Genomic DNA, 70689 nt, shown 5'->3' with positions numbered 1-70689 from the left:
CATAAGGACGTGGGTCTCCCATTTGCTCACTCAGAGCAAGCAGACACTGGCAGATGACCGGGACCACCTCTGTCTCTTTAACTGTCACCAGGTTTTTATGTGCGAGCAACTGACTCCCACCCTCCATTTCCATTGATTATAACCCGAGCTTAGACAAGGAACTTGCATGCAGACCTCTATGTTGTTCACATTTCAGTTTTGACAAGGGGAATCCCACCTCCTCTGTGTTTGTGGAGTTCATGGGAATTAGCTGAATCCCACTGCATCCCAGGGGCTTCTAAACGGGCATGAGATGCCCAGACTGACTCATCTGAATGAAAACCTGAACCATGGGAAAATGAGCTCCCTTCTTGTCCCCTTCTAGGGGTCCTGTCTAGTTAAGACCTGGCAATGTGGATTCCAGACTGGGACATTTCCACCTCTTGCAAATAACCATCCTCTGATGAAACAAGTGACAATGCTGTAGCTGGTCTCACTGCATTGTTTAGAGAGGGACTAAAGCTGATTATTTTGCTTTACAGCAGTGAACATTTCCCAGGAGGAGGGAGCACAAGGGACAGAGAAATTCAGGCCTTCAGCTGGGCCTCTGCTCCTGAGTGGGGCCAGGCTCCTGGGATGGAGGGAGCTCATGGCAACCTGGCAGCACTGCCCAGACACAGCTGTGTGCAGGAGCAGCTCCTCTGCCAAGAGCAGCAGGGCTGTGGGCACTGCCTGCTGCTGCTGACATGAGCTGAGAGAAGGCAGAGAGAAGTGCAAGGCAGTGTGGAGTGGGAGGACAGAGGAGAGCTTGTTGTGGGAGGAATCTTCACAGCCCTTTGCACGGTAAGTCTCTGTCTGCAGGGCAATGCTACTGAGGTTCCTGGCAAGGTCTTGAAACCTGTCCAGTCACACAACTGCATTTTTAAGGATCACTCTCCCAGTTTCTCCATTGCAGGGGAGGGGGACATCCTTTAGAGCAGAGATTCCCTGCCACACCGTCACAGGGGCAGGGCATCCTGTTATCTTCTCACAGGGATGCTGCAGGGGTGTGAAGCTGGGGTGTGCACACAGGTCTGCATGGGCTGTAATTCACAGCAGTGTCCCTGCACCCCAGGGTGCTGTGTGCCTGCAGCAGTGACTCTGCCACCTGCGAGGGTCAGCCCTCAGCCTGCCCAGGGAGCTCCCCACAGCACTGGGGGAGGAGCTGTGGGTGGGAGGAGAGACCCCCAGCAGGGCAGGTCCTGTCAAGAGGGAGCTGCGTGGGTCAGGACTGCTCTCAGCTCCAGCTAACTCCCAGGACATTTCTGGAGGGGCCTTTTCAAAAGGAAGGTCAAGGCAGGGGAAACATGAAAGGGAAGGAGCTGTCATGAGTCTGTGCTTTCAGTTTTATTCTCTTTGAGTGGGGTGAAATGGGACTCAGTCTGCCAGGTTTAGACAGGGGATGGAGGCTCCAAAACAGTGACACAGCGAAAAGCAGCTCTGGGAGGTACTCAGCAAATGCCTTCATCCACCCTGAAACCTACAGACAGAGCCAGCAGCACCTTTCCAGCCTCAGCAAGGCTTGTCTCCCCTGCTCCGGAGCACCTGCAACCACGGAGGTGCCCTGGGCAGTGTCCTGCCCCCGGGAGGTTTCTGCAGGGCAGAGCTGAGCACCCAGCGGGTGGGATGGGGTCTGTGAGCACTGACAAGGGAGAGACGTGGGGACAGAGAAACAGCTGCCCGCAGGGACGGCTCCAGGCAGCAGAGTCATGGTCAGAGTGTGAGAGGAAACCCTCAGCTCCAGCACCTCCTCTCCTCTGCCAGCCAGCACAGCCCTCTGCTCTCAAGGCCGTGGGGTCCAGGGCAGGAGTCGTTTCCTCGGCAGCTGGACATGCAGGAGAGGAGACACTGCTGAGTGCCCCTCTGTGCCTGCCTGTCCCTGCCTCCCTGGGCACAAATGTCATGGTATTGCTCCATGTTTCCCACCTGCACACACTGCCCTTGTCCTTCCCCTTGGACTTTCTGGGCAGGGGGGTTTCTGATGCAGTTCAGACAACACTGACCCTGCAGGTCCTGCCATGCAGATGTGTCCTTGACAGTGAGGTGCCCAAGTGCCCCTCTAGCCTGTGGGGCTCTGGGCAATGCAGTGTGGGGAGCTGGGAATGTGCCAACTCTCTTGTCAGGACACCCCATCCTTAGGACATTGTGCCATTTCCCTGGGGTGTCTGGCTGGGCTGCAGCTGCCCTCCAGAAGGGCCCAGCTCTCCCACTGCAGCTGGGTGTTATCTAAGTGCCCCAGGGAGAAGCCACCTAGATACTGAGGCCATGGACATGCTGCTGGGAGGCTGGATGTGGGCAGCTGGAAGGAGCCCAAGGTGTTGCTGGCTAGAAGGGGAGGGCTGAAACCTGCCTCACACACGCTCAGAAAGAGTGCTGATGATTCCTCTGCTCTCCGCAGTGTCGTTTCTTTTTCAGGTAACACGAGTGCAACTGTCCTGCACCTTCGGGGTGGGAGCACAGGGCAGCTGGGAACAAGGCAGATGGACAGGCCAGCTCTCCTGCCTCTGCACTAAAGCCAGAGGGAATCCTTTTGCCTCTCCAAAATCACAGCTAGTCCCTCTGAGTGCAGCAGCAATGCTGAGGATTTCCACCTCCAGGAATCCTCCTCAGGTGTGACAGGGTCAGCTAAAGAAGACACAATAAGCCTTAAAACTATTCATGCACCCACATTATTTAGAAGCGAGAGTGGAGAAGCTGAAAATCCCTTCAACATTATGAGTGGATTAAAGCTGACTGGAATTGGGAATATAAATTTTAGTCACCCCTGTTCCCATGTATGCAGTGCTGTAGGTCAGGACTGACTTCTCTGGAGCCCATGGGCAGAGGCTCCTGCTCCTCACGGCAAACTCTGCCAGCACAAACCAGAGCTCAAGCCATGTAGCTCAGTGACAGTGCTACTAAGATGGGGAGAGGTAATGAGTGTGTGTTTGTGAGAGGTTATGAGAAAGTTTTGCTCAGAGAAGTCTGTCCTAACTTGTCAATGTCTCTTCTTCCTTAGAAAATCCCCCTGTGCCTAGAGGAAGCAAATGTCCAACAGCAGCTCCCTCAACGAGTTCCTCCTCCTGGTGTTTGCGGAAAAGCGGGAGCTGCAGCTCTTGCACTTCTCGCTCTTCCTGGGCATCTACCTGGCTGCCCTCCTGGGCAACAGCCTCATCATCACAGCCATAGCCTGTGACCACCGCCTCCACACCCCCATGTACTTCTTCCTCCTCAACCTCTCCATCCTTGATGTCGGCTCCATCTCCACCACTGTCCCCAAATCCATGGCCAATTCCCTGTGGGACACCAGCACTTTTTTCTACTCGGGATGTGCTGCCCAGGTCTTCCTGTTTTTCTTTTCGGTAGGAGCTGAGTATTCTCTCCTCACAGTCATGGCCTATGACCGCTATGTTGCCATCTGCAGACCTCTGCACTACGGGACCCTCATGGGCAGCAGAGCCTGTGTCAAAATGGCAACAGCTGCCTGGGCCAGTGGCTTTCTCAATGCTCTCCTGCACACTGCGAACACATTTTCAATACCACTCTGCCAAGGCAACACAGTGGACCAGTTCTTCTGTGAGATTCCCCAGATCCTCAAGCTCTCCTGCTCAGACTCCTACCTCAGGGAAATTGGGCTTCTTGTGATTAGTGGCTGTTTAGGCTTTGGATGTTTTGTTTTCATTGTGCTGTCCTACGTGCAGATCTTCACTGCTGTGCTGAGGATCCCCTCTGAGCAGGGCCGGCACAAAGCCTTTTCCATGTGCCTCTCGCACCTGGCCGTGGTCTCCCTGCTTATCAGCACTGCAATGTTTGCCTACCTGAAGCCCCCCTCCATCTCCTCTCCAGCTCTGGATCTGGTGGTGGCTGTTCTGTACTCGGTGGTGCCTCCAGCAGTGAACCCCCTCATCTACAGCATGAGGAACAAGGAGCTCAAGGAGGCACTGAAGAAATTGATCCAGTCGGTTCAAGGTCAGCAGCAATAACTGCCCTATGTGCATCCACTCCTCAGTCCCAGGGGATCTGGAATCAGGACTCTGTGTTGCTCATTTCTCTTTTTTCTTACTTTTCTCTGATACGTTCTTCTAAAAAGAAAAGAAAAAAGTCAGTTTTGTGTGACTTGTTCTCAAGAATATCTCCTTTGAATCTGACCCAGAGACAGTGTTGAAGCAGGAAGCCAGGCTTCCCCCTTCATCAGCAGACGTGGGGTGAACCTCAGAGCCCCCTAGTCTGAGCCGCTCGGATGCCCTCAGGGCAATGAGGAGAGTTTCCCTTTGCAGGGTCTCTTCAAGGGAGCTCAAGGGCGCAGTCAGGCTCAGACGAGTGCAGGCAGGGTGAGACTATGGGTCCCATGCCCATTAGGAGACTCAGCTCCCCTGGCCACAGTCTGGGTGTGATCTCACACCCTTCTCCTGTGAGGGTGGCAGCCAAGTGTCACCGTGGGCTGGTCCCTTCCCTCTACAGCGCCCCAACACTACAAGTGGAGGGGGAGGGGAGGGGAGGGGAGTCAGGCAGCAGCTTGTGGGGACAGACCCCGTGCTTGACAGTATCATCCCCTCACTGCCACAGCAGGCATTTCCTCACTGCAGCCTTCGTGGGGGGACTGCAGCTTTCCTGGAGACATCTCCTCGCACAGCAGCAGGACTTTCTCTTTTTAGAGTTGTTCTCTTCATTTCCATGCTGGCCTTCTGTGCTCTGTGCTGTGGATATGGTGGATATGGCCCAGGAGTTCTCATGACCTGGTGGTGGTAGGGTTGTGTTTCCATGTGCATGTGTCCTGGAAGTACAGGCAGCACCAGACACTGGGCATCACTATGTCAGACCTGGCCTCCAGAACAACATTTCCATAATAAAAGGGGATCTCCCCTGTGATGTGCCTGAAGTCTGTTCTTTCTTCAGAAGATGGAGTCAAAAATATGCCCCAGGGATTGCACCACTAAGGGGCTGGTGTTCTGCTTGTGAACTCCATGGGTTCTAGGGGACGAGCTCAGAGTCCCTGGGTGATCTGTTAGGGACCGACAGCTGCACTCAGAGCTCATTTCTCAGTGACCAGTGCCAGTGGGGAGGGGGAATGGTCTCTGAAATGTCTGCCTGGGGCTGTCCCATGGGTGACAGTGCTGATGAGAGAGGCCCATCCTTCTGGAGGGGAATCTGAACCCCACGAGAGCCCAGGGGATCTCCAGGGACAGCGTGTGCCTGGGGTGGGCAGTGAGTGGAGCCTCACAAAATGAGGGATGGTCCATGGTGGAGTAAGCAGAAGGTAAAGCACTAAATCCAGGTATACATGGAGAAACGAGGGCTCTGCAATCCCTGCAGAGGCAGTGGGGACCCAGGAGGCCCAGGGAAGGGGCCCTGTAGAGTGATTCCTGCACCCTCAGTGAAACACCACAGGCTGGAGCTGGTGCCCACCCAAACACATCTCCTGCCATTGCAAAGGTCCTGGGTCCCTCTGAGCACCATCCATGAGCACAGAGAGGTGCCAGCAGTATCAGTGGTGGTGATCCCTGTCCAGCTGGGTCTGCTTCCTGCCCCAACCAGCATGGCCTGTGGCCCCACAGCAGGGCTGCTCTGTATGGGAAGCGGAGCCAGGAGCCAAGGGTGCTGGTAAGGCAGACGGCAGGGACCCACTGATGAGAGGTGTCATCTTGCAGAGCCTGGACGAGGAGCAGAGCAGGACTGGGGAGGGTACCCGAGGTCAGGCACAGTCCAGTGATGGCCAGATGGGACTGCAGGGCTCCAACCAGCCCTGCTTTGCGTGGGAGGTTGGACTGGAGACCTCCGGAGGTCCCTTCCCACCAAAACTCCTCTGTGATTCCGTGAATTCTCAGCCTCCGCTCCGGCATGGTGGCATGGTGGACAAGAGCACCTGGGGCAGAGCAGAATGAGCCTGGCTGGAAGAGCCTCAGGGGGAAGATGCAAAGGTCCCTGGCTCAGCCCTGGGCTTTGGAAAACTCCCTCACGCACCCCGAGAGGCTCCATCTGCCTCTTCCACCCTCCCTGTGCTCCCCTTCAGTCAGCCAAAGTGGAGTCCAGCATTGCCTTGGGACGCTTCCACAAGGAGGAGAGGGAGGGCCTTCACCAGCCCCAACCTTTGCTATTGTTTGTGCCTAGGTTTGCCCACTTACCCTCACCATGGTCATGGCTGCACTGAAGCCCATGAGTATCCCAATGCTCCTAACCTCGAGCAGGCATCCACCCCGAAAATGGAGCCTGGCCGGCCACAAAGGCACCACCCATCCGTGCAGCTGAGGGCAGGGGTCTTCGCCCCAATCTCCCTGCTCCTCCCCTGCTCCCAGCACCACTGCTGCTGTGCCCATGTCAAACCCTCCTGCTGCCAGACTGCTGCAGGCCCAAGGCAGCTCCAGCTCCCTCCAGGGCTGCGCTGGAGCCTTTGAGGAGCAGGCTGAGGTGGGGCTGGCACTGCCAGGGTGGGTCAGGAGAGGGCAGCTCCCCTCTGCCACGGTGGGGCTGCGGCTGAGGCTGGGGTTGGGCATATGAGGAGCCGCTCCGGGGGATCCTCCACCTCTGCCCTGGCAGCAGCACCAGTGCTCAGGGTGCCAGGGTGGAAGTGCACAGAGGCTGGAAGGGTGAAGGGCTGCCCAGGGGGAGCATCAAGACCTTGTCTGTGCAGGGATGGAGTGAGGAAAGCCAGAGCTCAGCTGGAGCTGGCATCACAGACCTCAGACATGGAAAGGACTGGGGTATTATTAAATGACTTAAATGATCCTCCAGAGTGTGGGAGGTCTGAGCGCCCAGCCCCTGCCCAGTCCCGGCTGAGCCCCTCATGGGGGTCCGCAGACAGCCATGCTCCAGGATCTGCCGGGCTCTGGTGCAGAAGAGAGGCCATGCAGGGCTGGCCTCTTCCCCTCCATCGGGGGACATCTCCATGTAACAGGTTCAATCTCAGGTCAGGTGGGGTTTCCCCCAAATACACCTTGCAGGCGGGGAAGCCCCAAAGGGCAAGCCTGACTCAAAAGGTGGGGGATGGCAGACAGCTGAGACTGTTGGAGCCTGACCATCTCCTCCATGGTCACCAGTAACTGTGACGTCAGAGACTGTGACATCACAACTGGGCAACCAGGTGAGCACATGAGGCAGGGCAGCACAGGCACACCTGCCTTGGAGGCCAATGGGCATCAACGTGCTTCTCTTTGCTCTAGCAGGGGTGATGACCTGAGGGACTGCTTCAAAGCAGTTTCCTAATAGAACAAGGAAACCTGCTTTTCTGTCTCACCCAAGGCTGGAGCTGGTCATTTCTGCTGAATTTCATGACCTCTGGCCACCTGCAGTCCTGCTCTCAGATCATCTGGGGCTGGAGAGGGCTCCTCTGGCTTCTCTCTCAAGGAGAAGGATGGACTGCATTTTGTGTCTTTTCTGCTGGTGGAGGCAGTGGGTTCCTAGGATGTGTCCTGGCTCCCAGAGCTCTCCCCTGGACACACTGGCCAGCGTGCTCATTGCTGTGGCTTTACTGACTGTTGGTCATCCTCTCCCTCTGGTCGTTCCCAGTGGAACCATCTCCTTACCAAGTTTGCCAGGCTGTCAGCAAAGATGCTTCTGCCCTGCTTGTTCAGGCTGACCCTATCTCTTCTGAGCAAAGAGGGCCCCATGGTCATAAAAACCAAAGTCCTGTTGCTGACACCAGCTGTGCAACAGTTGTTGGCCCACAGGATCTGTCCCCACCTCCTCAAGTCCTTTGCCATCACCAGCACCCAATATTGAATTGCCACAAGACATGCAGACACCCATGCAACTCGTAATTCCAGAGATGCCAAGGTAGATGCTTCGGCGGCTGTTAGTGTGATTATTGCTGCAGGGTTAGCAGATTGGATTCACTAAAAAAGCGGCCATCTGGGTGGAGATAGGACCACCCAATGGACTAGCGTTCGAGGTCTTCACACCACCATCGTGGCATAAAAAGGGACAAGACAGCATTGCCCCTGTTGTACCCACTTAGCACCATGGTGGCTGCAGACTGAAAAGCTGTATATTTGCAGAGGACAAAAGCCTGGGGAGGTGTGGAAAATTGGTGTCCCCTACTGGAGAGCCAGTGGCACAAATATGTCCTGATCACTATAGATTCCTGCTCTGGTTTATTGTACACCCACTCTTCTGCCACAGCTACCCAGGCTCACATCATTAAGGCATTAGAAGACTTGACTGAGTTTTATAGTTCCTTGGTGGAAATCCAAAGTGATCAGGACACTCATTTTACAGGGAGTGACATTTGAAATTGGGCTGGAGAGAGAAGAATAACCTGAATTTATCACAGCTTACCATCCGCAAGGGGTGGGATTGACAGAACACATGAATGGGCTGCTCAAAGAGCAGCTGTGTGATTTATCTCCTACTGGTACCCTCACAGCTTGGAGTAAAGACATTAGTCAAGCAATGCCTGCCTCAGTGACTGCCCTCTGCATGGCTCTACCCCATATGCTCGTTTCAAAGGGGACGCCATCGAGCGGTCGTGTGTGCTTAGAGTGCAATGACTGCACTGCCAAGCCTGCTTCCGCATGTGAACCAGGCCCAAGACTACAGGGTTGGATCTGTGATGGCCACACAAAGAAACAACCCTAGAACCAGATAGCCATCATCTTGTGAGTATGGGGCTGGTCATCACCATACCTCAAGGGTATTATGGTTGCATGGTGTCCTGTACTGGTTTAGCTCTCTGGGGAGTAGACATCATTGCGGGAGTCATTGACTCAAACTATCTTGAGGAGGTGAAAGTTGTGATCCATTACACCAGATCCCAACCCCTGTGATGCACATAGAGACCAAATAGCCCAGCTGATATGTGACCGGATAGGTGTCCCCTCTATCCAGGAAGTAGATTCCCTGAGGCCCACCCAGCAACTGGGCGGTTTTGAGTCTACAGGGAGTGCTGTGTGAATGATGTGACTAAACCCAAACACTTGGAAGGGGAAATTATTGCTGAAGGGGAAATTATTGCTGAAGAGCAGGAGATACCCACCTGGTACTAATCAAAGGAGAGAGTGTCCTAGTCTATAGTCTGTCTAGGAGGCTCTCACCTGGAGAACCGTGACCTGATGAATATGCTGAGCAGAGGCACAATGTTGCTGCTCTCCATCCCAGCCCTGTACACTGACAGTAGTTGTGGCACTGAAGAAACTGCAGTAAGTGGATCAAACCTGACGTCCACAAGATAATGAGCCTACTTCAAGTACAACATGGTGTAAAATCCAAAGAATCAGCGTGGGACAACCCCTGGCAGTGACTGTCATCATGGCTGTTGAATTTAGGACTATGGGCAAAACACAATATACTCCTGGTCTTCTGGGTGGATTGGTTTTGCATGCATGTATGTTATAATTTACTATGTATTTACAATCATTTAGTTGCTTGTATACCTTAACAGTTAGTTAAGCCAATGCATGTCCGAACTGTGTCTGCCCACTGGTGGCACCAATACTACGTCTCTGTCATGGGGTGGAATGTAGCAAGAACACCTGTAGAAGACCTGGTGAGGAGTCAGGGGACTGGCAGAGCACATGATTGCAGCCCCAGAGCGTGCTCTCTTCACACCGACCGAAACCCATCAAGGCTGGACATGCACATTCTGTTTTATCAACAACGTCTTGCTGCTTCGCAGTCAGTAGCCACTCAAGCCTAGCACAGTCAATATAAGGAAATAGTTCTAGTAGCTAAAAGGGGCCCTTAGGATACACAAAGTGAGTCCCGCCTAGGTGTCCGACCTGGCATCCAGCAGCCTCCAATCAATGATCCCTCCGTGTGGTTCTTGGGTCTCCCTGCACAGTTTGGAGTGTAAATCCTTCATTAAAGCTCCTCTGTTTAACCCCTCATGAACCTTGAGTGTCTCTCTGCACCGGTATCCAACCCTCCCTTTCCTGTCTTGTGGTCACATATAGTCAGTTGATCTACTCAACTGATATAGACATTTATCTAAAACCAGGACCACCCTCCAGTCCCCATTGTGTTGAGATAAATTCAGCTTTTTTTGCAGTGCTGTGGTCAGTCATGGTGATGCTAGGGGCCTGCTGTTCGTAACTCTGCACCCTTTCACTGAAGCCACTGAGACAGGGTTTTCCAGAGACTCCATGGCAGCATTTTTTTCTTCTCATGTTTTTTTCTGTTGTTCTCATGGCCTTGCACCTGCAAACATTAACATACAAGGAACATGACAAGCCTTGGCCAACCTGCAAAACAGTGCTGAGGCTTTCACAGCCCCCGAGCATTGTTTTTCCTAATGCAATTTTAAAAGAAGGCGGCAACGGAATAATAAGCATGCTGTTCCCAGCATCCCAAGATTTCTGTGGCTGGGTCACTGAAGCAAGGAATTCTGAAATGACTGCACGTTGAGCTGTTTCGATGTGAAGTGAGTTCTCAGCAGCCCAAAATCAAGACCTACAGCCTCTAACAGAACAGGTTAATCCCTCCTGAGACGACTGTGCTGGCCACCAGAATTATTCACTCCAGCTTATCTGGCATCCTGCAAGAGTACAGCTTTAAAACCTTGGCATATACAGATGCCAAAAGGGCAATCATCAGCAGAGAGTTTGAGTGCCATGGTCAGGAGAGAATATATCTATCACCAGGATGAAGGGTCACTGGGAGAAACATTATCTTCAGTCACATATATCCCCCTGCAGATGGAGACAACTGCCAAAGACTTCTACAGGAGACCAAAGTAACTAGCACTGCAGTGAGCTACAAATCCCCCATGGCTTCGCAGAAGATGTAAGTCCTGGACTTCTATCTCCATTTCCCCACACACACCCTCCAATACATCTTTCTCTGCAGAATTCATCTGCATGAAGGCTGTGAGCGCTGTGCTGAGAGAGCTCCCTCGAGCATGTGCACCAGCTCCCCATGACAAGGAGTGGCTGAGTGCAGACAGCGATGCTGTTACTCAAAATGCTGTGTACTTGGGCTGGGGCAAAGCTTTTGGCACAGTTTCCATCACAGCCATCAGTGCAGCAATGTATAAAAAGTAGGTGTGTGGCTCTCTCTAAGGCCATAAGCAGAGTCATGTTTTGAAGGAGCTTGCTGGAGACTGGCTACAGACCTGTGTATGTGGAGAATCATTGCCTCAGAACTGGACAACATGGCAGAGGAAGTGCTCCGAGACCTTGCTAAGCCCTCCAGACTCCAAGCCTTCACAACCAGATAGCAGTGACCTCTCTTTCTTCCTCACTGAAACACATGCAGCCAAACTCGAAGCTACATTTTTGTCCCTATTTGCCCACCAGCAAGCTTCCCTCCAGATTTGCACATCTTGTTGGCGATAGTAGCGCAGTCTTTTCACACGTCAGAGATCTTCCCCTCATTCACTTGCTGTCATGCCAGCAATTGCTCTTTTCCCCTTGGGCAACCTGCTGTCTACTCCATGATACACAGCTTATGGAGGAGGGCCTACATCACTTGGATTTTCAGCAGTGTTTAACAAAATGGAGAAAGTAGCCTTTGCAACTCTCAAATCCCAATGCTTAGAGAAGGCTTCTTGGTTTCATGGGTGAATAGTTCAAGAAGTCTATGAAGCGTACTCAGGCTGGGGATTTCTATGCATATGACACCCTGGGTGATTAGTGTTAGGTCCTTATTTATTCATTTAGTTATTTATTCAGAAGCAGACTAACAACAAAGGGGCCAGCACAGCCTTTGGCATTATCTGCTAGGGAGGTTTAACCTTGAAACTTTGTGTTCATAAACAGCCACAGAAAGTCCATGAGACTCATAACCCTTTTTAATTGCCATTCTCACTGAGGTTTCCTTTCTACTCCTTCTTCATCCCACGCTACTTCCAGTGCTAACTCCAGGAAAGAAATATGATTTTGGACATTTGTTCCAGTTTCCTGTATTTGTTACATATCATCGAAAATGCAGCCCTTCCCTGTTTCTGGGAGTTTGACCACAGGCATGAAATGCTGATGATGGCCGACATTCAAGATCTTTTCATGACACAAACTGCATTCCCAGCTTTTACATTTGAGATGCTTTTCCATGTAGACTGTGCAGCTCTCTCACAAAATCATAGACAAACCATTTAAAGTCTAATAGCCACGGCCTTGTGCTGGCCCAGACCTACATATAAGCTTGCAGTTAGGACACCTTATTCTTGTGCCTATGCTATCTGCACAGTTTTGCAGCAGGCGGAAATGGCAATAATGTAGCTATGGAGATGTTTGTGCAATGTCTGACAGAGCTCAAAAGAATTTCTCGACCCAAATACCTTCCTGTCATTCCTAATACGAGAGTAATAGCCATTGTGTAAAAGGAGAAAACAGGTCTTGAGATATTTGCAATAGGTATTTAGCTGAAAAATCCCCCAGTTTTATTTTTTTACCCGTGGATATGATGAAGATGGGTATAGTAATGTGCAGCAGATCCTGAGACAATGAAGTTTTGCTCACCACGACTGTCCTGCTCATGGACTGGCAGCAAAACAGTGAGCATTGACCCTGCTATTTAGATTAACGAAGTAGTGCTACTTTCCTTAGATAGTTTCAAATGGAGGGTAGTTCATATGGCACTACCTGTCCAAACCCAGCCACTTTTACAATAAAGGTTGGCAGATGATAAGTCTGACCAAAAAAAAAAAAAGGAAAAATCTCCCTTTGACTCTAGGGGATCACTGACCCAAACACTTGTAAAATCTTTGTGTTCGTATTGCTTAGATTAACAGTGAGGAAATAGAAAGATGTGTGCCAAAGCTGGTCCTTCATGCTGCAACCCCAAAGCCTAAGCCTATAGTCATCTCTGTCCCCTTTGGCGATCACAAAGTAATGGAGAAGAGGGACCATGACATCAAGGTCAAGTAGCTGCAGCACCTCCAAGGCCTGCACTGTTAAAGGATGCTGAACCTGGTGGACTTTTGGATCCAGGGGATTCCTCTTCCCTGGTCCACTGGATGGGAGACTGCTGCGGTTCTCTGCTCCTTGGTCCTGCAGCAGTGAGGCTGCACATGTGCTTCCAACAGGCACACACACACTCTGTACAGGCATGGTGGGCCACCAAAAAGTCAGTTCAGCCAGGGGCACAGTACCTTTACAGGCACCACAGAGACACGAGCAGCACTCATAAACATGAACCATGCAAATGGCCTGGTCCTGTTTTTGCTCACCAGCTAATGAGACTCAAAGCTTGCAGGAGACCTCACACGCACCCTTGCATGGGTGTCCCTGGCAGCTGGCTGCCTTGAGGGCTGCAAGCCTTCCACACATGTACTCACACAGAACAGAGAACGCTCACCCAGAAAGTAGCTAGGAATAGGATTTAATACGACGCTAAGGCAGACCGCAGTGACCAGGCACACAGCTTGGCCAGGCAAGTGTACTTGCCAGCAGCTTGCTTACACAAAACTGGCCCCTTTTATTCCCTCTCCCTCCATTTTCCCATGCTTTTTCTTCCATAATCCAGCTGATCCCTCCCTTTCGCCAGCTTTATCCCCTTTGCAATAAACAATCCGTCACTAAGTAGTTTTTTCCTCATTGGTCCCAGTTTTACTATGTATGTACTCAAGCACATATGTAGTAGACAATTTAGTCAGTTATCTCAGCCTCAAGCCACAGCCTAGTTGTCTGCCTGCATACCCTAACCTACCCACGTTGCTGGTGGAGCTGTAGGCCCAGATGGGAAGACCAGGGCCACCACATCCTCCACTGCAGTGCAGAAGGACCCAGGCTGGAGCTGAATTTTTGTGCTTAGCATCTTCTGTTATTCAGGGAGAGAAGATGTTCTGAGCTTTTCTCAACAGTCCGGGGACATTGTCCCCAGAGTTTTCAGCTAAATTTCCTGAGATGACTTATGAAAGCCTCCTTGTGTCAGCACCCACTGGCAGTCTATGCCCCAGTCCTAAGAAGTACATTTCCAGCATTTTATTAATTTTTTTCAGATTTTGTTTATAATAACCCCCTGTGACCAAGACACACAATTCACACTTCTTCCTTTCACTACTACAATCCAATGCAAAAATAAATCTCCTGAGGCACCTGTATTTAGTAGCTACATATCTGTGTGTGTGTGATATTTTATACGATACATAATTAAAATTGTTATCTCGAGAAACATCATGACTGGGGGAAAAGTTGAACCTTTGCACGGCCAATGGCTTCCTTCAAGGCCAGTTTCACAGTCTTGTTTCTGAAACTGTAGATGAAGGGATTTAAGAATGGGTACAGGACAGTGTTCAGCAAAGCTACAGTTCTGTTGGTCTCCAAGGAAACATCTTCTGAGGGCTGTGTGTAGAGAACAATGCAGCTTCCATACGCGATGGCTAAGGTGATGAGATGGGAAGAACACGTAGCAAAAGCTTTCTTCCTCCCAGATGCTGATGGCATGTGCAGAATACAATGGAAGATGCACATGTAGGACACCAGGATTAAACATAAGGAACCCAGCACTACAAATGATATGAAAAGAGAGTCTACTTTCCAAAGCAGGCTGGTGTCAGAGCAGGACAGTTTGAACAAGGGAGAGTTGTCACAGAAAAAATGGTGGATCTTGTTTGGGCCACAGAACATCAGCTTTGAGAGCAGGACCAGGCGGGAACTCGAGAGTGTGAAGCCTATGACCCAAGCAGCAACAAGGAGCTGGGTGCAGAGCTGCCACTTCACGACAGCAGCATAATGCAAAGGTTGGCAGATGGCAACGTAGCGGTCAAAGGACATGACAACAAGGAGACCCATCTCTGTACCACCCAGGGCAAAATAGAAATAGGACTGGGCAAAGCAGCTGCTTAATGAGATTGTTCTTCTACCAGAGCTCAGAATCACCAACAATTTGATAGTTGTGGAGGATGTAAACCAGATTTCCAGGAATGCCAGATTGCTGATGAAAAAGTACATGGGGGTTTGCAGGCGGTGATCCACACACACGAGGAAAATGATCGCTGTGTTCCCTATCACAGTTGTCAGGTATATGAGCAGAAGGAGCAGGGAGAGAAACAGCTGTAGTCTTCGATGAAGCCCTGAGAAACCCTCTAGGATGAACTCAGCAACTACAGTTCCATTTCCTGGTCCCATGCCCAATTTCAGTACATCCTGCTGAGAGAGGAGCAGGAAGAAACAAGTGTGAGAATTCCACAGCCTGCACAGGAGGCTGTATCCTTCCTTCTTTGCTCCCTTGCTTGCTTCCTATGTAACACAGACAGAATATTCCTCTCAACCATTCATCGCACCCTGATTTCTCCATTTCACATTTACAGTCCTCAGAGATTTTACTGTCTTCTTTCTACCTTTTCCAAACTCTCACAAAGGATTCTTTCCCAAGAGCACAATATTTTAAAGAGATTGTGAACTATTTCATGCCATGCCTTGGAAATTCCCAGTTCACTTTGACTTACTGCAAACATCCATCACATCTGTGTTTCAAAAGCCAAACTAGTGTCCCAGCAAAAATGCTTACTGTTATCTGCAGATGCCAGACCATCCCTTTATATATGCATTTTGAAAGGTATTCCTTCTACTTTTCAGTACTTGCCTTTTTTGATTCAGAACATCTGGGCGGCTGTTGATTTCGAAACAAGTCAATATCGAGTATCTCTTTTGTAATTCCCTGCTTCCTTCCACATCTTCTTTGTCCGGAAAAGGGGAGGAAATAGGGAACAAGTATAGCTTGCCTTTTTTAATACTCTAAATAGTGAACTTCATGACGGTTCCCTTCAGTCACTGGAAGTGGCTTTCCCTTTAGGGGAGGGGGGAATCATCTCATGCGAAAAACCTAAAGGCTGTCCTTCAGGTTATTTGAAACAGGAAGGATCTGGAACAAAGAAAGCATGAAGCAGGGTTATATTTTAGGTGTCTAAAAGTTGGGCGCTTCAGTTTGAGCATGTTAGCATACTCCCATATTGCCAGGGCAGAGAGAGAAGAGTGTCTGGAAGAGACTGGTAACACTTCTTTCACGTGTTGGTTATAGTCTGGGAGGACCCAGCCTCTAGAGCTCTCTGTTCATCTCCATTGACTATGTAGGGAGCCAAGGGAAAATGAGTATGGGCTCCAGCTGCTCACACACACCTCCAGTGAAGTAGGTGAAACTCCCTATTTCTATCTCAAATCTCCTAATTTATTTAGTAGCTAATTTCTTTTTCAAACCAAAGAACACGTCTAACATAAGAAAGCCCAGGGAAAATACAGGCAATAAATGCTGATGTTTTGCCCTCCACCTTTGCATTTGGTTTTAGACATATAAAGGAAAAGAGCAGATGACTCCACAAATAGGATGCCTCAAAAATGCAAGGGTGGGAGGATGAGATGATGGGTTTTAAGTGGTGAAACAGAGGTTCTCCACAAACTGTGTTGTCCCCCCAGACCTCGTCTCAGAGCATAGCACGTGGTTTTTACACAGGGAGTAAAATGGGAAGCCCAGTAGTGGGCAATACCCCATGTTTTCACTGGCATTTTAACTTGGGGCTCAGGTTAGTCCTAGATCCCAAACACCCTGTCTTGCCCTCTGCCTCTAGTCTGGCATTGGGGATTATCTGTACTGGGTTCATCTGGAAGATTTGCTGAAATTAAACTGCTGACTATAATTGAGCAAAAGCTCAAGCCCGGTCACCGACAGCAACATCACTGTAGCCTCAGTGAATCAGAGGTGACAGTCCCAGCTTCCCATTTTCTGGATAAGTTCCAACATTCAAAGGGTTGTGTCTTCTTAGTCTGCTGGATGTCACCTAAAATTATTCTTCTGCTGAATGTACTCTCTTAGAGGAACCTGCAAAGTTGCTGAGAGGTTACAGCAAAGCAGCTTGTCTGCTCACCATGGGGGTAACCCTCTGCTGAACCCTTTTTTCAGGCTTTGATTGGTGCAAAGGATTTGCTGTGTTCAGGTCCCACATAGCCAAAAATGGAGCTAGCATACGCGATATTGACTATGGCAGTGTGAGACATGCAGGTGAAGAAGGCTTCTTATGGCTTCCAGCAGAGGGTATTCACAGTGGAGGAGGGAACAGAGCTCTCGTTTGAAGGTAGCTGGTGGCCATGGAGGCTGCTCTCATCAAAGAGATGAGGCCACAGAAGAAACAGTCTCCTTACTGGGGACAGGGTGTACCTTGGTACATAGGGCACAGGATTCCCATAGCTTCTGTGTCATTTCTCACAGCCTTTAGGGATGTCTCCAATGCCTCGAGGTGTCTAGAACAGAATCAGATGTCTATGCCTGGGCACCTGGCTCCCACCCAGAGCTTCCCTCTGTAATTAATAGACACAGGCCCCTTCCAAAGGAAAAGTATTCCATCCTCAGGTCGATGTCCAGAACTGATGGGTGGGTCACTTTTGAAATATGACAGTTTCTTCTGGTACCACGAGGGAGATACCAAAAGACTTGCTTAGGTGATGTCACATCTGCTTTCTCAAAACGTTTAGCCCCTTGGCTTCTCCCTGAATCTGGTCCCCACTAAATGCATAATGGTTCAGTCCCAGGTTTTCTTTTAGAGTGAACCAGTTTGTTCCATCAAAGAAAAAAAAAAAAACTTTGGGACAGTTGTGGGGAAAGTGTATTCCATTTATGAAGTGGGTACCTTCACACTACTAAAACCAACACTGCTGCACACTGCAGAGAGCAGCCTTTATCCTCTAAGTCAAGTGGTGCAGACCAACAGGGTCTGAGGCTAAGGCCAGTCCCCCTACAGAGCAGAGTGGCTGGGCCCACACTACAGGGACATGGCCTAGCCCTCCCTGGGACCCCTGAAGTGACCATCTGGCCCTAAGATAGAGTCATGCATGTGTGTGTGTGTGTCTGTGTCCGTGTGTGTTTCACGTGTGTGTTTTGCCACTTAGAATGTCTTAGCAGTCTAATCCAAGAATCATTACCAGCCAGATCTAACTATTCTAGAAAGAGAAATATAATAATTACAATAATAACAGTTTAAACTGTTATACACATACTTTTCAGTTTCCACCCCTTTCCAGGTGTTACGCTCACTCTTCCCCTGCTACCCTGGGTCCTAAAGTTGCTAGTTTCACTCTGGTGGTGTTGGTGGGTTGTTACGACGAGTAGTCATCATCTGGAGTCCTTCAAGAGGTTGAATATGATTTTGTCAGTTATCACCTTGAGTTATTTTTGGAGAAGATTTCACCTTATGACTAGATTCTCCTTTTGGGGCTTGATTCATTTGACCACATAGAGAGGCTGCTGCTGCCTGAGAAACCCTGGGATAGCTGTGTTCCCACGTGGTGCTGGAGACTTTGGAGGCAGCTGCTACGGGACCTTAGCTTGTCGTTAGGAAAAGTATCTCAAAACAACTCAGTTGAGACAACTTATTTCCCTCCATTGACTAGAAACAGAAGTGCAGACAACTGGGTCAGACAGAGACATCTGCACTGACAGGGTCTGGCAGGGGGTGAGATCAGCCTCCTCCCTGTTGTCCCCTAAAATGAAGTTACACTTCATTGACCATGCAGGGAATGTCAAGGGAGTGTGGCTAGATGTTTTAGGGACTCCTTTAAAAGGTCACAGTAACACAGGTATGTTGAGATTTGTGCAAAGTTAGCCATCCAAAAATAGACGAAGCTGGTCACCCTGCTTTCCTCATCAGTCAAGAGAGCCCGACACCTCAGAGTGCAACATGCTCTGTGCAAAGGGTGAGGAGTGGCACGGGCAGCCGTGGGCAGGGGGTGGTTTTCTGAGTACTGGTCTCTGTGTGAGACACAAAAATATCTTTTTTAACAGTGCAGGCCTGATTATAGCAGAACCGTTTAGAAAATGACATTAAAAATGAAAGAAGCAAGGAATTAAGAAAAATGATTTAAAGCAAATAGATGTTTTCTTATACTCTCCAGCTTTTCATTTTTCTGTGTTCTTATTGTCTTTCTTGATCTGTTCTGTTTCGGTATACTAGTCTTCTGGGGAGATTATGCATTATCTTTTTGTCAGAAATTGAAAGTGATATTCAGAGCTGGGCTGGGATGCAGTCACAGGGTCATGGACAGCTGGTGCCATTGCAGGTGCCCTGGTCCCCTCTGCCCAGCCTCCCTATGCAGCTCCAAGGGGCTCTGGTCTCCCACAGGTCCCCTGTGAGAGCTGCCAGGCCCAGGCAGGTGCCTCAGAGACACCGGGGCCTCTCCAAGTGCCACTGGGTGCTTGTGGTTGGACACCTGAGCTCTGCCTGGAAAGGGGAAGAACTGTTTCCAACATTAAAAAAGTATATATATATGAGAACACTCCAACAACTCCTTCACTGTGTGTCTAAGCAGCCTTTGTTATCTCTTTATGAATCACCCCGGGATCTCCCGACCTCTCCTGATATCTTCCTGTCCTCACTTGCTTTTCCTTGAAACACAAAGCCAAGGGCTGATCACAGACTCCCTCTAGGTGACCTGTAGCACCACAGCACTACCCTAGGAGTGAGATTCTCTTTACCTGAAGTCCAGTCTGAATCTCTCAAGCTGCTGTTTGTGGCTCTTTCCCCTTCTCAGGCTGTTTCCCACTACCGAGAAAAGCTCCAGCATCTCTGAAACCACCCTTCAAGCAGTCACAGCCTCCTACTCTACTGCCCTTTGCCTCCACTTCAGTGGGCTAAAGAAGCCCAGGTCCCTCAGCCTCTCCTCATGGACAGGTTTATTCCTGCCTATGCGCAGGACTTGACACTTCTCTTGTAAATCTTCATGAGGTACCTGTTGTCCAAATCACCCGAGTTCCTCAAGATCCTTCTGAACATTAGCTCCTCCTGTGTCAAAAGAAAAATAAAAGACAAAGAAACAAAGAAAAAAGAAACCAATACAGCACCAATGAGTTAAGAGTAAGCAGGAGTGGGCTGATTGTAGGGGAAGGGATCAGGATGGTAAAGGAGACAAACTGAGAAGGGGGGGAAGAAAACAACTCTAGGAAACTCAAAGTGAGGTAAAGGATTGATCAGGGCTGTCTTGGGGATTGAGGTGGAGAGGACCTCAGGAGGTCTCTAGCCCAGTCTCCCTGTTCACAGCAGGGTCAGCTCTGGGGTCAGACCAGGTGGCTCTGGCCTTCATCCAGTCTGGTCTTGGAAACCTCCAAGGCAGGAGGCTGCACAGCCTCTCTGGGCAACCACTTCCAAAGCTTGACCATCCTCATAGTGGAAAAGCTTTTCCTTATGTCCTGCATGAACGTCTCTTCTTTCAACTTATGCCCATTGTCTCTTGTCCTTCCACCATGCACTCTGGTGGAGAGCCGGGTTCCACCTTGTTGATGACCTCCTCGTAGCCATTGGAAAGCTACTATGAGATCCCTGCAAAGCCATCTCTTCTGCAAGTTGAAGAAGCCCCATTTCCTCACAGAGCAAGTGCTCCAGCTCCCTGACTACTGTGACAGCCCTTGGCCAAACTGGCTCTCAGTTATCAGCCTCTTTCTTTTTGTGGGAACCCAACACTGGATGCAGTATTCTCTACATGGTCTAATGAATACTGGCTAGAAAGCGGTCATCATTTCCCTCAACCTCCTAGCTGTGCTCCTGCTCAGACAGCCCACGATGCTTCTGGCCTTCTTTGCTGCCAGGGAATGCTGCTGGCTCATGTTTTGCCTCTGTCCCCCAGGACCCTCAGGTCCTTTTCCACAGAACCGCTTTCCAGGCACTCAGGCTCCAGCCTGTAACACTGTGGGGTGCTGATTTCTCCCAGGTGCAAGACCTGGCATTTGTCCTTGTTGAATTTCCTGAGGTTCCTGACAGCCCATTCCTCCTGCCTATCTGAGTATGTCCTGGGTATTGCCTCTTCCATGTCACTAATAAAGCTGTTGCACCGGACAAGTTCCTGGAGACCCTGTGGTGCTCCACTTCTCCATGGCCTCCAAGAAGAGTACTGTGCACTCACCACTACCTGCGGAGCCTGACCACCCAACAAGTTCTTTTGCCATCTGGTTGTCCACCCATCTAGACGGTAAAGTTCTAAGTTGTATCCCACAAGAATATTGTGGGAGACTGTCAAACAGTTTGCTAAAATTAAGTTGAAAGACACTTTCTGCTCTCCAACCACCAAAAGAGCTATTTAATCGTAGAAGGCACTCAGGCTCTGGGGAGGCCTTGTCAGGTGCTAATCCACATATGGAAAAGGAATTCCTGCCTGCAAGAATTGCAGTAGCTATTGCCAGAGATGACAGGATCAAGGACCATTCAGGTCAGAAGGGACCTTGGGAGGACTCTGGTCCAACCTCCTGCTCACATGGGGATCAACACTGAATTCGCACCAAGTTCCTCACCACTTTGTCCAGCTGTGTCCTGAAAGCTCCAAAAACAGAGTCCATAGCCTCTCTGGAACCCATTTCAAATGCTTCAGGATCCTCATTGCTTTTTCTCCCTTACATACAATTTTAACTGCACTTGTGTCAGCTTTTAACTGCTTCCTCTCATTCTCCTGCCGTGAATTCCTGTAAAAAACCTTGTTCTTTATTGGTGGCAACTTTGAGTTGAGAAGCTGCTATGAGTCCTCCCCAAAACCTTCCCTTTTCTGCACTGAACAAACCCATTTCCTCAGCCTCTCCTCACAGGGCAAGTGCCCCAGGCCCCAACCACCTTGGGGGCCTGCCACTGGACTCACTCCATGTGATCAACAGCGTTCTTCTACAGGGAGCCCCAGCTGGATGCAGTATCTAGATATGCTCTGACGAGTGTTGAGTAGAGGAGGATAATCACTTCCCTTGATCTCCTGGCTGTGCTCCTGTTCATGCAGCCCAGGACACTGCGACCTCCTTTGCTGCCAGGGCAGGCTGCTGGCTGATGTTCAGCTCTCTGCCCCCAAGACTCCCTAGCTTGTGTCACTGCAGGGAACACCCTGCAGTGTGACCTGCATTTGTCCTTGCCGAATGTCACAAAGTTCCTGACGGCCCGTTCCTCCTTTCTGCCTCCTGAGGTCCCTCTGAATGGCAGCCCTCAAACATACAATTCTTCCTCCTGATTAGGTGTCATCTACACTCGTGATGAGAGTTGCATGTTCCAGGTCACTGATGAACCTGTTAGACAGCACAGGTCATAGTATGGAACCCTGCATACTCCACCTTTACCTGACTTCCTGGTCAAGCATGAACCATTGAAAATACCCTGGTTGCTCGATCATCCAGCTAGCTTTTTACTCATCCGGTTGTCTACCCATCTTATCGTAATGTCTTATTGTATTCAAGAATATTTGTGGAGACAGTGTCCAACATCTTGCTAAAATCATGGTAAATGACATCCAGTACTTTCTGCTCCTCCACAATCACAGGTCTTTGGTCACAGAAGGCAATCAGGTTGCACAGGAATGATTTGTCTTCAGTTAATCCATGTTGACTCTTCCCAGGCACATTCTTCATGTGCCCAGAAATGTGATCTGAGAGGACTGGCTGCATGACACAGTCCCCACCAAAGTGAGGCTGAAGGGCCTGCAGCTCCCTGGGTGGTCCTTGTGGCCATTTTTGAAGATGGGTACAACATATTCCTTTTCCTGGTCATTGGGACCTCCCCTGATCTCCACAGCCTTTCAAAGTGATAGGCAGTGGCCTTGTGAAGACAGCAGACAGCTCTCTCCATGTCCTTAGATGCAAGGCGTCTAAACCCAAAGGCTTGTATTGATTTAGCTCTTGCAAGCAATCCCTCACTCAATGCTCATCCACTGCTGGCTGTTTTTCTTCTCTGGAGCCCTGACTTGAGGCACAGCAGCCCAGGAGACCTTGTGGGTGCAGACTGAAGCCAAGAAGGCACTGAGCTCCTCAGACCTATCTGAATCTGCTATTATTAGAGCCCCTGCACCATTCAGCAGTGAGCCCAGGTGTTCCTTGCCTATTCTTTCTCCATTACTGGAGTAGTAGCAGCTCTTCTTCATGCCCTTGACATTCCCTGCAAGTGTCTATCCTCTGGGAGCTCTGATTTCCCTAACATCATCCCTACTTTGGTGGACAATAGTATCCTGTTTAGCCAAGCTGGTCTCCCAAGACATCTACTAGTTTTACTGAGTATCGGTAGGGACCATCGTTGTGCTTGGTGGCTGCTGCCCTAAAGGACCTGCTGGCTTTCCTGAGTTCCATTGCCCTTCATGGCTGCCTCCAATGGGATTCCCTGGAGAGACCGAAAACTGCTCCTCTGAAGGCCAGAGCCTGTACACTGCTCTTGTCCTTCCTCGCTGCCCTCATGATCTGGGACTCCACTATTCCACAGTCACTGCAGCCGAGGATTCCACAGATTATCACAGGCCTGATCAGTGCTTCCCTGTGTGTGTGAACCAGGTCCAGGTGAGCATCACCCTTCTCGGCCCATCAGGGAGCTGTGCTTAGAAGATGTCCCTGACACCCTCCAGAAATCTCCTGGACTGCTTGCACCCTGCTGTTTGCCCTTCCAATGAATGTCAGGGAGATTAAAGTCCCCCCTGTAAGAACCAGGCCTTGTGACCTCCTGACTTCCTCAGGTTGCTTAAGGGAGACTGTATCCAACTCCTCCACCTCCTCACCCTCGTTGGGTGGTCTGTAACTCTCATCACAACGTCACCTCTACTCTGATGCTCATGCACAAGCTCTCACCCAAACCCTTGTCCATCCCATGCAAGAGGTCCATACATCTGAGCTGTCCCTTCACACCAAGGGCATCCCCCCTGCTCATCTTCCCTAACCGTCTTGCCTGCAGAGCTTGTACCCTGCCATCACAGCCCTCCAGTCATGCCAGCTGTCCCACTGCATCTCAGTTATTCCAACCTTGTTTCAGTCCTGTGACAGCTTGTGCATCTCCATCTGCTCCACTCTGTGCCCCAGCCTGCATGCACTTGTGTATATTTGGGTTGCAGAGCCTCAGCTGTGGCACAGGGAACAGATTTGTACTAGTGAAACCTGTTACCAAGAGCCAAGGACACCGTGTGTGCAATGGCCCCACTTCAGAGCACAGACATGCTGGCATAGATAGCAGGTGGCAATGTAATGGTGAAAGGAGGTTCCCACTAAGAGGGCAAACCCTGCAGTGCCCAAGGCCAGGGAGAAACAGAGCTGGGCTGTGCAGGAATGGCAGGAGAGGGGTTTGCTGCCTGAGCTGATTTGTAGCACCCTGGGTCCTGTGGCAGAGGTGAACTGATCTGCAGGAAGGAAAAGGAGCCACTGAAGAAGTCTCTGGCCCTGGGCAGCCTGTGATTTGGCCACTCTGAGGTCATCATTAGCCCAGTTCCTGTTCATATCATCTGGGGGTGAGAAGGGGTTCAGGAGGAGGAAAGCTAGAAGGTTTTAGGGGTTCAGAGACTAGAGCTCCCATGCTGTATCTGCTAGAGACATGTGGTTGTGCTGGACACCCCAGGCACCCGACATGGCCCTGCAGGCCTATTTCTCTGTCACTGAAACAAGTGCCTGCACTGGATGGCATCAACTGTTTGCAATGTTGGGATCTGCATGTGTCTCAGCTTCTTAGTGAGTGGAGCTCTGGTAGCAGTGGACATCTATTACCATTTCAGTGGCCAAGGCAATTCCCTGCTTAGCCCCCAACTCATGCTCTAGCAGGATGTAGGTCTCACAGTTGCTCCATCAGAGCAAGCAGACACTGGCACATGCCTTGGACCACCTCTGTCTCTTCCAATGTCACCAGGTGTTTGTGTGTGAGCACCTGACTCCCACCCCCCATCTCCAGGGATTATAATGGGAGCTTAGACCAAGATATTGCATGCAGACATCCCTGCTGTGCTCACTTCTGCCTTGGCAAGGGGAATCCCACCTTCAGTGTGCTTTTTGTGGAGCTCACGGCAAGGATCTGAATCCTGCTCCAGCCCAGGGCCTTTTAAAGCAGCCTGAGAAGCCCAAACTGACTCATCTGAAACAATACCCGAACGATGGGAAAACAAGCTCTGTTTTTGTCCCCATCTAGGTGTCCTGCCTAGCTAAGAGATGGGGATAGGGGGCACATTTCCTGAGTGGGACATTTCCACCTCTTGCGAATAACCATGCTCTGATGAAACAAATTGCAATGCTGGAATCACTCTCTCTACACTGTTTAGAGAGGGAGCATCAGTGATTATTTTGGTTAACCTCAGTGAACATTTCCCAGGAGGAGGGAGCACAAGGGACAGAGAAATTCAGGCCTTCAGCTGGGCCTCTGCTCCTGAGTGGGGCCAGGCTCCTGGGATGGAGGGAGCTCATGGCAACCTGGCAGCACTGCCCAGAGACAGCTGTGTGCAGGAGCAGCTCCTCTGCCAAGAGCAGCAGGGCTGCGGGCACTGCCTGCTGCTGCTGACATGAGCTGAGAGAAGGCAGAGAGAAGTGGAAGGCCGTGTGGAGTGGGAGGACAGAGGAGAGCTTGTTGTGGGAGGAATCTTCACAGCCCTTTGCATGGTAAGTCTCTGTCTGCAGGGCAATGGTACTGAGGTTCCTGGAAAGGTCTTGAAACCTGTCCAGTCACACAAATGGATTTTTAAGGATCACTCTCCCAGTTTCTCCATTGCAGGGGAAGGGGACATCCTTTAGAGCAGGGATTCCCTGCCACACCGTCACAGGGAAAGGGCAGCCTGTTATCTTCTCGCAGGGATGCTGCAGGGTTGTGAAGCTGGGGTGTGCACACAGGTCTGCATGGGCTGTAATTCACAGCAGTGTCCCTGCACCCCAGGGTACTGTGTGCCTGGGGCAGTGACTCTGCTGCCTGCAAGGGTCAGCACTCAGCCTGCCCGGGGAGCTCCCCACAGCACTGGGGGAGAAGCTGTGGGTGGGAGGAGAGACCCCCAGCAGGCCAGGTCCTGTCAAGAGGGAGCTGTGTGGGTCAGGACTGCTCCAAGCTCCGGCTCACTCCAAGGACATTCCTGGAGGGGCCTTTCCAAAAGGAAGGTCAAGGCAGGGGATACATCAAAGGGAAGGAGCTGTCATGAGTCTGTGCTTTCAGTTTGATTCTCTTCGGGTGGGGTGAAATCGGATTGGACCTGTCAGGTTTAGACAGCGGTCGGAGGCTCCAAAACGGTGACACTGAGAGGAGCAGGTGTGGGAGGCACTCAGCAAATGCCTTCATCCACCCCTCAGCCTACACACAGAGCCAGCAGCACCTTCCCAGCCTCAGCAAGGTTTGTCTCCCCTGCTCCGGAGCACCTGCAACCACGGGGGTGCCCTGGGCAGTGTCCTGCCCCCGGGAGGTTTCTGCAGGGCAGAGCTGAGCACCCAGTGGGTGGGATGGGGTCTGTGAGCACTGACAGGGGAGAGACGTGGGGACAGAGAAACAGCTGCCCGCAGGGACGGCTCCAGGCAGCAGAGTCATGCTCAGAGTGTGAGAGGAAACTCTCAGCTCCAGCACCTCCTCTCCTCTGCCAGCCAGCACAGCCCTCTGCTCTCAAGGCTGTGGGGTCCAGGGCAGGAGTCGTTTCCTGGGCAGCTGGACATGCAGGGGAGGAGACACTGCTGAGTGCCCCCCAGGTGTGCAACTGTTCTCCACCTCCGAGGTGCGAGCACAGGGCAGCTGGGAACAGGCTGGATGGACAGGCCAGCTCTCCTGCCTCTGCACTAAAGCCGGAGGGAATCCTTTTGCCTCTCTGGAATCACAGCTGGTCCCTCTGAGTGCAGCAGCAATCCTGAGGAGTTCTACCTCCAAGAATCCTCCTCAGATGTGACAGGGTCAGCTAAAGAAGACAAAACAAGCCTTAAATCTGTTAATGAACCCACATTATTTAGAAGCAAGAGTGAAGAAGCTGAAAATCCCTTCAGCATTATGAATGCTTAAATCTGACTGGAACCGGGAATAACATTTTAGTCAGCCCTGTTCCCATGTACACAGTGCTTTAGGTCAGGGCTGACTCCTCTGGAGCCCACGGACAGATCATGGCAAACTCAGCCAGCACAAACCAGAGCTCAAGTGATGGAGCTCAGTGACGGTGCTGCTGAGATGGGGAGAGGTAATGAGTGTGTGTTTGGGGGAGGTTATAAGAAAGTTTTGCTCAGAGAAGTCTGTCCTAACTTGTCAACATCTCTTCTGCCTCCGACAGTCCCCCTGTGCCCCAAAAGAGCAAATGTCCAACAGCAGTTCCCTGAATGAGTTCCTCCTCCTGGCATTTGCCAACACATGGAATGTGCGGCTCTTGCACTTCTTGCTCTTCCTCGGCATCTACCTGGCTGCCCTCCTGGGCAACGGCCTCATCATCACAGCCGTAGCCTGCGACCACCACCTCCACACCCCCATGTACTTCTTCCTCCTCAACCTCTCCCTCCTCGACCTTGGCACCATCTCCACCACTGTCCCCAAATCCATGGCCAATTCCCTGTGGGACACCAGGGCCATTTCCTACTCAGGATGTGCTGCTCAAGTTTTTTTCTTTGTCTATTTCATCTTGGGTGAGTATTCTCTCCTCACAGTCATGGCCTATGACCGCTACGTTGCCATCTGCAGACCCCTGCACTACGGGACCCTCATGGGCAGCAGAGCTTGTGTCAAAATGGCAGCAGCTGCCTGGGGCAGTAGTTTTCTCAATCCTGTGCTGCACACTGGGAACACATTTTCAATACCACTCTGCCAAGGCAACACAGTGGACCAGTTCTTCTGTGAAATCCCCCAGATCCTCAAGCTCTCCTGCGTGGAATCCTACCTCAGGGAAGTTGGGCTTCTTGTGGTTAGTGGCTGTTTATTCTTTGGGTGTTTTGTTTTCATTGTGGTGTCCTACGTGCAGATCTTCACTGCTGTGCTGAGGATCCCCTCTGCGCAGGGCCGGCACAAAGCCTTTTCCATGTGCTTCCCGCACCTGGCCGTGGTCTCCCTGTATGTCAGCACTGACATGTTTGCCTACCTGAAGCCCCCCTCCCTCTCCTCGCCAGCTCTGGATCTGGTGGTGGCTGTTCTGTACTCAGTGGTGCCTCCAGCAGTGAACCCCCTCATCTACAGCATGAGGAACAAGGAGCTCAAGGACGCACTAAGGAAACTAGTACAACTGGTAATAGTTCAGCAGCAATAACTTGCCCATCCCTCTTTGTAAGGGACTTGAATTTATCTCAGACAACTCTTGTGCTTTGGGCATTGTATCTGTGATAACCATGTCTGTACAGAAGTATTTGAAATCATCCCACTCCTTCAGAGGCACATACCCAGTCCGTCTGACCCAGAAGCCTTCTGTAAATCTGCCCCTCACTGTGTCAGAGCTGGCCGGTCTCTAATAAAAGGCTGTTTCCTCAGTGCTGTGCTTGAAAGTTGGTTTCTTCTTCCAAAGCTGGAGCCAGTAATTCACTCAAGGACTTTCACCCTGAAAAGGACTGTTGTTTTCTTGGAGGTCTCCATGGGCTCAAGGCGATGAGTTCATGAGGTGCTGTGTTAGGGAAGAAGGGCTGCATTCAGCTCTCACTTGTGGGTGCCCAGTGCTCCTGGAGGTGCTGAATGGTCAAGCGGTATTTGCCTGGGACTGTCTGCCCTATGACAGGGCTGGTGACAGATGCCCACAGTGGGGACCCTGCAGGCAGAGGGAAGGGAGCCTGCAGAGTGGTTCATGTCACCTTCAATGACCAACCCTGGGCTGCTTCTAGGGACACACCTGAACACAGCCTGAGCCATTTGAAATGTCCTGTGATTGCTCAGAGCATCATCCACAGCCACAGACCCCTTGGTAGGGGGTTGTCAGGTGCAATGATGCCCGTCCAGCTGCGTCTGCTTCCCACCCCAACCACCACGGCCAGTGCAGAGTCACCCCATGGCCCTGGGGCACCACAACCCGCTCGCTCTGCAGAGCAGCACCGCCAGCTCGGGGCCCTGTGGGGAGCACAGGGGAGGCTCCAGGAGTGGCCAGGCAGGCCAGCACTGATGCACTCCCTGGGGTGAGGACACACACTGGTGGGTTTGTGGGGCAGAGCCAGGTCTCGTGGAGGGGAAGCAAGACATGCCGGGCACAGAAGAGTGGAGGCCTTTTGCAGGCCTGGCTGCACAGACCAGCTTTACGGGCGAGTTTTGCTGTGCAGCCAGCTCGTTCCTGCCGGGCTCAGTGCCTGTATGGAGGGGAAAAGCCAGGCCTAGGCAGCCTCTCTCCTGGCCCAGACCCCAGCAGGCCCTGGGCACGGCTGTGTGCTAACCCCTGCGTGGGGCATGGCCAGGGCTGGGCAAGGTGCAGAAACTGTGGAGGCTGCCAAAGCAGGAGGGCTGTGGGGGACGGGGCACCGAAGGCTGTCGCAGGGCCTGTGCCAGGGGTATGTTGGCCTGGCCCACGAGCTCTTGTTCTTGCTCCAGCTGTGCTGGAGCACAGGCCAAGGACCAAGAGGTCCCTCAGGCAAAGCTGTGCTCCTTGGGGAGCTGCCCTGAGCACCACAACAGGCAGAGCACGTTCCTTGTGTGTCCCCGTCCTGCTGGGAGGGTGGCACGGGCACCACCCCTCGCTGCAGCCCCCACTGGCCCCTGCCCCTGCCGACCTGCCCCTTCCAATCTGCCACCACCCCCGTGCTGCCTCGTCCTCTGTCCCTCTTCTCCACACCGCAGGCACCAGTGATGCAGCAGGAGCTGGCACAGCCCCACAGGCACTGCCCGGCCCCTGGCCCATCCCCTCCTGCCTGCCAAACATCACATCCATCTTCAAGAAGGACAAGAAAGAGGGTCTGGGGAGTGATGGGCTGGTCAGCGTCACCTCAGGCCCTGGGAAGCAAATCTTCCTGGAGCTAGTTCCAGCCACATGAAGGGGTCGGGAACAGCCAGCACGAAGTAATCAGGGCAAATTGTGCCTGGTCAATCTGACTGCCTTCTGTGATGGGACGACTGGCTGTGTGGACAAGGGGAGTGCAGTGCATGCACTCCTTGAATTTAGGGTGGCCTAATGGATGTGACCCAGCCATGTGCCTGCTGCTCTTCAGTCAGGTTCTTGGGCAGAAGGGACCTCACAAAGAAAATCCAAGCCATGTACCTGCTGCTGACCAATCACCTGCAGAGACAGGAGTGACCACAAAACCTACAGCCTAACCCTGTGCCTGCTGGTAGCCTATCAGGTACTCAGGCAGAGATGACCTCACAAGCACTTACCCCACACAGGAGTCAAGTGCTGGCCTATCAGCTTCACTCGTAGAAGTGACCTCACGGTCACTTTCCCACTCTCTTGCCTGGTCATGGTCCATCACCTGCAGAGGCAGAAGTCACCTCACTTTCACCTTTATGGTCATGGGCCTCCTACTATCTAAGGAGCTTCTGAGACACAATTCATCTCATAAAAATGTCCCCAACTATCAGCCTTCTCGCAGTCTATCAGCTGACCAAATAAAACTGACTTCATAATCACCTACGAAGCCAATGGGCCTGCTGCTGGTCTTTCACCTTCCCTTAGGGAAATGACCTCAGCATGGTCTTGGCTTCCATCCAGTCAGCTACTGAGGCAGAAGTGACCCCACAATCACCACCTGAGCCATGTGCCTGCTGCTGGCCTATCAGAGGCTGAGAGAGAAGTGATCTCACAGTCACTGTCCAAGCCATGCAACTGTTTCTGGCCTATCAGCTACTCAGTTCTAAATGCTCTCACAACCAACATCCTAGCCCTGTGCCTCTTGGTGGCCTAACAGGGCCTCAGGCAGAAGTGACCTCACAAACAATTGCCCCAAGCATTAGCCAAGGGCTGGCCTATCAGCTGCTTGGATAGAGGTGACCTTACAATCATCAGTCAAGTCCACGTGGCTGCTGATGGCCTTTTAGCTTCTCTGATGGACAAGGTTTGTGTTCTTGCTTGAGAGGTCACTTCTGTCTCAGCCCTGATAGACCAGCAGCAGGACCGTGGCTGGGGCCTGTGCATGTGAGGTCACTCCTGCCTGAGCAGCTGATAGGCCAGCAGGCACATGGCTTGGATGCTGGTTGTGAGGTTACATATGTCTGATCAGCTGAACACGGGGGTTTATTTAGCATTCTGGCTTGAGATCCTGCAAGAATTTCAGAAACTGCAGGCCTCAACCAGCCTAGGGACACATTGTAAAATGTGCTCAGCTGAGATGGACACCTGAACACTCAGGCTAGAAATGACTCCCTTAGAGAAGAGAGGAGCACGTGGAAAGGTGAGAAACATAATACTGGCAGGGTTTGCAGAGTTTTTTGCATGAAACTACTTCAACTTGGCAAGCCGGTTCTCAACTATGACCCTTCAAGTATTTCTTGCTAACTTACAGGAAAGTGCTTGAGCAATTTTCAAGGTCCAAAAGCAATGCTGTAATATGCTTCATTTTCAGCATAAAAAATAAGCTCTGAGCCCTTGAGACAGCACTCGCTGTAGTATGTGCGTCTGGTGGTAGTATTTGTAAGAGGCCAATTATTTCCTGAAGAAATACTTTGTCTTTGGACGTTTTCCTTATTTGCCCATTTTGAAAGGTAATGACTGTGGCACTGCCACTCACAAGAGTACCTCTGAGTGCTCCATCATGGCAAGACCATTTCCTCATGAACTGTGCCAGGGAAAAAAGTCCCACCATGTCAAAACTGCTCTCTGCGGCCTCCTCCTGGATGTCAGCCCTGGATGTCTTGCTTTAGGGCCTGGAACAGTGTGGTGTGTGCGGGTTGCAGCAGAGATCCCCAAGGCAGTAAGTCCTTTGGCAGGGAGAGATCAGGACACCACCACTCCCTTCCATATTTCACTGGATTGGGGGGGTTAATGGGATGGTTAATTAAGGGCTGGTTGGGGGATACTACTGTGTTACAAGCAAAGGGTTTCTAGGATACTGCCATATTAGAAGAAAAGAGGAAGTGCGCTGATTATGCTTGTGGGTAGTACCCCCAAACAAGCCTCTGTTACCACGACAGAGAGGCAACTACTATGCCTCTAGTCTAAGAAAACTTGGGATTGGACAGATCTCAGAAGTGTGACCCATTCTGAAAGATGAACCCTACCTTGAGGAGCTGAAAGTTGTGATCCATTACACCCAATCTCAACCCCTGCAACGTACCCAGGGAGATCATATAGCCCAACTGTCATGTGAGCAGAGAGGGGTCCCCACTACCCAGGAAACAGATTCCTTGTGGCCCACCCAGCAGCTAGGTGTTTTTGGGCCTACAGGACATGGTGTGTGGGTACATGATCCGGCTAAACCTGAACAGTCAGGAGGGGAAATAAATTGCTGATGGGGCAGGAGACATCCACCTGATGTCAGAGGGGAAAGTATCCCAGTCCATGTCCCCTCCAGGAGACTCTCGCCCAGAGAACCATGACCTGATGAGTATGCTGAGTGGAGCCACGACATTGCTGCTCTCCATCCCTGCCCTGTACACTGATGGCAGTTGGGACACTGACGGAACTGCACTGAGCACATCAAACCCAACATCTACAAGATAAAGAGCCTACTTCAAGTACTAGATGATGTAAAGTCTGAAGAATCAGCGTGGGACAACCCCTGGCAGTGACTGTCATCATGGCTGTCAAATTTAGGACTATGGGGAAAATGCATTATGCTCCTGGTCTTCTGGGCTGATTAGTTTTGTATGCATACATGTTGTAATTTACTAGGTACATATATATATATATTCACTATGGTTTAGTTGCTTGTACACCTTAGCTGTTTAGTTAGGCTAATATTGCAAAAGCATGTCTGAACCTTGTCCACACACTGGTGGCACCAACACCACACCTCTGTCAGTCGGGGGTGGAGTGTAGTGAGAACACCTGCAGAAGATCTGGCAAGGAGTCAGTGACTGGCAGAGTACGTAGCAGCAGCCCCAGTGTGTGAAACTACACACTGACCAAATTCCACTCAGGGCCAGGCATGCGTATTCTGTTTTGTCCACAATGTCTAGTTGCTTCCCAGACTGTAGTGTCTCATGGTTAGCACAGCTGAAATAAGGAAGTAGTTGTAGTAGATAAAATGAGGCCCTTGGGATACACAGGAGGTCCCACCTGGGCATCCAAACCCGCGCGTCCGACCTGTGCGTCCAGCAGCCTCCTGCCGATGACACCTCCTTGCAGTTCCCAGGGCTCCCTGTGCAGTCTGGAGTGTAAGTCCTTTATTAAAACTCCTGTTTAATATCCTATTTAACCCCCCATGAACTCTGAGCATCTCTCTCTGCCGGTGTCTGACCCTCTCGTGCCCACCTTGCAGTCACAGCACATTTGCTCTTTTCTGGCATATCATCCCTTGCTTTGGCATATCATCCCTATCTGAAGCACTGCAGACTGAGAAACCTTGATGAGGACTGTTAAAAACAAAGAGCCTGCTTTGGTGCCTCAAGGAGGAAGGCTGCGTCCTCTCCCATATGGTCCTACATCCTACTTTGACAAAAAGAGTGACCCACAGTAGAAACCAATTTTGAGGCTCACCAAAGCACCTCAGTCTGTGGCCACACTTTGTGCTGTTTGATCTCGTATGACTTTGATCCTGGCTTTGAAAAATGCCAAACCTTAAACCCCAGCTTCCTGCACAGGTCTGCCCAGGGCAGAGATCTGTAAGTGCAGGGGTGCAGAAGTGACTTCTCCAGTGCCCCATTTGAGATATTTCACAGCCTTTGGCACCATCTGGAGACATTCCTGAAGGATTTATCAGCAAGTTCTGGAAAATAACTGGGGTGAAGGGAGGTGACTGCTTTCCAGGACATGAGGGGAAATCTGTCTGCTCTCTCCCTGGCTGTGCCATCTCCATGGCAGTGACCTCCTGAGCCCCGAGGTGACACGAGCTGAGGTCACGGTGGGATGTGCCGCATCACAGGGAGGTCTCCCTGGTGCCGCGGTAGTGCCCTAACTTCCCTGCAAGGCCCAAGAGCTGCCGAGCACTGCCCATGCGCTCCCCACTGCTGCTCTTCAGAGCCACTCCACAGCAAGAATGGGGGACAGGAGGCAGTGAGGCCACATTGGGGCCCCTCGCCAACAAGCAGAGGAGAAGGGGCACATTGAAGAGGAGTCTGGGTGACAAGATGGAAACACCATCCCTCATCCATGGCTGGAGGGGCAATGCGAGGGCAAGGGGGCAAGTGAGATGGAGAACTGCTGGACCAAGACCATCAGCCCAGAATGCAGTTCCTTCTTCCCTACACCCCTGTGGCTCTCCACCAAGGGTAAGGGCTTCAGGAGACCCTTGCTGAGGGGTTGCACATAGACCATTAACTGCAAAAATGGCTGTGGATCCTGGGCTCTGCAGGTGGCTGCACAGTGCTAAGGGCTGCTATGAGAGTGCTATCCTGAGGGTCCCATCTTGCTTAGGAGACAATATGACAGCCAGAACTACTGGGACATAGAGCTGGGGCTGCCCTAAGCCCCAACGCTTCTGTGGGGCTGGCCCCATCCCCTCATGGCAGGGGGGCAACCCAGGCCCACGTTTCCGTGGGAGTGGGTCCCCCTTGGGGATCTGGCTCTGGCAGGAAAGGCGTCCTGCGATCAAGAGGCTGGGCCATCTTGTAGCTCCCATGGGGCTCTCAAGAGCCTGCTGGAAACGTCCAAATGAGAAAATAAACCTTCACCTTCTAATAACCCCAAGGCCTCTACTTGTTTGGGAGAACCTCTGTCCCTTCCCTGTGGATCCATTTATGCTTCCAACTTGGCAGAGCATGTTTTGGGCTCAGAGATGTTGTCCTCTGATGGCCACAGCCCCTGTCCTTCTGCAAATGGGGGTCAAACCTCTGCACACAAAAGACAGCCTGTTTGGGGGAGCAGCTTAGGAACAGGTGGGGGTGCCATCGCCACCCCACAAGTCCCTGCTGACCCCAAGCCTGTTTCTCTGAGCCATGGGGGGCAGTGCTGGGGGCAGCCCAGCAGGGCCATCTCCCCCGCCCCCACACCTCCGCTGCCCAGCACCGGCAGGCCCAGAGCTGCTCTGGCCCCCACCCACAGCATGGCGACCCACCGTGGGGGAGCGGAAGGTGCTGCCTGCCAGGTCACACAGGGCTGCAGTGGTGCCATGGCATCACCCCCAGTGCTGCCCTCCTATTGGCCAGGAAGGGGAGGAGGGCGGGCTGGGCTGGACTGATGGCTCCGTCAGCCAATGGGAGTGCAGCAGGCTGCTGGGGGCCTCGCCAGGGCCCTGCCCCAGGCTCCCTTTTGGCCTGAACAGGGCGTTTCCAGGGCTCGCAGAGAAGCTGCCCCCACGGGTCCCGCCGTGCCCCAGCTGCTGCAGCTGCTCCTGGCCTCTTGCTGGGCCGGAGCCCTGTGGCCCTGGCAGCAGCCGGGAGGGTGTTTGCAGAGCAGCTCTGTGCTGGGAGCTGCTGGGCTGCTGCAGGGCCTTGGCAGCTGCTGGGCGGCCAGTGCTGCCCTGGCCAGTGTCATTAGCCCTGCTCCCAGGCCGGGCTGCAGAGCTGCTGAATCCCAGCTCTGCTGGTTTCCCCAGCTGAGATGCCCTGGCCGCAGTCCTTCCCCGTGTCTCCGAGTGTCAGGGCCCCAAGCAGGAGAGTGCTTGTTGTCCTGGGGGTGTGGAGGATTTGCAGGGTGTGTTCAGCACTGGGGCAGGAACCAGACTTGGGAGTTGCGGGAAGGCTTCTCCCTCTGCCTGGGACATGAGGCCCGGCTGTCTGCAGCTCCATGGTCGCTGCTCCCATGCAATCCTCCTGTTAGGAGGTGTTGCCTAGAATCATTTGCAGGCCTTTCCCTAATTCCTGTAACAGGCATGTGGCTGTGGTGGTGCCTGTGAGGTCATCTCTTTCTGTGTCCCTGATAGGCCAGCATCAGGCACACAGCTTGGAAATCCCTTGTGAGGTCACTGCTCACAGAGTACCTGGAAAGCTAGCAGCTTGCACATGACTTGGAATTTACTCTGAGGTCACTCCTGTGTGTGCGCTACAGAAAATTCTGCCCCATGAAAACACCAGGGGGCTTCTGAGATTTTTCTCCCAGATCTGAAGGATATCTCTGTTGCTTGATTCCTGGAGGTGGGAAGTGAGCAGGCCCAAGGCAGTGACTGGCTGTTCAGAGGAAGTGCCTGTTCCAAGCCCCCTGAGGACTAGAAGCAAATGGAAGGCTAAAGATTTGGTCCTTGTGTGTTTGGGGCCCTTGTGGGTGCCCTGGCTGCTGCCATGTGTGGTCCTGTGCCCTCTTTCCATGATGTATAGCTGCATGTTGGCAGGCAACCCTCTGTGGGGCAAGGGCCAGGGGTTTGGGGTGTCACAGTGGTGGGGTGCCTTGTGGTGGGGACAGACGATGGTCCCAGGGTCTTGGTGCTGCGCGCAGGAAGAGGTGTCTGGAGAGAGCAGAGCTGTTCGTGGGGAGTGCCGCCAGGCTGGGGAGCTGGGGAGCCCTTGGAGGTGAGGACATGCCTTGACTCGTAGGACCCAGGTGGTCCTGATGGCAAGGGCCAGGGATGCTGGCAGCCTGCTGCCTCCTGTGCACTGAGGTTCAGGCCTTGAGTTTCCTCAGCTCTTGCCAGGATCTGCAAGCAGGATCCAGACTAAAGGGCAGGGAGTGTTTCTCCTTGCTCTGAGATGCAAACCAAGCCTGCTTTTTCCCTCCTTTCCTTTCGTTTGCTTTTCCTAGTGAAAGATTTCCCCTGCAGCAGTTTGGGCACAGGTAGGGAACCCAAGATGTCCTGGGGTGCTTGCCCAGCAGCAACTCCAAAGGGGCATGGTTTTCCTTTAGGCCCCATGCTGTATCCGCTAGAGACATGTGGTTGTGCTGGACAGCCCAGGCATCCAACATGGCCCTGCAGGCCCATTTTTATGTCATTAAATCAAGTGTCTGCACTGAATTACAATAGCTGTTTGTGTTTGTAACATTGGAATTTTCATATGTCTCAGCTTCATAGTGAGCAGGGCTCTAGTTGTAGTAGGCATCTAATGTCATTTCAGATGGCCAAGGCAATTCCCCACCTGGCCCCCACCTGAGGCTCTAGGAGGATGCAGGTCTCACAGCTGTTCCATCAGAGCAGGCACATGCCTGGGACCACCTCTGTCTCTTCAACTGTCACTAGGTGTTTGTGTGTGAGCAAATGACTCCCACCCTCCATCTCCAGTGATTGCAATGGGAGCTTAGACAAGGAGCTCCCATGCAGACCTCTATGTTGTGCTCACTTCAGTTTTGGCAAGGGGAATCCCACCTCCTGTGTGTGGAGTTCATGGGAAGAATCTGAATCCCACTGCATCCCGGGGGCTTCTAAACCAGCATCTGATGTCCGGATTGACTCATCTGAATCAACACCTGAACCATGTGTCAATGAGCTCCCTTCTTGTCCCTGTCTAGGTGTCCTGCCTAGTGAAGAGATGTGAATCGAGGCTTCCAGTGTGGGACATTTCCACCTATCATAGATGGCCATCCTCTGATGAAATAAGCTGCAATGTTGAAATCAGTCCCTCTGCCCGCTTTAGAAAAGGACTATAGGTGATTATTTTAGCTTATTGCAGTGAACATTTCCCAGGAGGAGGGAGCACAAGGGACAGAGAAATTCAGGCCTTCAGCTGGGCCTCTGCTCCTGAGTGGGGCCAGGCTCCTGGGATGGAGGGAGCTCATGGCAACCTGGCAGCACTGCCCAGACACAGCTGTGTGCAGGAGCAGCTCCTCTGCCAAGAGCAGCAGGGCTGCGGGCACTGCCTGCTGCTGCTGACGACATGAGCTGAGAGAAGGCAGAGAGAAGTGCAAGGCAGTGTGGAGTGGGAGGACAGAGGAGAGTTCCTTGTGGGAGAAATCTTCACAGCCCTTGACACGGTAAGTCTGCTACTGAGGTTCCAGGAAGGGTCTTCTAAACCCATCTCCCCCCCCCCCCCACAATGATTTTAAAGATTGTTCTCCTGGCTTCTCCTTTGCAGAGGAGGAGGAGATGCTTTAGAGCACAGATTCCCTACCACACTGTCACAAGGACAGGGCATCACAGCTACTTCCTTCCAGGACTGGTGCAGGGGAGTGAAGCCTGGGTGTGTGCACATCTGCCCAGGGCTGTAATTCAGAGCAGTGTCCCTGTGCCCCAGGGTGCTGTGTGCCCAGGGCAGTGACTCTTTCACCTGTGAGGGTCAGCACTCAGCCTGCCCAGGGAGCTCCCCCATAGCGCTGCAGGGAGAAGCTCTGGGTGGGAGGCGAGACCCCCAGCAGGGCAGGTTCATTCTCCTGCTGAGATGGTGCTGCATGGGTCAGGGCTGCTCACAGCTCCAGCTCACCCCCAGAACATGTCTGGAGGGGACTTTTCAAGAGGACACTCATGGCAAGCTTACCTGAAAGGGGAGGCACTCTGCTGAGGCTCTGATTTTGTTTTGTATCTTTGGCAGGGCACACATCAGAAAGGATGTTTTACGTTTAGGTGACTGAAGGAGAGTTGTGCAGTGTTACTGTGAGGGATCAACAGGTCTGCAAGGATCCCAGAAAGTTCCTTCATCTGCCTTTTTACCTGCAGGCAGCAGCAATATCCCCTTTGCAGCTCTCATCATTCTCATCATGCTGAGTCTCACCTGCTCCTTAGGTCCTGCAAACACAGAGATGCCCCTGGGCAGTGCCCTTTTGCTGGAAGGTTTCCATCGGGTAGAGCCAAATGCCCAGTGGGTGGGATTGGGTCTGTGAGCACTGACAGGGGAGAGATGTGGGGACAGAGACAGAGCTCCCAGTGGGGACAGCTCCAGGCAGCTGAGAGATGTTCAGGATGTTAGGAATGCTAGGAAGGCGCACACAGAAACACTGTGGTAGGCTGGATTCAGGCAGCTCTCTTGTGGTCCTTCACTGTAGATGTGTTCCTCTGAGCAAGCCACCCTTTTCTCCTCTCCCACCCAACAGAGCCCTCCCTCTGCTCTGACAATGAAGAGATCTAGGGCATCTTTCGTCTCCTCAGCAGCCAGATTTCCAGAAAGCAGAGCTGCCTCTCTCCTGCCACATGCCCATTTCCTACTGCAAGGCAAAGGGGCTGCGAACGACTGCCCTGGGAGGACACACTGTCTAGGAGGTGCAGTCTGGGGAAGGTGCCCCTCTGTCTCTCTCTCGCTCTCTCTCCTCCCCTGGCAGCAGGGTCACAATGTTTCTCCTTGTTTCTCTGCCTCTCCTTTCTGCCCTTGTACTTGCTGTCAGTTGGGGGTTCAGCTACAAATTCAGACACCCACCCTGAGGTCCTGCCATGGAGGTGTCTGCATAGGGGCGAGGTGCTCAAACCATGTTTGAACCTTGGGGCTCTTGGCAATGCGGTCAGAGGGGCTGAGGAAGGAGCTGACTCTCCTTTTAGGAGACCCCATTCTCAGGACATGTGAGTGTGTCTTTATGGTGTCCTGGTGGGTTTTCAGGCTGCCCTCCAGAAGGGCACAGCTCTCCCATAGGATCTTAGCAGCATTGGAGAGCCATTTCAAGAAGGTCAGGAGATGCTAACACCACAAAATGCTCCTGAGCAGCTTCATATGTGTGCAGCTGAAGTGGACCTGACATTTCCTCAGCTAGAATGGGAGTGGTGAGAATTTCCTCAGCTATCAGCACTAACCTTACAGAGTCCTTGGTCTGGTCATGTATGTCAGCAGCAATGCCCTGTTCTCTCCATCACATCTGCACCTCAGGCTGCGAAAGAGTGCAGAGTTATGAGAACTGTGCTTTGAAAACAGCCTCCCTTGATCTCATCAGAGTCCAGTATCATTTTTAGAGTAACTTGTGGGTGAAATCATCCTCCGGGTAACACAATGCAAGCACAGGGCAGCTGGGAACAAGATGGATGGGCTCAACAACACTCCTGACTCTGTACTAAGCAGCAGAGAGCCCATTTTCCTCTCTGGTCTGTCTAATGCTCATGCTTACAGCAATAAAAATATCTATCCCTACAAAGAACACTCACCAGATGTGCTGGCAGAATCTAAAAAACTCCAAACAAAATAATAATAAAAAAATAGTAAGCCTCTCTGCTGCAGCCCAAACTCTTTAGAACTGTTTGTGAGGATATTAACAGACCTTTTCCATTAAAGGTGGACATCCTTTGACATCAACTGTGAAAATCAGAGCTGTCCCAAACCAGTCCCATATGCCCACTGCTGTAGATTGGGACAGGCCCCTACTCCTCCCAGCACACTCAGCTGGAGCTGAAGCTGACAAGCTGAACAACGAAAAGAAATCTCTCAGTATTGTGGGTGGGTGGGGGGGCAAGTTGGGGGAGAAAGTATTACTATGAAAAACTGAATGCTTTTCTCAGAGAAAAAATCGTCTTAACTTGTCCTTGTCTTTTCCTCCATGAACAGTCCCCCTGTACCCCAAAGGAGCAAATGTCCAACAGCAGCTCCCTCAACGAGTTCCTCCTCCTGGCATTTGCAGACACACGGGAGCTGCAGCTCTTGCACTTCTCACTCTTCCTGGGCATCTACCTGGCTGCCCTCCTGGGCAACGGCCTCATCATCACAGCCGTAGCCTGTGGCCACAACCTCCACACCCCCATGTACTTCTTCCTCCTCAACCTCTCCATCCTGGACCTTGGCTGCATCTCCACCACTGTTCCCAAATCCATGGCCAATTCCCTGAGGAACACCAGGGCCATTTCCTACTTGGGATGTGCTGCCCAGCTCTTTTCTGGTGTCTTTTTCATCTTGGGTGAGTATTCTCTCCTCACTGTCATGGCCTATGACCGCTACATTGCCATCTGCAGACCCCTGCACTACAAGACCATCATGGACAGCAGAGCTTGTGTCAAAATGGCAGCAGCTGCCTGGAGCGGTGGTTTTCTCCATGCTCTCCTGCACACTGGGAACACATTTTCAATACCACTCTGCCAAGGCAACACAGTGGACCAGTTCTTCTGTGAGGTCCCACAGATCCTCAAGCTGTCCTGTGCAGACTCCTACCTCAGGGAAGTTGGGCTTCTTGTGGTTAGTGCCTCTTTAGTCTTTGGGTGTTTTATTTTCATTGTGCTGTCCTACGTGCAGATCTTCACTGCTGTGCTGAGGATCCCCTCTGAGCAGGGCCGGCACAAAGCCTTTTCCATGTGCCTCCCGCACCTGGCCGTGGTCTCCCTGTTTGTCAGCACTGGCATGTTTGCCTACCTGAAGCCGCCCTCCCTCTCCTCCCCATCTCTGGATCTGGTGGTGGCTGTTCTGTACTCAGTGGTGCCTCCAGCAGTGAACCCCCTCCTCTACAGCATGAGGAACAAGGAGCTCAAGGACACAGTGAAGAAACTCATTGAGGTGGTACTAGTTCAGCAGCAATGAGCTGCCCATCTCTCCTCACAAGCAATTCCCAGTTTACCTCAGAAAGTTCTTGTGCTTTGGGAGTTCTGTCTGTGACAGTCATGTTTGTGCACAAATGTTTGAATGCATCCCACTTCTCCAGGAGCACAAATCCCATGCGTCTGTCCCAGAGGCCTTCTGTAAATCTGTAGATCATGGTGTCAGAGCTGGCCTCCCCTGCAGCATCTCTGTAATAAAAGGGGATCTCCTTATTCCTGTGCCTGAATAATGGGCTCTTCTTCCCAAGTTGGAGCCAAGAATGCGCTCAGGGAATTGCACCCAAAAAGGCCCTGTTTCTGTGCCTGGGTTTTCCATTGGCAAAGCGGGGAAACACTCAAAGAGTGATGTGTGAGGGAATGAGGGCTGGATTCAGCTGTCACTTGTGGGTGCCCAGTGCCCCTGCGGAGGGTGAGTGGTCAAGAGGTCTCTGCTGGGGACTTTCCCACATATTAGAGGGCTGGTGACAGATGCCCATCCTGCTGGAAGGCAATATGGAGCCACCTGGAGAGCAGAGGGCATCTCCAGGGGCAGCGTGTGCCTGGGATGGGCAGTGAGTGGAGACTCCCCAAACCAGGTGGAGTCATCCGAAGGCAAAGGGCCAAACCAGGGAATGCACCACATCAGGGCTCTGCAATCTCAGGAGAGGGAGTGGACTGGGTCTAAGGACACCTCTGAACCCATCCTGAGCAATGTGAAATGCCCTGTGATTGCTCCAAGCATCCTCCACAGCCACAGACCTGGGGAGGGTTTGTCAGGTGCCATGATGCTGGTCCAGCTGGGTCTGCCCTCACCAGCATGACCAGTGCGGAGACACCCCAGGACACCACAGCCCACTTGACCTGCAGAGCAGCACAGCCAGCCCAGGGCCCTGCAGGGAGCACAGGGCAGGGGTGCAGAAATGGCCGGCCGGGCCAGCACGCACGCATGCACCTGGGGAAAGACTCTCTGGGGAGCAGGGATGTCCCTGGAGAAGAGCAAAGGAGCAATTGTGTGCTTGTGGGGAGGAAGAAGTGAAAACCTGTTTCTGTGTGTGTCAGCTCCGGGCAGGCTGCCCTGTCACTGGAGCTGCCTGAGGAGCCCCGGGGCCAGGACTCTGGTGCTGTCCTGGGGAGAGGGGCTGCCAGAGGGGCTGCAGGCAGCCAGGGTTAAGGATCTCTGGTCATGAGAGCAGTGGAGACCTGGAGTGCCTGGCCTCCATTGCCTTGTGCCATTGCTGGTCCCCAGGTGTGGGGCTGATGGGGAGGCTGACACCCCTCTCTGCCCCCCAGCAGCTGCTGTGGCCTGCAGAGGGGCTGGGGCTGTGGGGTGAGTGCCCAGTGCCCTGCAGCCCCCTGCGTTGGGCACTGCTGTGGGGCCGCCCCAGCCTGGTCTGCTGTGCTGGGTGGGCTGGGGAGAGGGCAGGGGAGGTGGGGAGAATTGGGGAGGGTCTGGGCTGAGCTGAACTGGAAAGCAGTCATGAGCCTGAGGGAAGCAGCTCAGTGCTGCCTCTCCCTATAAGCCTCCCTCTGCTCTCCCCACAGGCTTGCCAGGAGCAGCACCTTCCCTTTTCTCTCAAAAGACACCAGAAAAGGGGAACATGTCAAGTAACCCACATGCATCCCCACCTCCCACAGCAAAGGGAAATGCTTCCCACTCCCTTCTTAGCTTGCACATGACTCTCGGTGATGTCCCCTCCCCTCTCCCAGCACCATTTCTGCTGGGCGAGTCAAAGGGCAGCTATTCTGCAGCTCCAGAGCAGGGGACTTTGCCACAGCAGTTCTGGGGGCTCCGTGCTGGCACTCGGATGTTCAGGGATGGTTCCCGGCACAACACAGCCCCCTCCAGGCCAAAGCAGCCTCTGTCCCCCAAACGCGGGGGGAATGGATCCACTCCCAGCCACCCCCTTCTCCTCCATGCCACCTCCTCAGCCTGGCAGGGGCAGCACTGGACCTCGCCCCCTTACAGAAGTGCCCAGGACAAGGAGCTGAAATAGCAGGAATTACCAAAATACCATCCCCTTTCCCCTGCACTGCCCCTTACAACACACCGCCCTTGCTGCCCTCTTCCTGCCACCCCGGGGCTGCTCCGGGGTCTCGGGGCCACTTGGGGATCACTGGGCAGCTGCGGCGCCCTTCATAGTTCCCTGGGGACTGTCCCAGGCGCTGCCATGATGGGACATCTCCGCCCTGGCTTCTCTCGGGCCGCTGCTCCTCGCGGCCGCTGTCCTGGCCCAGCCCTGGGCAGTCAGCCCGGGGTCCAGCATGTCCCCTGGGCAACATGGCTGCCCAACAGCCCAGCGCTGGCAGACTACAGCTCCCAGCCTGCTCTGTGGGCAACATGGCCACCCAGCAGCCCAATGCTGGCAGACTACACCTCCCAGCATGCCCCGTGGGCAACATGGCTGCCTCACAGCCCTGTGATTACCGACTACAGCTCCCATCATGCCCCATGGGCAATATGGCCACCCGGCAGCCCTGTGCTCGCAGACTACAGCTCCCAGTATGTAACAGCAGTCCTTCCTCCCCAGGAGAAACAGGGCTTCCCTTGTTTGGAGGTGGAGGCAGCTTTCAGTTGGGTCCATTTGATTTTATTACTTTGGCTCGCTGATGGTTTTCTGTTCTCTTCAACTGCAGCCGTGGCAATTAGTCTAAAAGTTATCATCTCTTCCCCTTCTCACACATTCATGTAGGATAACGAAAGCAAACGGAAAGAAGAGAGAAGCCACCAAAGTGGAGTGAAGCCAGATACTGTTAACACCGTGCCCAGGGTGGGAAAGGATTGCTTAGTCCTCAGCACTGCCCGGGAGGAGACACAACACACACTTGGCATGGAGAGTTATCCCAGTTCCCCGGGCAGGAACAGCTCTGTCTGTTGGCAGTTCTGGTGATATCAACAGTCCGATAAATCGCATTTGTGCTTCCTTGCTTCATCCAAATCATGAGGAACTATTCACAAACACTTGTGCAGTGATGTTCTCTGTCGTCCATCAGCGTTTGCTGTCATTGGTTCCATCTCTGTAACAAACACAGGAACTTTGTGTTTGTATTTTCAGTGAGACGCTGTTCAATTTATGCAGGTTCTTTTTCTCTTTGCCATGTTCTTTTTTTTTTGGGGGGGGGGGGTTGTTTTCCTTCAAGGAAAGCTCTTAGCATGTCACTCGCATTCATGCATTACAAGGTAAACTTTGCAAACATCAACTACAGGGCTTCAACTTTTACCACTAGACATGTAGGAGCATTCCCAAATGGTTACCTACACCATTACCCATGCAACATGGTTTTTATTCTGGGTCAATATTTTTCTGCTGTTCAGTGGTCTCTTTCAAGCCTTCATATATGAGCCCATCCCTAAAGCCTCACTCCTGTGCATGCCGAGGGCGTTTCCCTCACCCAGCTTTCAGCACCTGGGGTGGCCTTCTGAGGAGATATAGCTATTCTCTGTGGAGCCACAAACATATGATAAGTATATCAGCAGAAGCTGATTGTAATTTGATTACCAGAGGCAGGGCCTGACTTAATCTTCCTCTGAGCTTTTGTGCTCAGCCAGCCTCCCAACATCCTGTGTTCCCTCATGCCTGTTGCACCTGTTCTGAAGTGGGAGAAACCTTACTCTTAAGGGGCTGTTTTCTCTCCCATTGCCCAGCTAAGTTGAGGGATGGCATTCCTGTACATGTCTTGGATACCTCAGGGCATCTCCATATTGGCAGGGATAAGTGGGCAACTGAATCAAGCCTTTCCACTGAACGTGTCTACATCTGAGAAGGTGAATCCCATCCCTCCTGTTCTCTCAGGTTTCTTGCAGAGGAGAACTGTGAAAGCTGGTCTGATAGTCTCAGCCCCTCCAGAAAGTTGTAGGCGCTTCTTCAGAGGAAAGGTATATTATCTGGGTCTTATTTTCCCAATACTTTAAGCAGAAATCATTACTTTCCTCTGCTTTCCTTTGCATCATTTCCCCCCCACAAACACATTTTAATTACTCATTTGTTCCCCACTCACTGACATAGCTCTTATGAACTGAGGCCTTGCATTTTCTTCCTTTCCTACCCCTAATCCTCTCTCTTTGCTTTACTCCCACAGTTCATGCTTACCATGGCCTCTGAAGTTCTCTTCATTTTTCTTTGCTTCCCCTCATCTGAATTCACAGAGGAAAGCATGTTTGTTGTTTGTTTGTTTGTTTGTTTGTTAATAACTGAGCCAATACCATCCTGCTGCAGTGGGAGATGAGAAAACAAGGGTGTTGATAATAAAGAAAGCTTTCCTAAGAGTCCCGTCCCATAGCCAGAGGGATGAATATGATGTAATTTTAGAGTGACAGAAATTGGTCATGAAGTTCTGGGTACCCTTAATTCCCTGAGCATATAACTATAACCAGTGTGTAAATTCTCTGGGTGGCATTCATCGACCTTATCTTCAGATATTTGAAGTACTGATCTCTAAGTCTTGGCGCAGTGATATTGGCTCTGTTATGTACTTCAGAGCAGTATCTGCAGAGGATAATTCAGCCTCTGAAAACCGGTATCTCAGATGCCACCTGAAGTGGTATCATCATTCCAGGATTCCTTTTCCTCCCCACAATAACTTGGCATGGGGATTGAAAGCGGGGACTTCCCGCAGCAGCATGGGATGGGGTCTCAAGCAGAAGCACAGTGAGTTCTTGACACACTCTGAGCCCCCAGACTAGGAGAGTGATGGATCACACAGAGCTCACTTGGGACAGTAACGGGCTTGGCTTGACTGTCCTTGGGTGGGTGCTCTCTTCCTTTCAGACAGAAATAGTGAGTACCAGCAGGTGCAGGCCAAGCTTCTCCCTGATCAGTAATGCAGTATGTGAGCATGGATATTCCTGTGTGATGCAATCATTCCCCATTTCCTGAAGAGCTGGACTTCAGTCACCTCCTGCATCCCAGGGTGAGCTGAGCATGTGAACAAGATGTTCTTTCTAATGAGGTGCACAATTTTCTGGGGAATGATAAAGAAAGGGAAATCTGGAAAATACTGTGGTTGAAAGTGGTATGACAGAGAAAAGAACTTGAGCTGTGAGAGATACCAAGGTGATACCTGAGGGGAAAAAGTATGAGCCACATAGCTTGCTTTTCTTTGAGGGGATGTGTTGGACCCAATGATCTCTACAAAAAAAACAAAACAAAAAAAAAATTCCTTGAGTATCCCCAAATTTAATTTCTTTTTAAGAGTGACTCCCCTGCGATTCACTTCAACAGACTTCTAGGATCCAAATTTCTGCTGGTCAGGGAGATTTCACTGACAGTCAGAATCAGCCACATCAGAGAATGAGAGATGCTCATGTATCCAACAGTAGACGTTTCTCTTCACTAACTACAAAGGAAGCTCAGGGAGAGACATCTCTATGGTAGCCATCCCCAGTGAGGTAACTGAGTGCTCCTACCTCTGTTTTTCTTGGTCCAGAGAACTCCTTGAGCCTTCTGTGGAATCACACTCCATCACTCCATCTTGACTTCTTGACTTCTGCATGAGGCAGAAGTCTGCACAAACCCCCTCTTCCCCCTTCCCCTCCTATCAGGGCAGAGATTCATCTCTCCCTTTGCTCAAACAAACAGGCAGTTACTGAGGCATGAAAAAAAATTGCAAATTACTCCTGCCTTCTCCACTTACACTCTAGATCATCACCTTTTCCCCCAAAAGCATGATCCCTTGTGATGTCCCATAAAACTCCAAACAACAGCACACACCAGAAGATAAGCCATCCAACAGCAGGACATGCAATGCCAAGGAAGTCTTACTGCTGATAAGGATCTGGAGATCAAAAAAGTAGGGAAAGGATATGTGGAGTGGAAGTTGTAGAATAATTTAGGAGAATGACTTGAAAAGAGGTCAGAGACAGCAAATGTTCTGGTTTGGAGGGCTGGCAAGGCCAGGGGAGTGAGGTCTCTTCCCTCTAGAAAGCACTGACTCAGACTGGGAGCATGAGGGTACTGAATGGTTCTAAGGTCTGGTCAGTGGACCCCAAGACTTTCATTCTCTGTGGAGCACCAGTGAATGGGACATATAAGCTTCTGTTATAGTCAATGGAGAGCAACTGCTTAAATACAGGCATCTATGAACCAGAAGATTTAATCAGTTGGTTCTGAGCCAGAAGTGTCTGTTGTCTTTTCTTCCATCCCATGTAGGCATTTAAAATATCCTAGAATATCCTAGAAGACTAAAAATAGCACTACATGCCCATGTTTCATCAACTAATCACTTCCCTACATTTGTTCAGCAAAAATGCTCTGTAAGCTCTGTGGATACTATTGGTCAGATCACTGCTGAATATAATGAGAGCTCAGACCACTTGCATTGCAGACACCAGCTTCGCTGTCTGGAGCTGAATCCCACTGCTGCACTGCAAATGTTCACATCAGAGTTAGTGTCTGCTGCCCCTTCAGAGTCAGGGGAAAAAGAATGGCACCTGCAGAAGATGAGGAATTTAGGCAGTTTAGACAGTTATATTAGACAGTTTAGACAGCAATGGAGGGCTCTCCATTTAGTAAAGCATACCTGTCTCCACTTGTCTCTAGAGAGACCACAGTTTAGATGAGAAAGGTAAAATAAGTATAGTGGAATCTGATCCAGAAGTTAATTGCTTGTTTTTTCAACGCATATTTCAGGAAAAAAAATTCATTTTATTTACTGTTTGTATCTAGAAAAACTAATAGCTATCAAGAAATCATAGAGTGTGAGGTTACCCATTCAGCAGGAAAGACTAGATTTTATCATAGCTACTGGCATCTGAACTGCCTGATGACATTTATTTTCACCTGTATTTTTAACATTTTAATGACAGATTTATAAATGCTTCTCTTAGTCTAGTAAGGCAAGGCGTGTAAGAGGCAAGCCTTTTGTTTTTGAGGCCGTCTTACAGAAGTCAATGCTACTTAAATATGGAGGATTGCCTTTCATTGCACCTCCAAATAGGCAGACATGGAAATAATTTCATTTAATCTTCAGCTTTTTCATATAACTCATTTAAACAACTTTAAGCCTAAATGGCTCATCCAATCTCTGCAGTCACTGGAGAGAGACAGAGCTACTGGGGCTTGAGTCATCCCATCCCTAAGGTCAGGATGCCTCTGAGATTCCACCTCCCTGTGGCTTCTGCAGAGCAGCTTAGGCTGTGTGGCTGTCTATTAGGTGACTGAACTTTGGTAAGATGAGTGCACCGATTGCTACCAAAAGCAACATTCTTCAGTGTTAATGCACCATGAACCACAAAGCATCTGCTCACTATGGGTGGACACTGACATAGCTAAAGTTAAGGCAAGGAATAAATAGTAAGATAACTGAAGAGAAGAAGAAATCATCAAGAGAAGCAAGGTGGAATAATACATAGATGTTAACATCAAGTAGGAGTGAAGGAACAGCCATCAGTTAATCCAAGTTTGCAGTGACTGAAAACAAAGGTCTTTGCAGGTTGATTTTACCAGACCATCTCATGACAAAAACAAGACCTTTGAGGAATTGTGAGCCCTTGGAAAACAAACAAACAAACAAAACCTAATCATTTTCAAGGACAGAAATTGCTAGAAAGATTTTGATTTTGTTGGAAGGACTGCACAGATAAAAATGAGAAAAAAATAATTAAGTAATTGATTCTGGTTTTGTTGCAACAGACTTTTTGTCCTCAGCAACTTTGTGTTTCATGTGAGACACCTCATTTCAAACATACCATGTTTAAACACTGGAATCTCCCAAGTAATGCTACAGTTATGACACTAAAGATACAATGTGAGCACTTAATAAAGAAGGATGCAGCATTCTGAGGAAACCATAGCCTTTATTTTCAATGAGAACACACATTTGGAGAAATATAATAATGAATCATCTCCCTGAAATCATGTACTCCTCTTTCAGTTAAAGTTTTCCCAGGAAGTTAAAAAAAAAAAAAAAAAAAAAAAAAAAAAAAAAAAAAAGGAGTGAGAGAGGGAAAGAAACTTCTTAATTACCTTACATATTCAGATTTTTATAAACTGCAAAAATACTTCAATATATAAAGCCCAATCAATCTGTCTCTTCCCGTGCTGCAGGGTACTGTGAAGGCAGATTATTCTACTTTTTTTTAAAATGCACCAATCATCTGCATGCTTAAGAGAGCCCAATCCACAGCTACAGAGACAATTCATATAGTTTACAATATAAACCAAATCATAACATTTAACTGATGTGAAAAAAGGGCGAGGGGAGGAAGAAACTTCAGGAGGGGTCAAATCTAATTGATTTAGATGTGTTTAGAGGTTCATATTTCTCTCCAGAGTCCCCAGTAATTCTGACCATCCATACTTTGAGGCTCTTAGTTTGCACCTTATCTGGAGTGAGCCAATTAGGTCCCTTCATGGAAGAATCTGGGTGCAGAAAAGAAGAGGCCAGAATTTACACTCTGCAGACAGAATGGATGCAAACCAGTCAGCATCACTTGCTCAGGTACTGTGACTCAGCCCCTGGAAGACACCACAAGAACAGAAGTGTAGCCTGAGGCACACCTGATGTGTGCAAGAGACTCAGCCAGGCTGAGTCTACAATTGACAGACAGAATTCACCACTTCCAGAGGCCAGGTCAAGGCACCTATCCCGAGCTGTGCTGCATGACTGTGTGGAAATATCTTTCTTTCCACTCACTCTAGCAATAGCTCATGGTAATCTCAAATACAGACACACCCTTTGCAGTGGCTAAAGCTAGGTGAGACGAATCCTGAACACCACAGTTCTTTAGAGAATGGGATTCAGTTGTCCACATGCAGGTGCCTTCTGCTTTTTGAGATGCCCTAAGGAGCCCAAGACATCTGTGCAGTTGTGACAAGGGACTTTGGGAGACTTGTTCCTTTCCAGAAAGGCAGGTGGAGGTCAACTAGGATATGCTGTGGCACCTGAAATGGCACTAGCCCCCATGTGACTGGGAGTGGAATTTAGTTCCTTATCAATACAGACAATGGAGCTGAGAGAATGATTCCCGTCATCCTCACGTAGATACCACCTGGCTGCTTACCTGAAGCATATTCTAAGCACCACTGGATCTCATGCAAGGAGGCTAATCTAATCTGGCTAGTTTATCCACATGAACGCAAAGATCCTGCTCACATTTTTCAAGGATTGACTGAGTAACAGTCATCATGAAGCTTGTGGGTGTCCTGCCCTCTTAGGCATCACCAGGCCCTTGTGCAAAGCATTTCTCAAGGCCTCTTTCATTTGTTCATTCCTTAGGCTGAATATGAATGGGTTTAAAAGAGATGTCACAATACTGGAGAACACAGAGAGTATTTTGTAGACATGCAGAGAGGGCACCTGGGAAGGCCTGGCATAGACAAAGATGCCAAAACCTAAGGAAAGAACAGTGGAATGAGAAGCACAAGTCGCAAATGTCTCCTGCCTGTCCTGAGTTGATGGGATGCAGAATATGGTAGAAATAATGTAGGCATAGGAGACCACAGTCAACGCCAAAAAGCCAAGGAGCAAGACCAGGACACCACAAAATCAATCAACTCAATAAGCTGGATGTCAGCACAAGCAAGGTGTAATAAAGGCACACTGTCACAGAAGTAGTAATCGATTACATTGGGACCACAGTACGGCAACGGGGCTTTCAGAACCAGAGACGACAGAATCATGACAAAGCCACCCACCCAGGAGCCCCAAACAAGTTGACTGCATACCTTGCTTGTCATGATGCTGGGATACCTCAGTGGGTGACATATTGCCACATACTGGTCATGGGACATAACAGCAAAGAAGATGAAGCCAGTTGTGCCCAGGAGGAAATAGAAGTAGAGCTGGCTAAAGCAGCCAGCAAAGGAAATGTCCTTCTTCTCTGACAGGAAGTTTGCCAGCATTTTAGGAACCACAGAGGAAGTCATGGAGATCTCAGTGAAAGACAGGGTACCGAGGAAGTAATACAATGGCAATCAGTGTATACCAGGACAATGATAAGAGCGTTTTCCAAGACAGCCGCTAAATAAATAAGCAGGAACACAATGAAGAAGAGGATCTCCACCTCATGGATGTTAGGAAATCCCACTAGGATGAACTCTGTCACAGATGCCACATTCTCCATCTCTGTGCATTCTCTGTCATGGGAAAGAACAACAGAGTAATGTAGAGTGTTGAGTATTTTCTCAGGTGACATCTAGTAAGTTTTGGACATCCTGATTTTAAAGAGAAGTTAAGTCCCTACACATAGGTATTCAGGGTCGAGTTCATCACACCTAACTTGGACATCTTCACCTTCTGAGTTAGTCACCTACTACCATTTTTTGATGCTGCCTAGCCCTCCACAACTATAGGAGGGCCCTGGAGTGACCAGTTCAGCCTTAGACATCTGTCTTTTGAACTGAGATTCATCATGCCTGACTTAAGGTGCTTGATTTAGTTGCTCATAATTAGGCATCCAGTACCATTTGAGAGGTCTCAGACATCCCCACAAAGCTTAAATCTTAGCTAACTGGAGGTCTCAGTGTGTCAGCAACTGAATGGAGGCTGCAGGTGCCCACCTACAGGGTACAATCAGTAGTGCCTAAAGGGCCATTCATCTGTTCTTGTCCAAAAATATGTCTTGTCCAAAAATACAGGCCTACTTTGGTCTGTTTTGGCAATAACCTTTCTAGAGATGGAATATATCCCATTCCAGCTAATCAAACAGGAGAGGAAGTGTCTAATCAGGAGAGGAGTGTCTAATCAAAGAGGAGAGGAAGCCATCCCTAAAAGGTGATTCAGACCATTGCAGTCTGCCTCTCTCCATTGATGGCTGAGGAATGGAAGATGACAACCTTTCTGAAACAGCCGTCACAGTTTGGTTCCACCAGTCTTTGCCATTGCTCTTTCCTTAATAAACAGAGGTGACATAAGTAGGTCTTTACTGCAAAGCTGCCTCAATTTCTCTGTAACCATCATTCAAAATTACCATGAAATCATAACACAAGAGAGACTACAGCGATATTGCTGTAGGTGACTGGGCTTGAGCTTTTGCTCAAACGATTACAGCCAGCAGTTTAATTTCAGCAAATCTTCCAGATGGACCCAGTGCAGAGATCCCCCTATGCCAGACTAGAGGCAGAGAGCAAGACAGAGCATTTGGGATCTAGGACTAACCTGAGCCCCAAGTTAAAATGCCAGTGCAATCATGGAGTATTGCCCACTACTGGGCTTCCCATTTTCCTCCCTGTATAAGAGCCACATGCTATGCTCTGAGATGGGGTCTGGGGGGACAACACATTTTGTGGAGAACCTCTGTTTCACTGCTTAAAACCCATCATCTCCTCCTCTCCCCCTGCATTTTTGAGACATCCTATTTACGGAGTCATCTGCTCCTTTCCTTTATATGTCTAAAACCAAATGCAAAGGTGGAGGGGAAAATGTCAGTATTTATTGCCTGTGTTTTCCCTGGGCTTCTTTCTGTTAGATGTGTTCTTTTGTCTGAAAAGGAAGTTAGCTACTAAATAAATTAGGAGATTTGAGATTGAAATAGGGAGTTTCATCTACTTCATTGGAGGTGTGTGTGAGCAGCTGGAGCCCGTACTCATTTTCCCTTGGCTCCCTACATAGTCAATGGAGATGAACAGAGAGCTCTAGAGGCTGGGTCCTCCCAGACTGTAACCAGCACGTGAAGGAAGTGTTACCAGTCTCTTCCAGACACTCTTCTCTCTCTGCCCTGACCATATGGGAGTATGCTAACTTGCTCAAACTGAAGCGCCCAACTTTTAGACACCTAAAATATAACCCTGCTTCATGTTTTCTTTGTTCCAGATGCTTCCTGTTTCAAATAACCTGAAGGACAGCCTTTAGGTTTTTCGCATGAGATGATTCCCCCCTCCCCTAAAGGGAAAGCCACTTCCAGTGACTGAAGGGAACCCTAATGAAATTTGCTATTTAGAGTATTAAAGAAGGCAAGCTATACTTGTTCCCTATTTCCTCCCCTTTTCCTGGAGAAACAGAGAGGAAGAAGATGTGGAAGAAAGCAGGGAATTACAAAAGAGATACTCAATATTGACTTGTTTCAAAATCAACAGCCTCCCAGATGTTCTGAATCAAAAAAGGCAAGTACTGGAAAGTAGAAGGAATAACTTTCAAAATGCACATATAAAGGGATGGTCTGGCATCTGCAGATAACAGTAAGCATTTTTGCTGGGACATTAGTTTGGTTTTTGAAACACAGATGTGATGGATGTTTGCAGTAAGTCAAAGTGAACTGGGAATTTCCAAGGCATGGCATGAAATAGTTCACAATCTCTTTAAATTACTGTGCTCTTGGGAAAGAATCCTTTGTGAGAGTTTGGAAAAGGTAGAAAGAAGACAGTAAAATCTCTGAGGACTGTAAATGTGAAACGGAGAAATCAGGGTGCGATGAATGGTTGAGAGGAATATTCTGTCTGTGTTACATAGGAAGCAAGCAAGGGAGCAAAGAAAGAAGGATACAGCCTCCTGTGCAGACTGTGAAATTCTCACACTTGTTTCTTCCTGCTCCTGTCTCAGCAGGATGTACTGAAATTGGGCATGGGACCAGGAAATGAAACTGTAGTTGCTGAGTTCATCCTAGAGGGTTTCTCAGGGCTTGATCAAAGACTACAGCTGTTTCTCTCCCTGCTCCTTCTACTCATATACCTGACAACTGTGATAGGGAGCACAGCGATCATTTTCCTCATGTGTGCGGATCACCACCTGCAAACCCCCATGTACTTTTTCATCAGCGGTCTGGCATTCCTGGAAATCTGGTTTACATCCTCCACAACTATCAAATTGTTGGTGATTCTGAGCTCTGGCAGGAGAACAATCTCCTTAAGCAGCTGCTTTGCCCAGTCCTATTTCTACTTTTCCCTGGGTGGTACAGAGATGGGTCTCCTTGTTGTCATGTCCTTTGACCGCTACCTTGCCATCTGCCAACCTTTGCATTATGCTGCTGTCGTGAAGTGGCAGCTCTGCACCCACCTCGTTGTTGCTGCTTGGGTCATAGGCTTCACACTCTCGAGTTACCGCCTGGTCCTGCTCTCAAAGCTGACTTTCTGTGGCCCAAACAAGATCCACCATTTTTTTTGTGACAACTCTCCCTTGTTCAAACTGTCCTGCTCTGACACCAGCCTGCTTTGGAAAGCAGACTCTCTTTTCATGTCATGTGTAGTGCTGGGTTCCTTATGTCTAATCCTGGTGTCCTACATGTGCATCTTCCATTGTATTCTGCACATGCCATCAGCATCTGGGAGGAAGAAAGCTTTTGCTACATGTTCTTCCCATCTCATCACCTTAGCCATCGCATATGGAAGCTGCATTGTTCTCTATGCACAACCCTCAGAAGATGCTTCCTTGGAGACCAACGGAACTGTAGCTTTGCTGAACACTGTCCTGTACCCATTCTGAAACCCCTTCGTCTACAGTCTCAGAAACAAGACTGTGAAACTGGCCTTGAAGGAAGCCATTGGCCGTGCAAAGGTTCGACTTTTCCCCCAGTCATGATGTTTCTTGAGATAGCAATTTTAATTATGTGTCATATAAAATATCTCACACACACAGATATGTAGCTACTAAATACAGGTGCCTGGGGAGATTTATTTTCTTGTTGGATTGTAGTAGTGAAAGGAAGAAATGTGAATTGTGTGTCTTGGTCACAGAGGGTTATTATAAACAAAATCTGAAAAAAATTAATAAAATGCTGGAAACATACTTAGGACTGGGGCATAGACTGCCAGTGGATGCTGACACAGGGAAGCTTTCATAAGTCATCTCAGGAAATTTAGCTGAAAACTCTGGGGACGATGTGCCAGGACTGTTGAGAAAAGCTCAAAACATCTTCTCTCCCTGAATAACAGAAGATGCTAAGCACAAAAATTAAGCTCTAGCCTGGGTCCTTCTGCACTGCAGTGAAGGATGTGGTGGCCCTGGTCTTCCCATCCGGACCTACAGCTCCACCAGCAATGTGCGGTTAGGGTATTGTGGCGGACAGATGAGTTAACTTTTGCCTTAAACATTTCTTGATACATAAGGTGCAAGCAAATCATAACCCCGAACAAGCCATCTGTTCCCAGCGGAAACAGGACTGAGCTGCTGCGACCCCCGAAGTGGTCTCCCTGCGACCACCCGGGACACACCGAGCCTGCACTGAACCAGACCACGATCGGGCAGAGACTTTGGGACCTGGACTGTAAATTACTGCTGCTTAGCACAACTTTTATAAAACTTGCTTAGCATGAGTAGCTAAATTTGCTGAAGCCTTAGGCAGTGAGAAAGGGCCCCAGAGCTGGTGCAGACTGGAAAGATAAGGGAGTTACAAGCAGTCTGCATTCCTATGCTTCACACTCCAGGAGGGAGGATGTCAAGGCTTTGAAATAAGGCCTGCTTGGGTGCCAGGACCCTGGGAAACAAAGCCTCCCCTCACTGCTGCAACAGTGTTAATTAGGGGGGGGTCTGGATTGTATCCTCTTCCTCAGGACCTTGGAAGATAACACCTACTGTCACTGCTGGGGCAGTGCTAATTGCTGGAACAACACCTCTTTGTGTTTGTGCCTTGAGAGACAAGGGTGTGACCCAAGGAATCAAAACACATCTGTCAGCAGAAACCGCAACAGTAAAGATAAGGGAGAAAAGCAGCCTGCCTGGGAACCAGGATGAGACCCAATAAGGAGCAGGAAACCCCAGACCCAAAAATTACTATTGGTCTGAACCATCGCGTGAGGGGTGGGAAATTTAATTTGAAAAGCTATAATTGCCCAGGGATTTCTTTGTTCGGGGTCCCTCTTCGGAGGCACCCAACTCGAGCTGTAATTACTGCACACGTGTCATTACAATTTATTTATTTAATTTGCCTTGATTTGGCTCCAAACTTTTCAGCGGGAACCTAGGGTCGGACCCTGCTCGAGTTGTAATTACTGCACGCGCATCGCTAAAATTTACACCCAGGGTGAAGAGGACCAAAGGGACGCCGCTGTATCCACGGGTGGTGATATCTCTTTCTCTCTCCCCCTTTTCTCTCTCTCTCTTTCTCTCTCTCTCCTCCCCTTCGCCTTCTCCCCCCACCTTTTCTCCCCACTTCGTGGAAAATAAAGTTAAAAGGTTGTACGATATTTGACCGGTTTTAGCGTCTTAATCTCATCCTTGGGACCATAACGAACCCCCCCCGATATTGGATCGGGACACAGACCCAGCTGCACGGGCATCGTTGCACCTGACAACCCCCTACCAAGGGGTCTGTGACTGCAGATGATGCTCTGAGCAATCACAGGACATTTCATAATGGCTCAGGCTCTGTTCAGGTGTGTCCCTAGATGCAGCACATGTTTTTTCAATGAAGGTGACATGAACCACTCTCCAGGCTCCCTTCCCTCTGCCTGCAGGGTCCCCACTGTGGGCATCTGTCACCAGCCCTGTCACAGGGCAGACAGTCCCAGGCAGATACCACTTGACCACTCATCACCTCCAGGAGCACTGGGCACCCACAAGTGAGAGCTGAATGCAGCCCTCATTCCCTAACACAGCACCCCATGAGCTCATCGCCTTGAGCCCATGGAGAGCCCTGGAAAAGCAACAGGCCCTTTCATGGTGAAAGCCCTTGAGTGCATTCTTGGCTCCAGATTTGGAAGAAGAGCCCAACTTTCGAGCACAGAACTAAGAAAATCTCCTTTTATTAGAGACCGGCCAGCTTTGACACAGTGACAGACACATTCACAGAAGCCCTCTGGGTCAGACAGACAGGGTTTGTGTGTCTGGAGAAGTGGGATGAATTCAAACATTTCTGCACCAACATGATCATTACAGGCAGAATGCCCAAAACATAAGAGCTGTCTGAGAAAATTAGAAATCACCTGTGAAGAGGGATGGGCAGCTTATTCCTGCTGAACTAATACCACTTGAACCAGGTTCCTCAGGGCATCTTGGAGCTCCTTGTTCCTCATGCTGTAGATGAGAGGGTTCACTGCTGGAGGCACCACCGAGTACAGAACAGCCACCACCAGATCCAGAGCTGGGGAGGAGATGGAGGGGGGCTTCAGGTAGGCAAAAAATGAGGTGCTGACAAACAGGGAGACCACGGCCAGGTGCGGGAGGCACATGGAAAAGGCTTTGTGGCGGCCCTGCTCAGAGGGGATCCTCAGCACAGCAGTGAAGATCTGCACATAGGACAGCACAATGAAAATGAAACACCCAAACATTAAACAGGCAGTAACCACAATAACCCCAACTTCCCTGAGGTAGGCATCTGAGCAGGAGAGCTTGAGGATCTGGGGCACTTCACAGAAGAACTGGTCCACTGTGTTGCCTTGGCAGAGTGGTATTGAAAATGTGTTCGCAGTGTGCAGGAGAGCATTGAGAAAACCACTGCCCCAGGCAGCTGCTGCCATTTTGACACAAGCTCTGCTGCCCATGAGGGTCCCGTAGTGCAGGGGTCTGCAGATGGCAATGTAGCGGTCATAGGCCATGACAGTGAGAAGAGAATACTCTCCTCCAAACAAGAAGACAACCAGGAAGAGCTGGGCAGCACATCCCGAGTAGGAAATGGCTGTGGTGTCCCACAGGGAATTGGCCATGGATTTGGGGACAGTGGTGGAGACGGAGCCAAGGTCGAGGAAGGAGAGGTTGAGGAGGAAGAAGTACATGGGGGTGTGGAGGTGGTGGTCACAGGCTACGGCTGTGATGATGAGGCCGTTGCCCAGGAGGGCAGCCAGGTAGATGCCCAGGAAGAGTGAGAAGTGCAAGAGCTGCAGCTCCCGCTTTTCCGCGAACACCAGGAGGAGGAACTCATCGAGGGAGCTGCTGTTGGACATTTGTTGCCTCTGGGCAGAGGGGACTGTCCAGGGAGGAAAAGATATTGACAAGTTAGGACTGACTTGGAACAAAACCCGCAGCATTTCTCAGAGCAACTCCCCACATGTCCTTTCTCCTTAACAGCAGGACCTTCCTTCACCTCCTCTGCTTGTGCTCTAGTCTGCGCTTTTGGAGTCTGCCATAGGGAACAGGGTCCTCTGTCCATGGGCTCCAGAGGAGTCAGCCCTGCTTGTTACACAGACACTCAGAATCAAAACAGGATGGTCAGTCATTGTGCAGTGACAAAGTGTCCTTGCAGTGCTGTCAGCTGGAGTAGGTGAGACTCCTGAAACCCTGTTTGGCTCAGTTCCAATCCCGTTGGCTGGGGACCCACGTGACCACCCAGTCCATGCATAATTCATTGCTATTGATACACCTTAACTGCATAGTATGTGACAATTACTGCGGGAACACTTTGTATTTGACTCTTTACAAGTGTCTTAGCTATGCACAAGCTGATCACTGTTGCAGCAAGGACACTTTGGGACACTCCACCCAGGATGTTTATCAACACACTTCAGCATACAAAATGGACTAGACACAGCAGGATTTGCCACTGGGGGGATTTCTAGGACCTTCAGCAATTCCCACCTGCAGGGCTGCCATAACTCTCAGGCAAATACTTAATTGCCTAGGTCCAGTCAATCACCTAGTTTCAGGGTGGTCCATTGTCTCATGACAAACTGTTCTCTCATCTGTGCAGATGACTGGCCAGGAAATTCTTGGGACAGGCAAGGAACTAACAACCTAAGTGCTCGGGGTGTGCACTCAAGTGTAGCCCTGATATCCAGCCCAACCACAAGTATGACTCAAGAACAAAACTGACTTTTCATATTTGAAACTCATCTGTAACTTCAGTTCCTTAGCTCTCACCAGATGCTCTGCCACACTGGGTACATGGCGATAGCAAACAGCAACATGCATTTGGGGGTGTGAGGGGGGCAGTTATTCACCACACACAGAGCACATCTATTAAAGGGATAGAAATCCTCGGCTTTTTCCATTCCTAGAGAATCCTGAGGGGCAAAAGTGTTTGGGTTAGTGCATTGCCCAAAAGAGGATGTCTCCTTAGGGAGACCTGGCGCATTCCACAGCCCTGCAGACTGCATGGCCCAAAGACCCACAGGCTAGGAGGGGTCTTGGACCCCTCGCTCCCATGCAGACACCTCCGGATGGGCACGCAGGAAAGCCTGCATCTTACCCAGCTGTGCACATCCCCCTGCAGAGGAGGTTTTGCTCTCAGCCACTGTGTCACACATCTCTCCTCCTGGAGGTCAGGCTGCAGAAGAGGTGGCTCATGTCCTGGATCCCTTGCCTTGAGGGAAGAGGCTCTGCTGGGTGGCAGAGGAGACATGGGATGGTCATTCAGGGGAAGGCACCTGCATTGCAGAAACTGTGAGGGAATTGCCCACATCCACCCTCTCCCCCATAGCCTTTCCTGTTAAAGGTTTCCTCTCCTTCATGCATCATACTGCTGCTGTCTGGCACTGTCCCAGGGGCATCTCCACGTTTGCAGGTGCTAAGCAGCAGCTGGGACCAACCCTGAAGAAGCTAATAAACATTTTGGTTGTGCTGCTCATAGGCAGAGGGGTGGCTGAAAGGATTTGCTGAGGTTCCTTGCAGACTTTTTGATCTCTTAGTGTAACAACAGTTCAGGGCTTGCAGTTTCTTGTCTAAACCCAGCACCTCTGTTTCCAAACCTGTCCAAAGGAGGAAAGCTTAAGCACAGACTCAGGAAGGAAAGCTCTGCCCTTTGCAGGTATGACCAACATATACTTTCCTTCTGAAAAGTCCCCTTCAGAAAATGTGCTGGGGGTGAGCTGGAGCTGAGAGCAGCCCTGACCCATGCAGCACCCTCTCAACAGGAGAAGGAACCTGCCCTGATGCAGGTCGCTCCTTCCACCCACAGCTTCTCCCTGCAGCACCATCATGGGGAGTTCCCTGGGCAGGCTGAGTGCTGACCCTCGCAGGCAGCAGTCACTGTCCCAGGCACACAGCACCCTGGGGTGCAGGGACACTGCTCTGAAATGCAGCATTGGGCAGACTTGGGTGCACTCCCTGGCTTCACACCCCTGCACCACCCTCTGAAGAATGTAGCTGTGATGCCCTGTCAATCTGATGGTGTGGCTGGGAATCTCTGCTCTAAAGCACCACCTGCTCCAAACAGGAGAAGCTGGCAGAGCCTCCCTGACAGACCCTGTCAGCTGTGGAAGGTGCCAGCTGCAGAAGAAACTGCCAGGAACCACAGCAGCATCGCCCTGCAGCCAGAGACTTACTGTGTCAAGGGCTGTGAAGATTTCTCCTCACAGTGAGTTTTTAGCTGTCCTCCTCTTGCTGACCATCTTTAACTTCTGAGTCGCTCATCTCATCCTGGCCCCTGCAGGCAGCACCTTGAGTCTTGCTGCTCCTTTAAGAGGAGCTGTACCAGGACAGAGCTGTCTCTCTGCAGCACCTGCCAGGTTGCCATGGGCTCCTGCAGTCCCAGGAGCCAGGCCCAGCTCAGGAGCAGAGGCCCAGCTGAAGACGTGACTTTCTCTGTACCGTGTGCACCCTCGAGATGTTCCTGGGGCTCCAGGGCTGACAGTTCCTGAAAGGCAGCAGGGTCACCCAAGGGAAATGTCCACTGAAGGACACTGAAATAATCACCGATGGTCTCTCCGTAAACAGCGGAGAGAGACTGATTTCAGGGTTGCAGTTGCTCTCACCAGAGGATGGTTATCTGAGAGAGGTGGAAATGTCTCACTCTGGAAGGCCCTGCTCCCCTCTCAGAAGAAGACAGGACAGCTGCAAAAGACAAGAAGCCAGTTCCTTGACTTGTGCTTCAGGGACTGATTTAGAGGAAGAAATCAATACATCCAATGCCCCTTGAGAAGCCCCTTGGGATGGACTGGCATTCAGCCTCCTGTGCACTCCACAAACTCACAGGAGGTGGGATTCCCCTTGCCCAAGTTTTGGGGTGCATAATATGGGTGTCTGCAGGCAATCTCCTTTTCTAAGCTCCCACTGTGATCAATGCAGATGAAGGGTGGGCGCCAGTTGTTTACACACATACACTTTTAGACATTTGAGGTGCCAGAGGAGGTCCAACACATGTACCAGTGTCCCTTGCTCTGATGGAGCAACTAGGAGACCCGCATCCTTCCGGAGCATCAGCCAGGGGCCAGGTGGAGAATCTCCTTGGCCATCTGAAATGACACTTGATGTCTACTACTGCAAGAGCTCCCCTCACTCTGAAGCCAAAATATATGCAGATTCCAAACATTGCAAATGTAATTCAGGGCAGACACTTGAATTAATGCAATGACAAGAGGCCTGCAGGGCTGCCCAATGCATGGGGTGTCCAGCAGGACCACCATGTTTCTAGCAGGTACAGCATGGCATCTAAAGGAAGACCAGGCCCTTTTGGAGTGGTTGCTGGGCAAATGCTCCAGGGCATCTCGGCTTTCCTACCTGTTCCCAGACAAGGGATCCTGACTGCTGCCTTTAGGCAAAGTCCATGCCATCTACATCCGAGCATGCTGCAAAGATGGAGGGCACATCACACCAAGGTCTCCACGCACATGCCTAGACTCTCAAACCCTGCTCATTTTCCTCTCCCTAAGCCTTTTCTGATTCCCAATGGTATGAACAGGGACTGTGCTAATGATTCAGCTGCAGCATGCCTGGATCGCAGGCTGTTCAGGCCCAGAGACACCTTTCTCAGGGGCACCTTGTCCTTCCTGGACATCCAGTCACCTCTGTCACAGGCCCCAAGGTGCTGCAAAGTCACCTTGGGCACAGATGCTACAGGCTCAGCTCAGGCACCAAACACCTCTCCTGCCACGGCTGCATGGCCCAGCTCTGTTTCTCTCTGCCCTGGAGTACTGCAGGGTTTGCTCCCTTAGTGGGTGCCTCATATCATCATTATATTGCCATCTGCTATCTATGCTGGCAGGTCTCTGTGCTGAACTTTGGCCTTTGCATACATAGTGTCTTTTGTTATTCGGCACAGGCTTCACAGCAACAACGCTGCGCTCAGCCCTGGTGCCACAGCTGAGGTTCTGCAGTCCAAATGTACACAAATGCACAAAGCCTGGGCCACAAAACAAGAGGAAGGGGAGATGCACAAGCTGTTGCAGAACTACAAAAGCAACCTTAAGCAACATGAGGCAGTCTGTGGATCACAGACCCCGGCTCCTATGGGAAGACTTTAATCTCCCCAGCATATCCTGGGAGGGCAATGCCGCAGGGTAGAAAGCATACAAGAGGATTCTGGAGAGTGTGGAGGACAACTTCTGAGCACAGCTAAGACAGATAGGTCAGCAAGGGTGACAGGAGTATGTCATGGACCAAGTCTTCTCTGATCCCATTTCTAGGTAAACAAGGGAGAAGAAGGTGAGGGGGAACTGTCAGCATAGATTTACTGAGGGGAAATGATGCCTCACCAACCTCATGGCCTTCCGTGTTAAAAGCACTGTGTTTGTGCAGGAATGGACAACAGTGAATATCAGTTAACTCAAGTTTAGGAAGGCTTTTGACACTTTCTCCCACAGTATACTTGCACACCAGTTAGTATGCAAGTTAGTCAGACAGCAGTGTGCCCGGGCAGCAAGGAAGGCCAACTGCCTGAAACAGGCTGAAAGCCTGCAACAGAACTGATGTCTTTGTCCCCTATGGCTGTTGTCAGTGCCACTGAGGCCTATGAGTAGACACCAGGGCCTCACTGTCCCCTTGTCCCCTGGGGAGCCCAGCAGGTCTCATGTCATTGTCCTGCATTCAACATTGCACACCCCCACCTGCACACTGCCCCCAGGAAGAGTCATGCAAAACACGTGGGGGAAAGGATCTCCCTTCCCAGGCTCTCAGTGTCCATGCTTGGTCGTTTTCCTTGAAAAACACGTCAAGGGTTAACATGGTATCAGAGCCACCTGCACATTTCCTTTGCCTACCTGTAATCAGTGATTACAATTTTCTGCTCTAATCAGCCCCCAGTGAGTCTTTGCTGCTAATGGCCCTCAGTGGGATCTATTAACACTCTGCAAAAGTTTGGGATTTGCTTCTGACTTTGACTTGAACATTTTGCTCCATCTCCTCGCAATAGCTGAGGTTCATGGACTCAGCACCAAATACACCATAGGGCTCATTAAAATGCAAAAGCCCTGATGAACCACATCTCTCTCTGTAATTTTCTTCAAGTAATGTACGGCTAATTGGTTTCAGCAGTTTAGCTGAAAGACAGTGACTTCAGTTAGAACATCATATAAAGGTATTTCTGCTTTTTAAGGTTTTTATGATTAGTATTCTTATTCAGCTTTCACAATAAGTGACAGCAACATTCTCCAAATGACATAGATCCAGAGTGTCTCCTAATAACGTGTGGACATGCAGGAAAAGCAGTGTCCCAGATGTCAGACACTGTATGGGCAATCTTCCTCCCCATCTCCTTAAGCCTGCCTTTTCTCTCATCAGCCACCTGGGACTTGCATCACTCCTGTTAAAGTCTAACCTTTCTCCACTGAAGTCTGCAACTGAATGTTACAGCTCATATGCCCCACTTCCCACCTGCTTTCCTCAGAGAATGAGCTGCAAATAGACACAGAAGAATTTTTCTTAACTGCAAGCCAGAAAAAAAACAAAAAAAGGCATGCTATAGTTTGGTAAAATTAATTACACTCCTCAACTGTATGCTAAGTCCAAGGTGCCTCCAATGAGGTCCCCTTTCCACGAGGGATAGCCTTGCTAGAAATGTTTTGGAGAGATAGGAAATGCTAGATAGAAACAGAATGAAGGACTTGCCCAGAGGAACAAACTCCTGAAAGACAGAGCAAGCTTTAAACTCCCCAAAGCGCAAATCAGCAGTGTGGTATGGGAATGAACAAAGAGTAATGGAAGGAGTTACAGTGTTACAGTGCCCAGACAGTGTGCTGTAAAGGAGATGTTGGAAATTGTTAATGTAATCAGGACATGAGGAAACAGAAGAGAGAGCCATACAGCTCCTGGGGGTCCTGGACCATGCCAGGGGCTGTGCTGCTCTTGGGGAACCCAGACCAGGCTGTGTTTCTGTACAAAAGTCTGGAAAACACTCTATGCAAGTCCCTAGAGAAGAAGGATTTTCCTGGGCACTCAGAGCAACCCAGGCAGGACTCAGGCATGTCAAGGGAAACCCATCCCACCCACACCAAACCCACCACTCTCCCCAGTCACCTCCCTGGGGTCTCGGACCAGGAGCAGGAGGGGGCATGGCCATGTCCCAGACTAGCCTCCATCAGGCCTTCAGCTCCATGGCATGTCACAGTTTCAAGTGAGTTCTCTAAAGCAACATTTCCCATGGCCCTGGTGTGTAGAGAAGACTTTGGGCAGACATACAGGAGACAGGGCAGACAAAGGGCAGAGACCTCAGGGTGCACAGCTGGGCTCACAGTGTCACAGAGGGGGTGCCACAGGCTGGATAAACAACCCAAAGAAGTAAACGAGTCCTTCCTTTGGCAGTGACTCAGAAAGCCCCATCTCTGACAGTATTCAAGGGGGATGGAGTCTCCCTTCTGCAAGAGTCACACGGGACTGTGCCAAGACTAGGAAGAGCAGGAAGGCTGGTTATAGGGACCTTCTCAAGCTTCAGCAGCTGCAGAGGTGGAAGCTGGTCATTTCATAGAATTTTTGAGGCACTGCACCACCTACCAGGCTCTGCACTGGAGCCTGGACAGCAGCACTGTGGTGTGTGGCCATGTCCTGAGATGCCCATGGTCAAAACTGTGGGAGATGCAGGGTGCCAGGGCTGTACAGTCCCCCAGGAGAGCTTGGGTATGTCCTGGGTGCCAGAGGCTTTAACGAAATGGGAAAACTTCCCCAGATTTGCTCCCTGGCCTGGCTCTCCAGATGATTTGTGTTAAGGGTGCATTTGCTCTTCTCTGGCGTATCATCTTCATCTTAAGCACTGCAGATGGAGATAACCTTGCTGAGAACTCTTAAAAACAAAGAGCCTGCTTTGGTGCCTCAAGGAGGAAGGCTCTGTCCTGTCACATCTTGTCCTACCTCCTACATCTGCAAAAAGAGTGACCCACAACAGAAACCAGTTTTGAGGCTCACCAAAGCACCTCAGCCTGTGGCCACGCTTTGTTCTGTTTGATCTCGTATGACTTTGATCCTGGCTTTGAAAAATGCCAAACCTTAAACCCCAGCTTCCCTCACAGGTCTGCCCAGGGCAGAGATCTGTCAGTGAAGGGGTGCAGAAGTGACTTCTCCAGTGCCCCATTTGAGGTATTTCACAGCCTTTGACACCATCTGGAGACATTCCTGAAGGATTTATCAGCAAGTTCTGGAAAATAACTGGGGTGAGGGGAGGTGACTGCTTTCCAGGACATGAGGGGAAATCTGTCTGCTCTCTCCCTGGCTGTGCCATCTCCATGGCAGTGACCTCCTGAGCCCCGAGGTGACACGAGCCGAGGTCACGGTGGGATGTGCCACCTCACAGGGAGGTCTCCCTGGTGCCGCGGTAGTGCCCTAACTTCCCTGCAAGGCCCAAGAGCTGCCGAGCACTGCCCATGCGCTCCCCACTGCTGCTCTTCAGAGCCACTCAACAGCAAGAATGGGGGACAGGAGGCAGTGAGGCCACATTGGGGCCCCTCGCCAACAAGCAGAGGAGAAGGGGCACATTGGAGAGGAGTTTGGGTGACAAGATGGAAACACCATCCCTCATCCATGGCTGGAGAGGCAATGCGAGGGCAACGGGGCAAGTGAGATGGAGAACTGCTGGACCAAGACCATCAGCCCAGAATGCAGTTCCTTCTTCCCTACACTCCTGTGGCTCTCCACCAAGGGTAAGGGCTTCAGGAGACCCTTGCTGAGGGGTTGCACATAGACCATTAACTGCAAAAATAGCTGTGGATCCTGGGCTCTGCAGGTGGCTGCACAGTGCTAAGGGCTGCTATGAGAGTGCTATCCTGAGGGTCTCATCTTGCTCAGGGGACAATATGACAGCCAGAACTACTGGGACATAGAGCTGGGGCTGCCCTAAGCCCCAACGCTTCTGTGGGGATGGCCCCATCCCCTCATGGCAGGGGGCAATCCAGGCCCACGTATCCGTGGGAGGGGGTCCCCCTTGTGGATCTGGCTCTGGCAGGAAAGGTGTCCTGCGATCAAGAGGATGGGCCATCCTGTAGCTCCCATGGGGCTCTCAAGAGCCTGCTGGAAACGTCCAAATGAGAAAATAAACCTTCACCTTCTAATAACCCCAAGGCCTCTACTTGTTTGGGAGAACCTTTGTCCCTTCCCTGTGGATCCATTTATGCTTCCAACTTGGCAGAGCATGTTTTGGCTCAGAGATCTTGTCCTCTGATGGCCACAGCCCCTGTCCTCCTGCAAATGGGGGTCAAATCTCTGCACCCAAAAGACAGCCTGTTTGGGGGAGCAGCTTGGGAACAGGTGGGGGTGCCATCGCCACCCCACAAGTCCCTGCTGACCCCAAGCCTGTTTCTCTGAGCCATGGGGGGCAGTACTGGGGGCAGCCCAGCAGGGCCATCTCCCCTGCTCCCACACCTCCGCTGCCCAGCACCGGCAGGCCCAGAGCTGCTCTGGCCCCCACCCACAACATGGCGACCCACCGCGGGGGAGCGGAGGCTGCTGCCTGCCAGGTCACACAGGGCTGCAGTGTTGCCATGGCATCACCCCCAGTGCTGCCCTCCTATTGGCCAGCAAGGGGAGGAGGGCGGGCTGGGCTGGACTGATGGCTCCGTCAGCCAATGGGAGTGCAGCAGGCTGCTGGGGGCCTCACCACGGCCCTGCCCCAGGCTCCCTTTTGTCCTGAACAGGGCGTTTCCCAGGGCTCGCAGAGAAGCTGTCCCCGCGGGTCCCGCCAGGCCCCAGCCGCTGCGGCTGCTCCGGGCCTCTTGCTGGGCCGGAGCCCTGTGGCCCTGGCAGCAGCCGGGAGGGTGTTTGCAGAGCAGCTCTGTGCTGGGAGCTGCTGGGCTCCTGCAGGGCCTGGGCAGCTGCTGGGCGGCCAGTGCTGCCCTGGCCGGTGCCATTAGCCCTGCTCCCAGGCCGGGCTGCAGAGCTGCTGAATCCCGGCTCTGCTGGTTTCCCCAGCTGAGATGCACTGGCCGCAGACCTTCCCCGTGTCTCCGAGTGTCAGGGCCCCAAGCAGGAGAGTGCTTGTTGTCCTGGGGGTGTGGAGGATTTGCAGGGTGTGTTCAGCACTGGGGCAGGAACCAGACTTGGGAGTTGCGGGAAGGCTTCTCCCTCTGCCTGGGCCATGAGGCCCTGCTGTCTCCAGCTCCATGGTCGCTGCTCCCATGCAATCCTCCTGTTAGGAGGTGTTGCCTAGAATCACTTGCAGGCCTTTCCCTAATTCCTGTAACAGGCATGTGGCTGTGGTGGTACCTGTGAGGTCATCTCTTTCTGTGTCCCTGATAGGCCAGCATCAGGCACACAGCTTGGAAATCCCTTGTTAGGTCACTGCTCACAGAGTACCTGGAAAGCTAGCAGCTTGCACGTGACTTGGAATTTACTCTGAGGTCACTCCTGTCCCAGCAGCACATAGGCCTGCAGCAGGCACCTGGCTGTAAACGTAGACATGGAGTTTGACTTTGTGCATCCTCCTAAGTTCAGGCTTACAACCCTCCGCTAGTCGATGAGGGAGTCCAGCCAGAATGTTTATGTTGCTAAGTGAGTTAAGAGCAGGTGTGAGTGTTGACAGAAGTAATCTCTGATTTCCAGTGTGTGTGCGCTACAGAAAAATCTGCCCCATGAAAACACCAGGGGGCTTCTGAGATTTTTCTCCCAGATCTGCAGGATATCTCTGTTGCTTGATTCCTGGAGGTGGGAAGTGAGCAGGCCCAAGGCAGTGACTGGCTGTCTAGAGGAACTGCCTGTTCCAAGCCCCCTGAGGACTAGAAGCAAATGGAAGGCTAAAGATTTGGTCCTTGTGTGTTTGGGGCCCTTGTGGGTGCCCTGGCTGCTGCCATGTGTGGTCATGTGCCCTCTTTCCATGATGTATAGCTGCATGTTGGCAGGCAACCCTCTGTGGGGCAAGGGCCAGGGGTTTGGGGTGTCACAGTGGTGGGGTACCTTGTGGTGGGGACAGACGATGGTCCCAGGGTCTTGGTGCTGCACGCAGGAAGAGGTGTCTGGAGAGAGCAGAGCTGTGCGTGGGGAGTGCCGCCAGGATGGGGAGATGGGGGACTCTCGGAGGTGAGGAGGTGACTTGGCTCGCAGGGCCCAGGCTGCCCTGGTGGCGAGAGCCAGGGATGCTGGCAGCCTGCTGCCTTCTGTGCGCTGAGGTTCAGGCCTTGAGTTTCCTCAGCTCTTGCCAGGATCTGCAAGCAGGATCCAGACTAAAGGCCAGGGAGTGTTTCTCCTTGCTCTGAGATGCAAACCAAGCCTGCTTTTACCCTCCTTTCCTTTCGTTTGCTTTTCCTAGTGAAAGATTTCCCCTGCAGCAGTTTGCTGCGGGAGGAGAAGGCCATGGGAGTTGCTCCTTGCCGGCTGGGCATTAGCATGCTGGCAGCACTTTGGAGGAGTGAAGGCCTTGTGGAGAGGTGGTCTTTTGCGACAGGCAGGTATGTTCTTGGGAGATGACTCTGAAGGGAGGATGATGCCTTCCTGTGCGCAATCCCCTAGACAACTAGTCCCTTTGAATAGGCAAATCAAGGCAAGGGTGCTCTGCAACAGATGCACAGCCCAGGTCTCTCTTCCTTGCAGTTGCAGTCTCTGCAAGTTCTTCCACTGTCCTGCTGTAGTGTGACCTTCCTGTGCTGCAGCAGGGAAATGAGAGAGCAGCTCACATGTGGGCATCAGTGTGCTAGGTTTGGTGTCATTAGGTGCTGACACAGGCAAGATGCTGTTTTTCGCCTGAGCTTTGGGTGGGTGTGAGGAGCCCCACTTAGCTCTAGAAGCATTGCTGCGAGTAGCTGGAGCCAAGGGAGTGATGGTGAGCACAGCCCTCCTCCAAGGAGGCTGCCAGCTTTTGGGCAGGCCTTGTGGACCCTGTGTGCTGGAAGCACTTGACCCTTGGAGTTTCCTACCTGAGCGCTTTTAGAGTTTTGCCTCATTTTTTGAGGAGAAAGTCTTAGAGCTTTTGCATTGTGACCTCTTCCCTCCCCACCCCTGACTCCTCCTCTCTGAGCCCCTGATGGGATAGTCTCCCTGCAGCCCTGAAAATTCCAGGTGCCAATGAGTGGAGCACTGCCGTATCCTTCTGGCTTGGCTCAAGGCTTTGCTTGGGAGAGAAGCCCCAGCTCTTGGTGAGACAGTGAAATGCAGTTGCTTGAGAGCAGCGGAAGGCTTGTGCCATTTTCCTGGTTGGAAGCCTGCTTGTCTAGGACTGGGGCCCTGGCCCTGTGCGAGCTGGTCCATGTGTCTGTGTGCCACCATGTGCTCGTTTTTGAGCCCCCTGAGCAAGGCCTGAGAGAGGATGAGTGGTGCCAAGAGCTTTGGCCTCCCTCCTTGAGGCCCAAAAGGGCACCTGATTAGGGAGGCCTCTTGGCTGACTGTGTTGAGGGAAGCTGATACAAAAGAAAGGGCCCCAGAGCTGGTTCAAGCTGGGAAGAGAAGGGAGTTCCAAGCAGGCTGTGTTCCTGTGTCTCACACTCCGAAAGGGAGGATGTCAAGGCTTTGAAATAAGGCCTGTGCAGGGCATCAGGACCTTGAGAAACAAAGCCTGCTCTCAGTGCTGGGGCAGTGTTAATTGTTGTGGTCTGGAATTACCTCCTCCTTGTCAGGACCTTGAGAGACAACAGCAGGACCCAACAAGGAACGACGGCAGCAGAAAGAAATCTGTCAGCAGAAACTGCAACAGTGATAATAAGGAAAAAAACAGCCTGCCCAGGGACAACAATGAGACCCAATAAGGAGCAGGAGGCCCCAGACCTGAATACTGCTATTGGTCCAAAGTACTGCGTAAGGGGTGGGAAACTTAAGTTGAAAAGTTATAATTGTCCAAGGATTTCTTTGTTCAGGGTCCCTCTTCAAAGGCACCCAGCTGGAGCTGTAATTATGGCACGTGCATCATTAAAATTTAGTTATTTAATTTGCTTTCATTTGGCTCCAGACTTTTTCAGCAGGAACCTAGTGTCGGGCCCTGTTATGGTGGCCGGCGAGCCGAACCTGCTATAACAATTGACAGTGCAGGGAATGAAAAAGGAGTGTGGCTAGATTCAGTGGGACATCTATAAGACATCGCTCTAACACAGGTATGTTGAGAGTTGTGCACATTTGGCCATCCAAAAAAACAGTGTTTCCTTGAAGCTGGTCCCCCTCCTTTCCTCTATCGGTTGATACCTCAGTGTGTGACATGCTCTGTGCAAAGAGTGAGAGGTGGCACGGACAGCCGTGGGCAGGGGGTGGTGTTGGGGCACTGGGATCTGTGCGAGACACAAAAATACCTTGTTTAATGGTGTAGGCCTGATTATAACAGAAGTGTTCAGAAAATGACATTGAAAATGAAACAGGAAAGAAATTAAGAAAAAGACTTAAAGCAAATAAATGTTCTGTAATACTTTTCATCTTTAATTTTCTGTGTGTCCTTATTATCTTTCTTGATCTTTTTTCTTTTTTTTTTTAATATAATGGTCCTTTAGGGGGATGTTGTGTTTTTTCTTTTCTTTTTTTTTTTAAAAAAAGGAAAGAGATTTTCAGAGCTGGGGTGGGATGCAGTCACAGGGTCATGGACATGTGGTGCCATTGCAGGTGCCCTGGTGCCCTCTGCCCAGCCTCCATCTGCAGCTCTGAGGGGCTCCGGTCTCCCACAGGTCCCCCGCAACAGCTGCCAGGCCCAGGCAGGCACCTCAAAGACACCAGGGCCTCCCCAAGTGCCACTGGGTGCTTGTGGCTGGACACCTGAATTCTGCTTGGAAAGGTGAAGAGCTGTTTTTCAACATTTCAAAGATATGAGCCCACTTTCATCAGCTCAAAGGATTAATTTTAATGTCAATGTTTTGCTATGATGAAAGAGTGGAAATCTTCAGGAAGGGTCTTAATCTGGGGAGAAGAAATATTGATCTGTCCTTGACCTTGTGTTTCCACTGCTCTGTCTATTAGGCGGTGGATGTAATCTCAGTGATCTCTCACATATCTGCATGTGTCCTGATTAACTTGGTCATTTCT

General features: G+C 51.0%; 3 protein-coding genes across 3 annotated transcripts; 1 reads left to right on the top strand and 2 right to left on the bottom strand.

The window, feature by feature from the left end:
* Positions 1-14234: 14234 nt before the first annotated feature.
* Positions 14235-14792, bottom strand: LOC135326423 (olfactory receptor 6E1-like; the record flags this gene model as incomplete). The annotated part of the gene is made up of 1 exon (XM_064504310.1): positions 14235-14792. A coding segment is annotated over one exon (558 nt), but the record flags the coding sequence as incomplete, so codon positions are not given.
* A 38704-nt stretch (positions 14793-53496) lies between these two features.
* LOC135326310 (olfactory receptor 6E1-like) lies at positions 53497-54078 on the top strand (the record flags this gene model as incomplete). Its single annotated transcript, XM_064504190.1, has 1 exon — positions 53497-54078. A coding segment is annotated over exon 1 (582 nt), but the record flags the coding sequence as incomplete, so codon positions are not given.
* Positions 54079-56636: 2558 nt separating this feature from the next.
* On the bottom strand, positions 56637-57227 carry LOC135326309 (olfactory receptor 14A16-like). The gene has a single exon (XM_064504189.1). The coding sequence runs from the start codon at positions 57225-57227 to the stop codon at positions 56637-56639; it is 591 nt and encodes a 196-aa protein (XP_064360259.1).
* Between the last annotated feature and the right edge of the window lie 13462 nt (positions 57228-70689).

Source organism: Dromaius novaehollandiae, unplaced genomic scaffold (genome assembly GCF_036370855.1).
Source record: "Dromaius novaehollandiae isolate bDroNov1 unplaced genomic scaffold, bDroNov1.hap1 HAP1_SCAFFOLD_27, whole genome shotgun sequence".
Lineage (NCBI taxonomy): Eukaryota > Metazoa > Chordata > Aves > Casuariiformes > Dromaiidae > Dromaius > Dromaius novaehollandiae.
Note: the sequence above shows the minus strand (reverse complement) of the source record. Positions and strands in the feature narration are given on the sequence as shown.

Coding starts and splice junctions, on each gene's coding strand:
- LOC135326309 (XM_064504189.1), bottom strand. CDS start 57,227: ATGGCCTATGACCGCTACATTGCCATCTGCAGACCCCTGCACTACGGG.